Here is a 60,948-nt window from a genome sequence, read left to right on the forward strand (position 1 = left end):
ATGTTAAAGTCACCACATATTATTCGTGTTTTCTTATCGTTGTTGTAACTGAGCATATCTGTTAGTTTTTTATTGAATGTGTCAATACATGATCCTGGTGTCCTATAGATGCAACTTATGATGATATTTGATGCCTTTTTATTATGTATTTCAATGGAATCATCAAACTGAATCCAAATGTAATATAAACCGAAAAGAGATATTTTGACTTCATAGTCTTTTTGAGGAAAGTCATCAAACATTTTTGACAACTTGCCTTCGGTTTTTGGAGCTGAATCTAAAGAGCCCACAAAACGGGCCAAATCCCCATCACTTGGTTGTACACAGTCTGGGAAATTTAATGGAAATATTGTGATGCACATGCATATCTTTACAAATAGGAAATTGAACAGCCGTGTTCTAATGAATATGAGTGTTGTCATGATTTCCGTGGTTGACAGTCCAGTTGAAGAACAGTGAGATTTCAAAATAAAAGGGAAAGGCGTTTTTGGTTTACGTTCACTCTGGTTTCCAATTGGGATTTTGTGATGTGATAAATGTGAGAGCACACTAAACAATATTTTGGACTGCAGAAATACCACAACATGAAAACTAATTATTGACTGCCCTTTCTGCGACAGTCACTATTCTAAAGGACCCCCCCCCCCCCCACCACACCGCAACACACGCACACACCACACAACACACGCGCAGCGCGCTTCCATTAACATGAACACTTAATCTGCGCCCAAATCGAAGGAGCAATAACTGTTTAAAATAAAATGTGTGATTTTAAATGTACAAATGTAAAACAGATCTAGATCCACATCTTTTTTTGGGGGGGGGGGGGGTCTTAATACTTAATATCCATTAGCTTTTTCCAAGCGTGACCCTTTCGATTCACAAACTTGATGGCACCTCAAAAATATGAATTGTAAACTACTCAATTTACCCATCTTATTCGTACTACCAAAGAAGGATCTGGTCCCATCTATCTATACTGCATATGATCATTTAGGTGGCTGGATATAATATGTAAAAGATAAATGTTCCCCACGAAGGTTACCACAATGCATCGTCAGCTGCAAGTACAAAACAATCAATGTAAATGCTGACAGCACCAAACAAACACACACTGCTCCGTCATGAAGGGCCCAAAGCAACAATTACAAGACATTTTACTTTGTTTACTTCTTATCGGCACAGGTTATCGTGTGGCATGTGTGTTTCTCATCATGACGATGTCACCGCAGTCATAGTCGCGTTGAATTAATGAGGCGCCAAAATTCATGCACAAAAGCAATCATAACGCACTTACAGAAGGTCATTAATTAAGCACATTATAGAACAAGCTTTTGCATAAAAAAATGTGTGACCTGGTGTCCTATAAAGTATCTCAAAATATAAAAGATGTCCCCACCCACCCCACCCCCACATTCAACCATGAGGACACAGGACATGCGACAAAAAAATATCTAGCAATCATGCTCGCTTTATCTTCAAGTGTCATAAATTCTCTGCGGCATTGCTGAAGTCAGTGGCACTCACAGAATACAAAGCATGGCCTACATATTGGAAATGCTCTTGAAAGGATGCGCCCATTCAGCCACGTTTCCTCCATCACAATCTCAAGGGTGGAATTCAGTCTCACTTGTATTTGAGAAGGATTTATTGGGACCACTCGTAGTCTGGTCTACTGATTCAAAATTACATTGGTGGTGTCCTCTTCGCCTCTGCCCTGGAAGGCTGCGTGAGCCTGTTCTAGATCCTCAATCGCTGTAAGGAGCCGAATGGCGAGGCTTTGACGCGCCTTTACGTGGTCCACTTTACATTCGGCGCCATCTATGGGGGGCAACAGAGGAACTTAGTTACATGTAGCTTGTTACTGTATAGCCCAACCGTTGTGCTACACCCCTAGAGATCATCATGAGAGATCAGGTGTGGCACAGGAAATAATCTAAATTCACTTAAAAAGGCCCCAAAATTATTTCTACAATGCGTGACAGGCAGAACAATTAAAAACTCTTCCATTAGGATTAGGGTCCATGCATACAGCAACATGGTTGGAATTATATCAGAATAATCATGTTATAGACTATGTAGCTCATTCATTAAATGAAAGATCAGCTGTCTAATACTATTTGTGGGCTCTGTTGATGACATGGTTGTACAGAAATCAACGTCAGCTGATGGAGCTGCGAATAATATTGAACAAATAATTTATTGTTTTTAGCTGAGTGTATTTTACAAAGGCAATGCAAAGAAAGCACATCACCATCCACTGTGATGTGTTGCTCTACTTACAAGATGTTAAAGATTTTTTGTCTTGCCACACCTCATGAATTTGTCTTGTGCCGGAAATGAAACGATCACCCCGGAAACCATAAATATTTTTTTCTGTATCACTGTAGTGCATCATGGGATAGAGTTGATTTTCTGGTGAGAATCAGAGTTTAACCCTTTCAAGGACTCGCAGTTACTACAGTGGACAGCTTATCATGTGATCGGGTTACAGGGTGCGTGAAAGGTTTAAAGGGGTGTCGTGTGGGCACTGAACAAGGGATAACCTATACTACACAATCAAACAGGACTACAATGGAAAAGGCACAACATAGTGGATAAGAAGTATTTCCAAATACAGCCAATAGTTGAGGTGTTCCTGTGAGTATATCAGCTTCTTCTTCAACTCAACGGGATTTTCACGTGTAAGTACATTTGTGAGTAAATTAACATGAGACCGTTGGTGTTTTAGCGTACTGTGCATCCTTTTTGTGTCGTTTCTTGCTACATTGTGTACAGTAAAGATCGGGCATCACCTGGGTGAATGTCAGAGTTCATCTCTTCTTTATTGCTGGTCATCTGATCTGCATGTGCCTCTGGAAGGTATTTTTTCCTACGGGCACATCAAGCAGTTCATCACAAGGACGATTCATTACTGCTCAAAATATAAACAGGAGGTAGTTGGAGTGTGAAACACAGACCTCCAGTGTCCAGTTTGTGAATTGCAACCAGGCTGAGGCTGTCATTTTTCTTTTTGAAAACCCACTTACTACTTTTTGTTATCCCTCATGGTAATATTCAGCTTTTACTTTTCACGGTATTTTGTGTTGTGTACCACATCACACGGAGAAATGTAAAAATGAAGAGGTGCCATTGGGATTGAGGCGTCAGCGCCTTGGCCAAGGTAATCTCAATAGTGATCGAGGAGTCGACTCGCATTTCTCCAAGATTCGCCTTTTTTGGGGCTGCTCAGGGACTCATGACTTTCAAGTTGCAAAGATCTTACAGAAGAGATACTGAATAGCACTGACCTGAGTTTGTCTCTTCCCTGAAGAAACTGCTTGTAAATCGTCTGAGTCTCCACATCGGGATCAAGAGGGTCACTCCAGTCCCCCAGAGTCACAGCGGAGTGGGTTCGACTGCAGCCCGGAACTGTGAACCAAGCGCAGCTAAACACCCGATGCATTTCTACTCTTCCTCTACGACGGGGACAAAGAAATTTGACGAGACCAGTTTGCTCCGGCTGAATCTTTTTCTTTTGACACAATGGCAAAGCGCTGAGCGTTTCTGGGATTTGGGGTTTGAATCTCAGCTTTGGCCTACCTGTGTGAGAGATGTTCTCCCCGTGGTAACGTCCCACATTCCAAAAATATGCACATCACATTCAATGAAGACTCTAAATTATTTGTAGGTGTAAATGAGTGAGTGAGTGAGTGTGATAGGGAGTTCGTCTCTATGCGCCTTGCGGTTGTCTGGCAAACAATCAGGGTGTGTCCCGCTTCTTGCCCAAAGTAATCAGGGATACTGTAGACTAAAACCTTAAATGCATCGCATATGCTTCCAACTTTGTGGCAGTATGAGGGAGACCTTTTTCCTCACTTTAGATACATTTGGTTTGGACGAGCCCTGACCTTCGGCCACTGTTTACAGGGATTTCAGGCTAACACGTCCAAAATCCATCCCACGAGCCAACTGGCTTTGGGCGAGAGGAGCGGGTATACCTTGCACTGGTCATTCAGACGAGGAACAATGTTAGGAAAGCCAAAGTGTCCAATACTGTATTTACAACCTTCTGACAGATGCAAACCTGCTCACTAAATGCCTCACCCGGCAGCTCCTTATGCAACATGACATGGACAAAAATTCCCACAAACGCAATATGTCAATATTCATTTCCTGTAGGTGAAAGCCAGAGGTCCCCAAAACTACATTTGAAGGAACAGTTGGCTCCAACAGAGAGCTGCATTTTTCCTGAACGCTCACTGTCAAGTACACAAACAAGCATTGGAAGTAAACAAGGACGGTTTACCTTTGCGCTCCGTCTGCAGGCAACACGTCCACTTGCCCCCACGATGTGTCCCCGGGTGGAAGGAAGGAAGCATGCGCTCATTGTAGATGCTGACTTTCCTGATAGCCGACAGCCACTGGTTCAGCTCATTCACATTCTGTGTGGATAAACATAGCAACAAGTCATTAGGTGCGCACGATACATACTTGATGAGTCAAGGTAAATTATACACAATTGTTATTTTGTGATGCATTCCCAAATATTCACCACTGCATTTTTCCATTGTTGTTTGTTTTGGGAGGCGGGGGGGTCCCAAAGGCGGGCATTCCGTCAGACTGACGGAAGGTCCGTCAGACTGTCACTGTTTTCCTCAATATTTCAGGCAGTGTACAAGCTAACACGCAGAAAATTTTAAAAAATGAAAAAGAATTTAAAACAACAGCGAGACACACACACACACACACACACTCACAGTGTGGTGATTGGTAAAATCAAAACAATACGGGACACACGTCATTATACACACGTCAGCTGTGCAGCACCTCTGGGTCACATAGTACCGGCAAGTCCATTCTCAACACCGTTGGGCCGTCACTGAAAAACTCACCGGACAGAAGATGCCCACCTCTGCTGGTTCCTGTCCTCCTGAGCAGGAAAAATCCTTGCGCTATCGCGTTTAAGTTTAGAGATTGACTTGGGCAGTCTAAAACTTGCCACTTTTTAACTGCCTGATAAACTCCTTAATTTTTTGGGCTGTGTGTTTTGAGTAATTATTTTGCTGCACGATGAAGGATCGAACAGCTTAACTGCATTGTTCCTTATATGACACCAGTCAAGAGTAAATATTAATCAGAGATGGCTTTGACTGTCCCTAAACATATTTTTGATGCACAATTTTAAAAAAGTAGTTACCGGTACTTCTTTTTCGAGTACGTTACGTTTTTGAGATATTTTCTTTTTTTGTTTGTTTGTTTTTAGGTTTGACCTATAAAAGCTTTCACAATACGGATTTTACCATGTGTTGTAGATTGTACCTTTGATGTTCCAGAAAATAAAATCCACCTGTTGCCGAACCTAACCCTAAATTCATAAATGTTACGAAATATACTTCTATATTCCAGGACCGGGACCACAGCACAAGCTTTGTGTTGAGGTGAGCCCAACTATATCTGGTCAGAATTTCTCAACCTGGCACACCAGCTCAAGCCTCGTGCCTCCCAGAGAGGTGAAATCCACATCCCTCGAGCCAGCTTCTGTATAGCCAGGGATCGGACCACCGCAATCCCCCACCTTTGGCTGCCAGCCAGCTGTCTCTACGCACCCAAACCCCTCGGCCACTCCCACAGGTGGTGAGCCCAGGAAAACTAACTTCATGAAACGACAAAAGTCAAAACGAAATAAACACTAACTACACTGCAATGAAAGATCCAAAACGATTCCAACTCTGATTCGCACTCTTGTACCGAGGCCAAATCCAATTTTGTATAAGGGGTCAAGATCTTGTCTGACTACTTAGCGCCGCGATTAATGAAGAATGCACCTTGCACTGGATGTACATGGTTTGTAGTTGGTCGTCATTGTCCTGGGTAATGACCTGCATTACATTCTGCTGCTGGAAGGCATTTTCGTCCACCCTCTCCACCGCGCGCACACAATGGATGGGCATTGAGGAGCGCACCTGCAACAATTGAGCCACAAATCACAGCAGCAATTAAGATGAGCACGGGCGAGCTGACAATGATGGATTCTGCTGAGCGTTTTCAGGTTGGAGTGAAATAAAATACATCGGCGTGACTCAACGGGGCAGTTGTGGATGAAGGACATTGACGAAAGCATTATTCCCAGGGGCTATTGTGTGAGAAAAGCATGTCATGATGATGAGAACAGCATGGCGGGCAAAGCACTCTTTTAAGTGTTAATCAGCCTGTTCCGATGGGAGCTTGGCTCAGTGAGACCGGTCGGCTCCAAGATGGAGGAAATGGGCCAGGATATTGTTTACAATCTGATTTGCAACGTTACCATGAATATCCACAACCTTCAATTAACCCTCGCCTTTATCCCACTCACACAAAGCAGAGGCGGGCTCAAAGAGAGCTTTATGCGGCTCTCTTCTCTGGCTGGTGAATGAGAGGAGATCATTATCACAAGGTAAGGCACCGCATGGTAATAACACTAATGACGGTCTCACAAGGTGATCAACACAAATACATTAGAGCAAGCTGAGGAGGATTAAGGTGGTTCATCTTGTTGGGGGCCAGGTTGCCACGAAAGCTCATTCACCACCAGAAGCCACATATCCTCTTTTAACAGAGTGAGATGGTTTCATGTCAATTCACTGATTTTCACAGCGGAAGAGGGTGATGCTGAACACCCGTAGTTTAGACATGACAGATTGAAGCTAACAGTCGAGCTGAACGCAAATTTAACATTTTGCAAGTTTTGCAAGGCACTAGTAGAAATACCTCTTCATTCATAATAACCTTAGGTGAGGATATTACAAGGCTTGAATTTACTTTTGTGACTCAAAACCTTCAAAATGATTTGCGATTCATCATTCGATGTGATTCTCAGAGATGTATCCATCCATCCATCCATTTACTTGCTACCGCTCATCGGAGGGCAAGAGGCGCCCGTGAATGTTGGCCGTGCACATGTAGAGAAACAACCGCTTACACTCTGATTTAAACCTGTGGCCAATTCAGAGTCTTCAATTAAGCGATTGCACATGTGGGGCTGTGGGAGGAAACAACCCACGCTCCACGCAAACACTGTATTTGGATACGCCACATGCAAAGCTCTTGCTAACGACCTGCCAATCAGGGGTCTTAGCGTGAGAGAGCGTCTCGCTGGTCAACCAGAAGTAGCGCTTCTTGGAGGCGAAGCGAGATAGCAGCTGGGCTCCTTCGGCTTTGTGTTTTTGGAGGTATCCTTCTTTGACGATGACCGTGGGGAGGAACACCGCTCGCTGAGGCATCTCAGATACTGCAAGAGAAAAAGAGACACAAACCAAGCTTTCCACAAACATAAAGGTATCGGGGCATCTGACCATTATACCTACGAGAAGTGTAAATATGCAGTTGACAAGAGGATTTGTCACGCAGGTCCTGTCGATAAGGGTGTCATATATTTGAAAGAATGTTTTTAGTCATTTTTATTGAGTTGTCATTTTATTTATTCATTTTGACTTTTGGGGGGATTATAAGTGGAGAAATACTGTTTGATAGCCGTCTTTTCACAAGGGTGTACATTTTATTGATTTTAAGACATACCGTACCGAACATCTAAAAAATACTATTTCAGGTGTAGTTCATCACAAACGTGATATTGAGATCAGGGCTGTCTGTGGCACAGTTAAATGATTAAATAACTCGCTCAAGGATGTTTTTATAGACCTTGCATAATTGTGTACTGGAGCCCAGTCATGCTAATGAGAAGAGGTCCTTCCCCAAACTTCCCGATCAGTTACGAGCATAGAATTGCCCCAAATGTCCAAAACGTCTTCATGAATGAATTTAATTCCAAGTGTGTCTCAAGACTTTGATCAGAAACAACCACAACATATCCTTCGATGGTTGTCTATTGCCACTTCAAGATCATGTCAAAGTGCCATAACGTTCACCGCTGAGTCGGACAAATCAAGCGGAAGAGCATCAAATGTCAACCTGACCTTTAAGAGAAAAGTGCGGGTGTTTATTGTGCAGATGGAAGATGAGACATTATTAAAAGGTGGAACTTTTTTCACAACGCTATCCTTGCTGACACATGATGGTCAGAAAGCGGGCAAGTCATGTGTCACTCTGACTCCCCGCCAACTCATTTGTCGCATCAACTCTTTTCTGTGTTCATGAATATTTCACTGCTCGGCTACCAAGCTGTTTCACCGATTCTGCCATCGGATGCCACAAAGACACTCGTGACGCTTATGAAACTTTCTTTTCCGCTCCTATGTTGTTCCTTACCCATGTCATGATCAACGTCAATCAATTTGTCCAAGAAGTCCTTGACAGAGGCCACACTGCGAAGGATGATGGGATGAAGAGGTGCCATCCACTGCTCCTTTCCATGACCCAGTTGAAGGCCCAGGTTCCCCACACTTTGTAATGCCTGATAAGAACCAAGGCCATGTGTATTCATACTTTCATCACGTTTTTTTCAACAAGCATACACTTGAACAAGCCTCTAAAGGAGCAAGCCCAGTTTGTTATGGGAGGACGCCATAGTACCAGGAGATTGCCAAGATTCATACCCAGGACCCTCCGAACTGCAGATGTGCTAACCACGAGTCCACCGCGATGCTAACTTAAAGTCACAGATCAAAAAGGTCCCACCCCGTAGCCCAGCAGACTGTGAAGCCTTTTGTCCAGCCCCCACCTAGCCGTGGGAGAGAAGAAAGTCCCTGTATACATCCTCTGTGATGCTGTCTTTGAACAAACTCTGCTGACTGCACACAGAGATGCAAAAATAGCCTGTCCCTTTCACAGAAGAGGACCCATGGCAACCGCATATCAGAACGGTGGACAGCAAATATGAAAACCACATCAAGCAATGCTGCATGTGTAAGCCTGACAACCCACACCGTAAGAGTAGGTCAGAACCCACGCGCGAGGGTAACTTTAAATGAAGGTCATATCAAAAAATACTGTATAGTGGACTCACACAAGGAAGCGGGTTCCTTATGTTTTGCCATTTTCATTTGTGACATGACCGTGAGGCCAACATCAGAGGGGAGCGTCACAATTGGTCCTCAGGTTATGCAGTTTCCAGTGTACGACGTTTCAAGGTTACAAATGGCATGCAATGAACGAGTGTGCGCAAAGCATAAAGAGACATCATCACGCAGCTCAAGACAGCATGCAGTTACCGCCGTACAGTTTGGTTGTATTTGTACATTTTTCCTACAAATATTCACTGTAATTATTATTTTGCTACTGCGTTAGTTAGTGATAGAAAAGGGCGTGTTCCAACTTGCATCGAAATTGGGATTATTCTGATGGCATGCACGTGTGTGCAACGTGTGGGTGCTGTCAATTATACCTTGGCCAGCAGTAACAGTGTCCTGCTTGTACGTGTATCCGCATGCTGGTCTCTCAGCTGGAACAGTTTAGGTGTGAGGATGGCAGGAGCAAAAAAACGCAAGAAAAAGAATCCACTGATGGCGAGATATTTCACATCCTGTTCAACATAAGGTGAGGATGACAAGCATTATTAAAGCTGCAAAGGGATGTATACTGTATAGGCTGTGAAATACGATCATATTTCACACCGGGCATTTTCTTGATGTGCACACTGACCTCGTTCTCGGGTTCGGTAAATTGCTCTTCCACCCGCTTGTGCAGCTGTTTGAAGGCCACTCTCATGACAGGAGGACATTGCTCAACCGAGCCAACGATTGATTCAATGATCCTGGTTAAGTAGCTTTGCAGCATCACCACACTGCTGTCCCGCACCTCTGCCTCCGACACTACACCTTTGAACGAAATTCGCCTTTGCGGAAGAAAGGCGACATAACAATGGACACTTACCAATCAACCAAATTCTTAACGATCCATTCATCGATCGTAGATAAACACAATAGACATGCCTACGATCGCAATTATAACATGTGAGAGCATGTTGTTCACGTGAGTTTATGGAGAAAGGATCATTGCCATTCAGTATTTGGTTTTGGGTTTCAGCAGAGATTTATAGATATTTTTAAAAAATTTAAAAAGACAGCATGCTTGGCTACTGCAAGAAAGATCTCCCTCCATGTCACAGAGTGACATCTCATGGGGCTTATAGCAGTTGCCAGGCAACAGCTCTGACATTCCTTTCTATTTCATTCTCAGGTTTGTGTATTCTCTCCAAGGATAAAGTGTAAAGGGAATGTGCAGCACTCAAGGCCAGACATGAATTGTGAATTACAGATATACAATATACATTTTTATCGCGGGGATTACGTTCCAAAAAGATCTGTGAAATCCATAAAGTCGTCTTTTTTATTTATTTTTTTACATTAATAAATATATAATACGATACTGTATTGAATGAAACCAAAGATTAAAGCTTTTTTTCAGGCCCAAGCATTTAAAAAGAAACAAAAATACAGTTTAAATGTTTTCTTACAAACGACGGTCCGGTCAGTTTTTACAAATACTGTACAGAGGGTTTTGTTGACATTGTGGGTTTTGTCATGGAGAAAATTTGGCAAGCTGTACAACGATGAGGCGCGGAGACTGTTGACATGAGTCTACAGTCCCATAGCCAATCAGAATAAAGAATACAATGCACTGTTAAAAAAATATATACACGAAAAAAAAATCTGTGAAACAGCAAAACCCTGAAAGATGAACCATGTATGAACCAGGGATTACTGTAGCTGCATAATTACATGCTTGATATATGAGAATTGTGATTCAGGTTGTCAATAGGTGTAGTCTAGGTCAGATTTACCTTGTGTGATTCAAGTCAATCTTACATGGGTCCAGTTCAATGTACTTCTTCTCATCAAAGATGCGGCTGATGATGGGCTTCAACACTTCATGTAAATACAACATACCAACAGCCTGACAGCAAACAAGACCATGGGTTAGCTTTTTTATTTTTATTTTAATCTATATTTACAGTACATACGGCCAAATAATCTCTTTTAAAAAGCAACAGTTTATGAAAGACTCAGATGTACATTTTGGAGCAAGAAAGAAAAAAATAAAAATCACCAAATGACTGACTCACCTTCATAAACTGCTCCATGGCTTTGGACGCAAGAGAGTTGGAACGAAATAAAGTATTTGGATCAGCTATGATGGCAAGACAAAAAAAAAGAAAGAAAGAAAGAAAGAAATGCTGTCAGTGGAAACAGAAACACCAGCACAGATTATGAAGAAACAAGCTATTTAGTGGATTCTATGAGAGCATTTTGTTCTAAAGGATTGGTGGGGGGGGGGGGGGGGGGGGGGCGTGATATATTATGATTGTTGTGAAAAGACCTAACTCAAGAGTATTATATACGTAGTCCTGGTAAACCATCTATTGGTTGTGCAGTGTTGCCATGGAAACCTTGGCAAGAGGCACATTCTCTCAAACTAAGCTAAGAGTATAGACATACCAGAGCCCAACCTTGTGCGACCTATACACTGACCAGTACAAGCACTATGAGAACTTGCACATTCTAATGAGATCCAGTACAAGAGCTTCTTTCAAATATTCTGGCTTTATGAAAATAACCATGTGCTCATTTGATCGTCACTATCAATGACAATTGCAATGGGCTTCAACTGTCCAGCATCACGAGTAAGGCGCATGGATTTGCAAATTCTGTTTTAATTTACAGTTCACACAATGGCTCACTCTCATTGGAATTTGGGTTTGCACAGGAGTGATACAACATGAGGGTGTACAGTTCAAGACCACTGCACGTAAATATTTTCTCATTACACTCTGACCTTAACTTTGTAAAGATTGATTATTTGAGACAGCGCTTCTATTGGATATCATAATACTGTATGTGGCAGGCAGACGCATGAACAGAAAAGTTTCCACTGGCATTTACGGGGCCTGACCTTCCCGCACAAAGACCACAACTGTACCTAAGAATCAATTCCCGGAGAGAGCTCGCAGGCATGCCCCAAACTCTGGCTAAAATAAATAATGACTCATAGGAAACGAGGCAGGTCTAACACAAGGTGTATTGTGCTTCTGTATCACTTTTGGAAAGTCTTCCATGAACATCGGTGACGTAGCCATCCTCATCACACCTCCACACTTGGGCGATGGAAACAACAAGAACAGGGTTTGCCATTCGAAACGGTACCGTGATGAAGCGTGATATAGTGACATTACAAGGACAGGTTTCAATGCCGTTGAACGGTTGGGTGTCCCAACTTACTGGTCTGGTTGACCTCGTGGGTGTTCAGATAATCTAAGAAGGGAACCACGAGGCCCTGACCCAGGTAGATCTTCACCAAGGTCATGGCCACATCTTGTCGGCTCTCAACGGTGGTGACCTCTTCCAGCATGGTCAATGCACTGCTGTCCTCAACCTGACAAGAAGACACCTTTGATTATTTGTTTGATCTTAACATGCTCAACATTTTTAGTGGCAAGAAGGGAAATTCTGATGAAAGGCTCAGGTGAACGCTGTGAATAAAAAAAGCGGCTAACCTCAGCAGGGGAGATGACTGACTCAACCAAAAGGTCAATGAGCGGCTGATAGTACAAAGACGGCAAAATCTGATCCTCGACCAAGCGCACTTTCAGACGCAATGCTCCCAACTTGCCTCTGGACACAGAGAAATAATTTCGGAAAACAAGCTCGTTGTGCTGTATTTGTAATGTTAATTGCACCTTCACAGGGGTGTTTAACAAAGTAGATTTGGATGGGAGGGGTTCTGGAGTGAAACGCATAAAGACAATATTAATCAGTGAGAAATTACAACATCGATGTTGTTATTTTACTCTCTGATATTGGCCTTTTACAAATAGATTGTAATGCAGTGTGTTGGCCAGGATGTCAATATCTGTTTCCTCCTGACTAAACTATGAGTAAGGACACCGACCTCTAAAAGTCCAAAAGTCATCTGAATGTAATATCACCAACCAAACACGCGCACCCATAATGCTCACCCTGCATCCACCTCATTGTTTCCCAACGGTAGCAAACGAAACCAGCTCTCCAATAGCGTCTTTTGGTGCAAACAAGCAGAAGGGATTTCCACCTGCAGCAATCAAACACTTCTTCGACTTATTTCATGAATGTGTGAGTTGAAGTCAGTGACATGTTGACATGTTTTGGGGCGTTTCGAGTCAACCTCTCCTCACCTTTCCCAGAAAGTCGTTTTTGCCCACCATGTCCCAGTCCCAAACCTCCACAATGACAGTTCCTTCCTCACTGAGTTCCTGTGGATCCAAGTCCAGCTCCAGGGTTTCTCCCCAATGAGGGAAACGGGTCTTCTTGATAATCTGAAACCCAGAGGGTATGACTTCACCTCCTCGTCATATATTCGTACAGCGCATGGTAATCATAAAGACCGCGCTCACCGAGGTCTCTGCACTGTGGCTGTTGTAAATAACTCTTGCAAATGGATCTGAGGTTCCAGAGATGTCTCTTGGGGCCAGGTCTCTGATATCAATAAACCAACAAACGCATTTTTTTTGACGCAGCAAACCGCAAACAACCTATAGTCCTAGTTACTTGTAAAAATGATGACAGCGTTTCATTTCAACCTCATCCTTTCAAACCAATTCATATTTGAAAGAACATGACTAAATAACGCAGTGTCAAGGTCAGAATGATATGCTTGTTAGCGCCCTTACTGAGAGGGTGAGTGTGGATGGAACCCACAGATGGGGTACTGAGAGGTGTGAGGGTGGCATGTTGACTCAAGCAGGGAAAATGGAAGCCTGCAGCATTATGATGATGATGATGATGACAAGATTTCAGCGCAAAGATGATGTATCAGGCATAAGGACATAATAGTAGAAGGGAAAGGAAACCTAGGGACACTATGTTCTGAAACCACGGCAGCCATCTTTCAGAGCAGAGCTTATTGCATACCTGGCTTCGATCACATCACATCGCAGGACAATCTTCTCTGTGTGTTTCAGCAGTTGAAGGGTCAGGTGGATCTCTCCTTGGACTTCTTCATTGGGATCAACCCGGGTCAGGTTCATCCAACTGTCTAGCACTGACCAGTCCACACAGACATGACGTTAGTTATATTTAAGGTACAACTTTTATATGTTTTTACATGGTTGTCATTTAATTCCGAATACTGCAGTTCAATCATGACATCATGACAGACATGGAACAGACAAGGAGAAGTTAGCCAATAATATCGTATGCAAAATTGCTTTCAACGAAAGGCATTATTGAACTGATATACTGTAGGTCATTGTTCCCTCAAATCATTTTCCAGCCAAGGCACATATTTTACACTTTGTACATGACAAAAACCTCATGGCACACCACCAAGCAAAAATGTCCAAAAGAAAAAAAAAAGCAGTATGCTAAAATAATGATGATCCTGTGTGCTAAAAATAATGATGATCTCTTAAATTTCCCATAAATTCACTAAATGGGCCTGTTCAGTTGAAGCAAAGCTATCATTCTATTGTATCAATGGCAGTGGGTGGATACATTGGTACATTGTACTTTCTGCTATCAAATGGAAGAGCATTTAATTCTTCTGCCTGTCACTATCACTGCTCTCAATCGATGAGTAAAGAGACATCGCTTTTGGAAAATAAATGTTTTAAAAGTTGTGATATTGACATGAACAAAAGTTCAGTTGGCCCATTTTCCCGCGGCACACCTGATGATCTCTCACAGCACACTAATGTGCAGTGGTAAAGTGGTTGGAATCACAGCTGTAGTTTGTTTCCCAGTCCCGTCAGATTGAGCCGTTCAGTTTATATTTCTCTTTTTTTTTTTGAAGTCTTGAATCAGTTGTTCAATTGTCACAATGTCAACATTTATTCACATTCATGAAAAACGTCATCGTTAAAGTGACGTTTCCTGTCTGTCTACTTCTTGAGTGTTCTGTGTTCCCATGCATAAAGTACCGGTAATGTTGTCCTTGTAAACTTGTTTCAAGATGAGATATTATGAGCGAGAATACACAAGTAATAACATTCCCAAAGGTTTGGTTTCAAAAAAACAAACAAACAAAACTATGGACACAGGGCATGTGAATTCATGACCATTTAACCTTTGTGACCTCCTCCTCCCACCAAAAGTCATACCTTTAGTTTGAGATCCAATGGCTTCTTTGGTCAGTGAAATCTTTCCAATAACATCATCATGGCTGTTAAAGAAGATAAAGCTTGATGAGATGCAACCTAAACTCAAATAAAAAGAGTTGATGGGCTGATTAGACGACTCATGTTGATGAGGATAAGGGGATGGAAAATCTCGAGACCGGTACCATGCACGATGGTTGTTTATTCTAAACCTTTGGGTCTTTTCCAAAACATGCAAACCGTACGTGGGACTCTAATGAAAATAAATCAAGAGGAAGGTGAAGCAAACACTGAGGTCTTAGAAAACCATACATCAAATTAGGGTTCTATTCGTCTGACTTTGGAATCATGTTGCGATTATTTTGGGCTTGACCACTTTACCCAATCGTATCCTCATCCATGACATGAAAGGAGAGTGAATGGAAACCCATTGGGAGATGCAGTGTGTACTCTTCACCCCAGAAAGGGTTGAGGTTCTTCCACACTGTAGCAGTCCTGAACAAAGAAGTCACACATACATGACAGCATAACAACCAGAGTAGACAGGAAGAGAATCACTTCAAATGAGGCAGCAATATGAATCTATGCCGAGTGGATAGGCAGCTCAAAAACTCTCATGTATAATTTATGGATAACAGAAAAGAAACATGAATCCACATTATAGGAACTTCATATTTTCAGGTTGCTTTCAGCCAGGTTCATCCAGCAATGTCTTAACGTGTGAAGAGATTCCAGTTGCTCCCAAATGCACAATCTGGATCATATCGACAACTTTGTTTGACAGACAGAAATACAGTGTTGTATCAATTGACTATCTTTGAAAAAAAGACAACTTTCTGAGCCTGCATTGTGATCTTAAGGCTGATCGGTCTATTATGTAAGTGAAGCTTTAGCATGCCTATGATCTGCACCACAATTGCTGCCTGACAGAACTGATGACTCAAAATAAACAGCGTAGGACAGACGACATAATTGCTCACGAGGGAAAACACGTTGCTTCATTTTCATCTTTTCAGTGAAACTATGCCTGGTCTTTATGAAACTATGCCTGGTCTTTAAGATTATTTTGCATAAACAAATGTAGAAGAGTGGTTCATAAAAACCGCATGTCACAGAAAAGGCTTTTGTTAGCTTGTAGGCAAGGGACTGAATAAGTAGGTTTGTACTTCATATTTTACGGTTCATTTTATGTGAGACTCGTGACGACACATATTTGCTCAAGATGGAACAAAGAATGTTTTTGGAAGAAAAGACAAACGATCCACCCACTTATACAAAACAAGGAACATGGTGAGTGAGACGTCAGTGTTCGCAGTGAAACATTTTGCCACTTTCTCAAATCCGACCGCATAGAAAAATGACCACTGAGTTCAGCTTGTGTTCTTGTTGAGTCGCACTGCATCATGGTGAAGATCACAATGTTTTGTGGAAAGTGCCGGAGAGCATAACCCATACAACTGAGAAGATACTATTTACTCTCCTAACAAAACTGACTGCTTGTTTACACAGCAAGCAACAAGCTACTCCCTTTCAAATCTGTCATGTCTCGGATCCCTTCGAACCCAGAAACATGTGAAACTCCCTCCCTCTATTTCCTTAAAAGTACAGACCGTTGGTGAATGTCTCTCTCTTACAGACCCCACCCACATTATTCACCATAACCAAACAAGAAATCAGTCAAGTGTCAAGAAAAACACTCAATAAGGTGGAGGGTGGCATAAGCAGCCAAAATGGCTGCGCTTTGCAAGAGGGGAGTTAGTTAGGGACAAGGGTGGGTCCGGAGGCCAGGGCCGAGCTGGAGACTAAGGATGGTGGGAACCCCGCCCGTGGTGGCAAGGCCAAGTGCAGCGGTGTCATTGACCACATGAGCAGGCTTGTGGCGGTCCGTCATGATGTGGTCTGGTTTACACCCCTAGGTACCTTACAAAGTTCTTTGCCCTTGGCTTCAGCACATGGAAGGGTTGCTCGTAGGGGGGCTGCAGTGGGGGAGGGCGGGGTGCGTAGCGGACGACGATGTACTTGGCCCACGGTAGGTCTGGTAGGGCACATAGAACTGGGGTAGGCCGTTGCGGGAAGACGGAATGGGGACAAAAACATCAGCAACACACTGGGACACAGTACGATGAGAGGTGGCAGACCAGAGGGCTCCAAGCGTGCAGGGGCCAAACAAATGGCATCGATAAACCGGCAGTTTGTAACATAGATTAAACGCAGAGAAATTCTATGCCCAGCAGCGGCGTAGATACAGATGCCATAACTGAGTTCCAGCCGAAACGGTGTCAAAAAACACACTTTCACACACCTGGAACCATTGGTATGTATGGATGTGTCATTTGCAATGTCCATATGGGGGCAGTGGTGTATACCTGCCATGGTGTCTATCGGTTGTGCTGGCAGTATGCTGCACTGAGTGCTGGAGTCTACCAGCAGATGTCGGCTGAACATGAAGTTGATCATATGAAAAAAAGAAAACAAAAACTGGATTGTCCTCAGTGCATCATCCTTGCTGATTGCTGGTGGAGCCTCCAGGAGCAACATCACCCTGGCTTTTGTTGAGGTGTTCAATGGTGCCACCATTTGAACATATTTAGTAACATCGTGCATTATTCCTCTTCGCTGGAACTGCCAACATTTGAGAAACTTGACCATTGGGGCGTTAGCCCTGGCATTGACATCTGACATGTTATTCATATCAGGGTCACCAATTTGTCGACATGCGGTAAATCATGATACGAGGAGAGAAAGCCGAGTCATGTCTCTCTACTCTCCACAACAAAACTTTACTTTACAAAGCAGGTAGCAAGCTACTGGTTTCTGACTCTTTGATGTTTACAATCATTTTGAACCCAGAAACATGTTAAACTCCCTGCTCTCCTGTGAAGGGGAAGTCATATCAAAAATGCTCTTTGCAATACGTTCTATGCAGTACCACTATTCTGATTTATATTGTGTTTGTGGAATATGAATTCGGCAGCAACATCCACCCATTTTCATCCAACTCTGGGGGTGGCCATTTTGCAACTTGTTCTTAACAGATAGTGAATTCGCAACCAGTCACGGCTCCGCTTGCAAATGTCACATGACCAAACTCAAAAATCGTGAGCTGCGATTAGTCATTACCTGAGCCCTGACCAACTGTGAGGTCATTTTCAGTCAACAGCAAGTGACAGTCAAAGGCAAAATGGCAGCTCCCTGGGATGGATAAAAATGTTGGATTTAACTGCTTAATTCATATTCCACAAATGCAGTGTTAATCAGAATGTGGTGATTTTGACTAGTAGGGAAGCATAGAACATATTATTGTAAAGAAATATGTTTGACGTTACTTCCGTTGAAAGGTACAGGTTCCTGGTGAATGTCCCTCACTAGTGGGGGACACCACAAGAACCTCTTTCAGTTGTATTGTCTAAAAAGCTTCCATCAACTAATAACTGCATGCAACAACTGATGCATTCTCTCCATGGTTACCTGCGGGTCTTTTAAAGGCCAGAGCAGTATCAGGTTCTTTGCAATGGAGAGAGCCGCAGTGTACCCATACACCGCCACCAAAATCACACTATCTACTCCCAGGCTCGTAAGTGTGTGGAATAGCAGTTGCAGTACGACATTTGGTACAATGAAAAATCTTCACTGTGATAGCAGATTAAAAAGACAAAAGACAGGTTGAGACTCACCTGGCTACAACTTCATTGTCAACTTTTACTATGCAGTATGGATCACTGGTTCCAGACCTTGAGATGGCAAGAAGAATATGTGACAGGATTAAATATCATATATGATGGTGGTGATTTATTAGAGTTCAACCTCGGACAGTCCTGACTTTCTAGTTCACCAGTATGTATTTTAAAAATAATCAAAATGCAGGGGACTTGGGGCTTTTCTACAGAAAACAACCCTAACAAATAGCGTTGAGACTGAATTTCATGAACAAGGCACACAAACACCTGCCCTGTAGAGGCATTACTTACACATCTTTGGCTGGGAGGTTCCTGCCCTCGACAATGCGAAAATATAATGATGTGTTTTTGGCCATTTCGGCGACGACTATACGCTATTCATCCAATGCTCCCATGTGCGCGTTCCGTATCCAAACGTGTTTCTCCTCCCTTCTCTTCGTCTCACTGCACCCTGAACGCGCATCGCCACAGTCCACGCACGCTCGCCGGCACCGCGCGTGCATCTCCTGTCGTGTCAAGCAAGCTCGGTCACTGGGGGCGTGAGCTCAGAACGATGTTATATTTGCCTTTCTTGCATATTTTTAAGACAAATTAAATAAATACACAATTAGAAACTACCACCGTAGTTGAATCAACACTTTACGACATTTTTGCTTCAATATTTGACAGCGTTTAAAACGTGTTCCTGGTGCTCTTTCGGTACCTTTTTATTCTCATCCATTAATCAGAATCAGAATCAGTATCATCTTTATTGGCCCAGTGGGTCGAACACACAAGGCATTTGTCTCCGATAGTACAGGCTACACTAGTATCATCAATAACAATCAACTACGATAAATAAGGACATGACAAACAAGTATGGAAAGACATTCCGTAATGTAATGACAGGGTACCGTTGTGCGGCAGGACCACCCAATGACAGCTGTGAGACAATGTGCAAAGCATCAAGCAGAGCTAAAGTGATCTGTGGTAGAATGCAATACTATAACAGTTGTGCAGTTGCTGCAGATAATCATTGCACCATTTTAAAGTGACCAGTAGCAATATTCGTAGAGCAGGTTTAAGTGTGCAATTGTACAGAGGTCCTTGAGCGCTTTAAAGTGTCTGGTGCTGTGGAATAGAGATCCGTGACAATGGTTCAAGTACAGAGCTGGAGCTACAATGGTTACTGCGGTAATGCTGTTTCACATATTGTGCACCGTGGTATTAATAGAAACAAATTAATATACCAATATGGCAAGGATGTTCTTTTATTTTAAAAAAAAAAGGTGCCACCTGGCGACTTGACACAACCACTACCATACCTTATTGTGACTTCCAGACAGGCATATTAAAGGGCAACACGATGGGGTCCTTTTTAGCTAGTGAGAGAGCTAACATGGCTACCAAGCGTAACAAATCTGAAGTCATTTAAGAATAAATTCCTCATATCAAATCGAACATATGATCACGGACGTGTTTTTTTTGTATGTCAAATCTCCTCCCTTAATTAACCAAGTATTCTCTACGATATCCTTTTTTAAACCGTTCAGTGAGTTCAATTGTCGCTGTGTTGATGTCGATTCGAACATGAATGACTATCCTCCAGTAACTGACGCGGATTCTACAAAACAGCAAGAACGGCATTACTACCTGTTGTCAGAGCTCCAAGCCTTAGCAAAAGATTTACCGAGGTAAGATTACGTCCAGAAATATAACGTGACTTGTATGAGGGCATAGAAAGCCATTTGAACATTTACCTGAAATCCATGTAGTTGGATGATACACACGTTTTGATTGCACTCGTAAAATAACCCTATGCATGAGTAGAACGGCGCGCGCTTGTAGAAAAAAAAACTTAGCTAGTAACGTTGTTCCACTACTACCTTCCAAAACTGTAAGACATTTCTGCACGCTAGGAGGACGGCTTTGGCATACTTGTTGGACAACTGTATGTTCCGAGCGAGGCAAAGCTATCAGTGGGCATTTTATTGTTACTCGTAGTGTCCATGAGGCTACTAGTTTGTGTCACATGCTTTCTAGTTTAGTCTACTAATGTTACTAGTGCCGCACAGCAATTTATGAGGTAGGTTTAATTATTACCCTGAGGCTAACAGTGGCACTAAAAGTTATATAAGTGTGTACTTGTCATTTTATAAGTGTACTGAATTGACTTATTAGTGAGAACAAAATGTTTACTGGTAAACAGGTATAGCGCCTAAAGTTGTATATCTGGATTTAAGAGTATCAAATAACTGCTCAGTATCAAATAACTGCTCAAAAGGCTTTTAATCCATCCATCATTTTCCAATAAGCTTATCCTCGCGAGGAACGCGGGCCTGCTAGAGCCTATCCCAGCCGTCGTCGGGCATTAGACGGGGGACACCCTGAACTGGTTGCCAGCCAATCGCAGGGTGCACATAGACGAACAGCCATTCACAGTCACACCGAGGGACAATTTGAAATGCCCAATCAACCTGCCATGCATGTTTTTTGTAATGTGGGAGGAAACCGTAGTACCCGGAGAAAACCCACGCAGGCACGCAGAGAATATGCAAACTCCACACAGGAAGGCCAAAGCCGGAATCAAATCCTGCATCTCTGCACTGTGAGGCTGAGGTGCTAACCAGTCACCCATCGTGCCATGGCTTTTCATATGGACTCATTTCATGGCTAACTTATATTTAGCACCTTAAACCTAATTCTGTTTTTGTTAGAACTACTATTGAATACTCATTATGTTTTTGGGCAGCTCCTTCCAGCAACGCCTGTCCTACAATACACTTGGCGACCTGGCTCTGGCCCTCATAGATGGAACAGTCTATGAAATTGTGCAGGGGCTTTTGGATATTCAGCACCTGACAGAGAAAAATCTTTACAGCCAGAGGCAAAAGTTGCACTGTGAACACCAAGGTTAGTCCTGTTTTCCTGTTTCTCAACTTTCACTGAGCCATGACACTGACCGGCATTGCACATATTTGAATAGCTAATGGCACCCCACCAAATTTGGCGGCGGGAGGGGGGGGGGGGGGGGGGGGTACTGTGTATCATCTTTATAAAAGCATTAAATCCACAAATCTATAAAGTCGCACACCACCAAATTGGGGTAGGGGGTGGGGGGGGGGGGGGGAGATAGGAAAGTACTGTATATCGTCTTAAAAAAAGCATGAAATCCACAAATCTATAAAGTCGTTTCAAATGTCAAAATAAGTTGACATTCTTTAAAAAATAAAAACACACATACTGGATGGATACATGTACGTAATACAGTGTATGATACACGTAGCATAGCACAGTGAAGCAGTCAACAAAAAATATGTCTACCCAGCTCCACTTTTTCCACCTTAATACCAGTAAGCACGTCAATTTCAGTGACCCGGAATTCACCACTTTAGTCATGTGGGACATGAGGAAGATTGCAAATATGTTCGTAAACAACAAAGCGTGTGACGGAAAAGTGGTTAGGACTGCACGACTGTCCGTGTTTTATGTTATGTGTTGTGTTTATTATTTTACTTTATGTTAACTGTTTTGTGAAGCGCTTTGTTACAGCTGTCGCTGTTGTGAAAGCGCTATATAAATCAGCATGTATTGTATTGTATTGTAAAATTAATTTCAAATTTCATTTAAAAAATATTGACTTTAACTTGCCTTAAGCTTTAGCAAAGTTAAATATGTTTGTTTTTTTATTGCAACAATTTGCATTTGCAAAATGCCAATTTTTTTTGTTTTAATGTGCAGCCCTAAAGCAAGATACAGCAAGGAAGCACAAAGAAGCCCTGATGTCATGCAAGTCTCACAACCTGGCACTCCTCAAATCAAATCAGCAAGCTGAACAAGAGGTAAAGGGGGCTACCAATCCCACTGTGTACCTTCCCGAAGTACAGTGGTACTTCAAAGTATGACCACAATCCGTTCTCTGGCGCTGGCCGGCTTTCAAAAATTTCCAACCAGCAGTACATGAAAACGTACATAATAATATATGGAGGAGAAATAGCAACGGGTATTGTCATAATTATTTCCTTTCCATGAATATTTTTCTTTTAAGGCCCTGGAAATTCGTGTTCGAGAGGAACAAAGAATGATGGATAAGAAGATTGTGTCTGAGATTGATCAAAAAGTTACAGACCAACAGAACACTCTGGAAAAGGCTGGAGTTCCAGGGTTTTATATCACCGCCAATCCTCAGGTTTTCAGCTAGTTATTGTTGTTCTTATCATCATAAACTATCGTACCCATGAGTGTTAAATTGTAATGGAACCTGAAATGATTAATTGCATGTGTGGATGTGTTTTTGTTGTTGTTTCCCAGGAGCTGACAATGCAGATGAATTTACTGGAGTTGATACTGAAGCTTCAACAGAAGGAATCCCAGTCTGGATTTCTGTGACAGTGCCATCAGATGTAAAATACACAAAAAAAGTCACCTCTGCAAAATTAAAAAAAAATGTAATTCTTTAAAAATACTGGAGCTGAAGTTTGTTAATGTTGCAGGTTGTATCAAGAAATGAGTTGGAGATGTTCCTGAAATTAGTCATATGACCTTCATGTAGCTCATTAGATTTTTGTTAACTTATGGTGCCTTTAGAAAAACCTACAAGACTTGCACTGTCCGCTTCCGGCTTTGAGGTTTTTAAATTTAGCATGGATATGTGAGACAGCGCCTGATTTTGTTTGATTTAATTTGATTGTGTATTTATTTCTTTGGTTTGTTTGTTTGGTTTGTTTATTGAACATAAAACATATACAGAAATAATTTGACAGAAAATAAAGTAAATAAAATAGTAAAAAGGAAAGAGAAATCAGTCATCATTCAACACAGTTATTATGTGCAAGGGAGTAGGAAGAAGTAAAAAACTTATCTAGTCCTACCCCGTGTTATGTGTTTATATCTAATAAATCATTTTTATATCAATCAGAAAAGAAAGAAAGTAAGAAGAAAGAAGTCTCCATTAAGGCTCATACTTTACCCTTAACCGTGATATTTGTACAGCTTTTGGTTTGTATCGGGATTTTATACATACACACATATTTCAATAATTGAGATGCACTGCACTTCTTTGATTACAATTTGCTTCTTGTGTACTTTTGTTATTTTAGGTTTTTGTATAAATGCAACCAACTTGAAGAATAGATATTTTTGACAACTTGTTTTTCTCTTTTTTATGCACTCTGTATATAAATGTGATTGGAATAAGATTGTTAGTGTTGTTTTTTTTTAATTTAGCAGAGCATGTTGAATCCCTTGAAATCTGTTGGCGTAACTTAGCAAAACTTGATGGCTGGTCTGCCAGATAACATCAGATATTTTGTGGGCTTTTTCACCATCAAAGGGGCATGTTTGTGTCATTAATCAGAGCAGCAGAAAGGTAAATTAATTAGCCAGATCCTCAATCATATTTGTCAGCATTATTTCTGGGGTTCTGGAGCATTTGTTGAACACGAGTTCAACAAATGCATCGACTCGGGTCGCCACCTTGCGCCCCCCTTTCATTGGTTGAGCTTTTGCCAGCCGGAAGTAAAAGTGAGTGACGTCATTGTGGAAAAATAATTCTGTTTTCCCCAAACCATACAAAATTTGTGGGGGGGGGGGGGACTAGTCTATTACGTTTGTGCAATTTTCCCATCTTTTCTCAGGTTCTCAGTTGCTTCCCCTACCTATGGATATCTGTAAATGGTACTCATTTGATGCTACGTATTTGTTTGCATCATCAATGTAACTGGACACGCCTGAGCAGACAAGCACACTCGTCAGATATCAGATATTCATACCTGTCAACTTTTCGGAGCGCCAACCTGTATAAACTACCAAAAAAATCCTTATAAAGAGCAAAAAAATCTTATATCCTTATAAAATACCAAAGCATTTTATATGTTACGGAGCCCCTAAGGGGACATGGAAGGAAAAAAAAAACTTTGCGAGATCTCGCATTACTTTGCGAGATCTCGCAAAGTTTTTTTTCCCTTCCATGTCCCCTTAGGGGCTCCGTAATACGTCAAAACCCCACGAAATTTTCAATGATATTTATTGTAGATCTCCATAATACAATGTCTGGTTAATGTCTAATCATCATTCTACTTAGTGGCATTACTGTGTTCAGAGTTGTATTCCTGCGTTACTTTTTTCACCAACTCCAAATGCTGACCCATCGGCTGGAAGTTACAGCATCCATTCATATTTACTTTGGAAATGAAAGCATTCGAGTAGTCTAGCACCATTCTGGGCAAAAGCAAACGGAACTACCTGTTAGGGGGGAAAAAAACAAAAAACAGAAATTTTCAGAATCCGTATGATTTGTGAGATACGGCCATATACGTAAGATTCACCACAAAATCCGTATGAACTATGGCTAAACCGTATGAGTTGACAGGTATGGATATTGCTCACATGAGTAATGGGTGCAGGATTCAAATGAAGTTGTTTATAAGATCCAGGTGAATACTGTATATCAGGAAATGTTATATCTAGTTATCTACTGACAAAAAAAAGGAAACGCCTCATCGTTGATTTCCTTTTGGATCAGCGTGAAAAGCAGAAAGAAGCAGGGTTTGTTTGTTTTGCAGGCTGTATTCCAGCACTTCTCAACTTTAAATTATTTGTATTTGTTCCTTTAGTCTGAATAAATAGCCGGCGCCGTGTTTTTATGCTTGTTCACTTAGGCGATGACTGTCTGCTAGTGATGTGTCGTTCGCGAACGAGCCGGCTCTTGGGGACGATGGGATCTGGCTCCTCATTGGGAGCCGGTCCGAATAGGAGCCGCCTTTTTTTTCCTCCTGTTTCCCCCCCCCCCCCCCTTCGGTTAAAGCCGCACGTGATTGGTCAAGATCCGTGGTAGAAGAGGAAGGGGAGGGTTACACACACACACGCACGCTGCAGTTTAGAGAAGGGGGATGGGTTAGAGAAGAGACACACACTCAGCAGCACACTGAGCAGCACGCGAACAAGACAGACGAGGAGACGAGAGAGCTATTAGCGAAAAAAACAACACGGTGGAAAGCGGAAAGCTGAAAAATGGATAGGAAACGCAGTGAAATATGGACTCATTTCAATTTAATTGATAGTTCAAAGGCAGCGTGTAGAGTGTGCAAGGTTAAAATATCCCATAGATCAGGCTCCACAAATAACCTGCACAGGCACATCAGAAAAGTCCACCCATCAGTACAATTTGAAGAGAAAAGACAAGCAAGGGAACCAGCTATTAATGAAGGTGTAGTCGCTAGTGTGTCTGCAACTGTTGCTGCTGCTGCAATGTCACAACTGCCTAGATGTACAACCCAGAGCTCTATGAGCCACTTTATGCAAAAAGCTATAAAACCAGCAAAACAGAACACAATTGACGAGGAACTGGGTAAAATGATTGCAAGGGATTTTCAGCCATTTTGTGTTGGCTGTGTGTTGTCGCAACATCTGTCCCCTCAGAGAGAATCTTCTCCAAAACAGGGCAAATATTAACTGAGAGGAGAAACAGGATCAACCCCTCAAAGCACTTGGTTTTTCTTCATGCCAATCTTCGCTGAAGACAAGCTAAAACCTTTACCTGGATGCTGCTTTTTTCTTTTTGTTTTACAATTTTTAATTTATAATTTGTTGTGTGGTATTCAACGCTTACTTATGTTGTTTTACTGTAAATAGTTAAAAGCTTATAAATATACACATTCAGAGATTGGAACTTTTTGACGACCTTGTTTTGAGATGGGTCTTTGTACTTTGTTGGTTTTTCTTAATACTTACTTGGTTTTTCTTAATGCCAATCTTCGCTAAAGACAAGCTAAACCCTTTACCTGGATGCCTCTTTTTTCTTTTTGTTTTATAAATTGTAATTTATAATTTGTTGTGTGGTATTCAAAGCTTACTTATGTTGTTTTACTGTAAATAGTTAAAAGCTTATAAATATACACATTCAGAGATTGGAACTTTTTGTTTACCTTGTTTTGAGATGGGTCTTTGTACTTTGTTTTTATTTTTGTAGCACTCCATGTTGTACTCCATGTTGAGTATGTTCAGAAGAATATAAATAAAGCCATATAAATAATAAATATTTGATATAATGTCTATTTTTTTGCATTAGTAATTCATTTTACACATAATATTACGTTATTTTTGGTATTAAATTTATTTAAGCAACAAAAAAACTGAGGAGCCATTTGGGAGCTGAAAGAGCCGGCTCTTTTTAGGGAGCCGAGCCAAAAGAGCCGCCTCTCTAAAAGGAGCCGGAATTCCCATCACTACTGTCTGCTATCGGCGGGGCCATGTGATGACTTTGTGGTGGCTGGCTCTTTAAACCGCGCCTCACCCAGGATGCTCGCCTTCTTCCCCATCTCACTCCAATCAACTCCCACCGAATCTGACACCTGCGGGCGCCTTTGGCAGATTGGAAGCGGTAAATGCATTTTATAATCCTATTTCTGAATACACTCCCTCTCAAAAAATATATGTATAATAAATTCCATTGTAGGTTGGCATTACTGGATTTACGAAATGTTGGACCGCTCATTTTCATCCTGGACTCAGTTTACCCTATAAGCAATCCTCTTTGTGTCCGTCTCCATCTTGTTATGAATTATTAATTTTCCATTAAAACGACGTTTTTGTAATAAACGGTCTATCGTGGATATGTGCGCTGATGTACCGGGGTTCGTTGTGATGGCAGATGTCTTGTTGGCGTTGGAAAGTGAAGTGTTACGTAATTGTATGTTGTCGCCGGCTGCATAATGAAGCGCAGGAGTCGAACATTGTCCTCCCCGCACTCGCCTGATGCCTACAGAATCGGGCTGAACGGTTGGACTTGGTAAATGTGGTGAGAATAAATGACAAAATGTGATATTTATTAGTGCATCTGTTTTTGTTTTTATGTAAATATGATGACGTCCTTTAACCTCGCGTGCAGACGCCTGCTACATTCATGTTGAATTTATATCAACATGCTATTGAAATTGTTTGGACAACGTTACGGCCTCGTATAATTTGGCAATTTAACTTTCAATGTATGGGCGTGACAACTGGTTTCCCACACAGATCCATTAGCAGCGCCAAAAGTGGGCGGGGGGACAAATATTTGTTCACCTCGTTTTGAGCAGAATTATTATTACTGTATTCGGTGTATCACAACGCCACAAAATGAAAATTTGTTAGGCTCTCATATTTGTCTACATGACTATGGTTGAGTCAAAACTGGTTAAATAAGACAAATACCAGTTTTAATTTTTAGCATAGTTTAACTAACCCTTCCCTCTGACGCTGAAACAAAATGAAAATTGAATACAGTAGACGACTGGTTAGCACACGCACGTCACATTACACAGATAAAGGGTTCGAATCCAGGCCTTCCTGTGTGGAGTTTGCATGTTCTTCCTGTGCCTGCGTGGGTTTTCTTCCGATACTCCGGTCTCTTCCCAAAATCCAAAAACATGCAGGGTAGTGTAACTGGATACTTTATATTTTCCCTAGGTGTGACTGTGTGAATGGTTGTTCATCTATGTGTGTCCTGAGATTGGCTTGCAACCAGTTCAGGGTGTACCCCACCTACTGCCTGAAGATGGCTGGGATAGGCTCCACCACGCCCGTGACCCTTGTGGAGGATAAGCGGATCAGAAAATGGAAGGATATTATTTTTATTTTATTTATTTTTTTAAGATTACCACCTCATTTAGTCTAGGTATGATAATATGAGAAGCAAGATTGTCAAATTATTTACTGCCACTTCTTTGATTGGCTACATTCCGTTCACAACTGAGTGCACAGAGTCAAATAAATTGGAATAATCAGCTTTCCCCATACACAAAGATTTTTGTTTGTAAATATTGAACACGTTTAATACTTAAGGCCTCAAATACTGGGCCTCAAAGGGCTTCAAAAGCCCACAGTTGAGGAATATTGGCAACATCCCCTGCTGAAACCCCAAAACCAGACAGGGCAAAAACTGCAAACCTCCCTTTGGGGGAAGTGGAATCGTTGAGAAAGGAACCAGGTGAATCCACCTTCAAGGATGACCAGGCTGTAATGGATTCCGAGTGGCCAATCTGACTTGATTTATACAAAGTAGGACAATCTAATGGACATTGTCGGGCTTTGGACATCCTTGGTCGGGAGCAGGCAAAACCGGGAACAAAACAGCCCTATTATGTAGACCCATCCTTGGGCAGCATCAATTCTGTGCCCGACCAGTCCTGAAAATTGGGTCAATGTACAGTAAAACTCTAACAAACCAGACCTGCAGTCAATAACATGCTTTTGATTGTGCTTGTATTATGTTTTCCAGGTGAGCTTCTTGGGACAGTAATGGATCGAGTGTGACTCCTTCCTCAATTTTGCTACCCCGTTTGCCCGTCTTACTCGGTAACTATGGATTCTTGTCAGCGAGGCTGCACACCAGCTGTGCGCCTTTGTCAGAGGGTGAACCGGTTGAAGACGCTCGATGACGACATGATGACCACGTCACTGAAACGCTGCCTCTCCACCCTGGACCTGACTCTGTTGGGTCTGGGTGGCATGGTGGGCTCTGGCCTGTATGTCCTGACCGGCACAGTGGCCAAAGACACAGTTGGGCCTGCTGTCGTTCTGTCCTTCATTTTTGCAGGTTTTGCCTCTTTGTTAGCTGCTTTTTGCTACGCAGAGTTTGGAGCACGAATTCCCAAAACCGGATCAGCGTACATGTTTACCTATGTCTCAGTGGGAGAGGTCTGGGCCTTTTTGATAGGTTGGAATGTGATTTTGGAGAATATGATTGGTGGTGCTGCTGTGGCACGGGCATGGAGTGGCTATTTGGACGCAATTTTTAACCATGCCATCCAGAACTTTACTGAATCCCACATAATGCGGTGGGATGTGCCCTTCCTTGCCCAATACCCCGATATGCTTGCAGCAGGGATTCTACTGGTTGCCTCACTTTTTATTTCCTTCGGAGTTCAAGTGTCCTCCTATCTTAATCATATATTTTCCACTATCAGTATGTGTGTTGTAGTTTTTATTCTAGTCTTTGGATTTATGTTGGCGGAACCGGCTAATTGGAGCCAGAAGGAAGGAGGGTTTGCACCTTTTGGATGGTCCGGAATCTTGGCAGGCTCAGCCACATGCTTCTACGCATTTGTAGGTTTTGATGTGATTGCCTCCTCTAGCGAGGAGGCCAAGAATCCACAAAAGGCTGTTCCCATTGCCACAGCAATATCCCTTGGACTGGCAGCAACAGCCTACATCCTGGTGTCCACAGTGCTTACATTAATGGTTCCCTGGCATACGCTGGACCCCAACTCAGCTCTGGCAGATGCCTTTTTCCGTCGAGGTTACAGTTGGGCTGGAGTTATTGTGGCAGTGGGTTCCATCTGTGGTGAGTAGAAAACTTATGCTTCAGTTAACAGAGATAATGACGGTACGCAGTATTACAATACAGGGGAACGGCCAAGGGTCAACCCCCAATGTGTTTGATTTTAGAATCCGTTGTTACCAAAGGAATCCATTTTTTTTTAAAAAGCAAAAAAAGCACTTTTAACTATACAGGAATTTTTTTAACATCAGTTTTTCAACATTGAAAACATAAAAAGAACTTAGACATTACTTACCAATGTATTATTTGTTATTAGTTGGCTAATAGTTCTCTCTTCCTCCCTCTAGCCATGAACACTGTGCTTCTCTGCAATCTTTTCTCCCTCCCTCGGATTGTGTACGCCATGGCAGAAGATGGGTTGTTCTTTCAAATTTTTGCACGCGTCAATCCAATCACCAAAGTCCCCGTCAATGCTATCGTGGTTTTTGGATTCCTCATGGCCACCATGGCTCTCATCTTCGATCTCGAGGCTTTGGTTCAGTTCTTGTCTATTGGAACCCTGCTGGCCTACACTTTTGTAGCGGCCAGCGTTATCGTCCTTCGCTTCCAGCCAGAGAAAAAACACTCCAAAGAGACTTCATCCACATCTCCCAATCCAAATGCAGAGCCTTCCCCTGCTCCCTCAGAATGCCAGAACATATCAGAGGACAGTGAGGATCTGAAGCAGTACGAGTCCTTCTCTGACAAGCTGCAGTTGGTGGACAAGCAGCAAACAAGGGAGCGCAGGGCGGTAGGACAGCTAAAGGCCTGTTGGGAACCCTACCTGGGCCGGCTCCTGGGGAACTGCGAGCCAGGGGAGGTGGTGGCCCTCTGTGTACTGGGCCTGTTAGTGACCTCAGTCTCCTTTTCTGGCGTGCTTGTGTTTGGCGTCACGCAGCTGCAGCTCCCAAGCTGGAGCTATATCACCCTGCTGGTGATTTTTAGTCTTGCCTATGTTCTCTGCATGGCAGTTATATGGGTTCATGAGCCACAGACTAACACCAAAACATTCCAGGTAAGCACTTGGAATAATCAAAAGCAATCATTTTACACCTACATTCGCTCAAAAGTCATTATACACGTTTTGTCTTTATTGTGTCAGGTATCATTTCGCCAGATGCGAGGTCATCAGCTTTTGACAGGCACATCATTGATCTCTTCAGCAAAACTGCAACAAAAACACAAAAGCTGTCCGATGGCCTCACCTCTAGCCAATTGATGCTTGAAACAAAATAGGATATAAAACGGGAAGTGTACTGCATATTGATATTTGGGACGCACTGTATTGTATGTGCATCTCAAATGCACACTGTCTGGATAAATTGAGATAACTCATCCAAACACCAACAGGAAGTGAAAATATGGAGTTGAGCTCATGTTTGTAACTTCCATTGATGTACTTGAGTATTTGTGACCATTTTTGTCCATTCATCTGGAAGAATAATTTTGAGGTCTGAGGGCAGTGATGTTGAACAAAAGGGCCTTGCTCACCATCTTCGCCCTAATTGATCTCAAAGTTTGGAAAGGATGGGGCTGAGGCCAGAGCACTTTAAGTTCTTCACTATCAAACCCAGTCAACCATGCGCATACGGGCTGTGCTCTGTGCACTGAGGTACAGTCATGTAGTCTTGGCTCAGCCCAATCCTCGATTGTTTTGAATGTGCTCTACCTTGATTCATTTATCCATACAAGTGGGTATCATCACGGTAACAGAATATAAATCAATATTTACCCTTACGCTTAATAATTACCCTCAGTTAATTTCCAGTCAAAGCTAAATGTTATTTGTTTCACAAACTCAATGTTAAGTGCGTGGCTGCTTTGGACTTTAAATTGTTGTTTTGTTTCTTTTTAGGTACCTCTGGTACCACTTACTCCAGGCGTCAGTATCCTCATCAATGTATTCCTTATGATGAAGCTCAGCGCTCTAACCTGGATTAGGTTCACTGTCTGGATTGCCGCAGGTAAGTGTATCCTATATTTTCTTTCATTAGTCCTTAGGTCAATTCCATATGGCAGATATTCTAAATAATGTTTGGAAATATGTAGTTATTAAATATTGTTGTCTAGTCAGTGAACTCAACTTTGTAAATGTTGTCACATTCTCTTTGTGTGTCAAATGAGGATCCGCATAACTAAAAATGTTCTTGTGAAGTGCTCCACCATTCACATTGTTTTAACAGATTTTCAAACTTTCAAGAGCTATACAATACGAATACTGGTACCCCAAATCTCTGAGCTTGTCAGTACGCTGGAGAGCCACAATTCTCCGTTTTAGTGTTGAAAATAAGAAGCTCTGCCTTGATGTTTGTCAGAATAAAGACGTTCTTTTACAATTTGCACAGTTGCACCAGTTCCATCCACCGCTTGTCCCTAACATGGATAAGACTGGATGGACAGCCAATTGCCTGAACACTCCCAGTATTTACAATTAAGGATTCACATTTACATATATTGCCAATTCAATCTTCAACTATTCCATACTTCCTTCAAATTCCATACGGGAAGAGGGAACTATGAGGCCAATGTACTAACCAATATTGCATTCTGCTTGCACATGCACTCACGCACGCATACTCACACACACACACACACACATGCAAACAGTTCTCCAAAACTGAAATTTAATACAAAAAAGGATGCAAAGATTTCTGATCATTAAAAAAAAGTTTCTCTCATCAACAACAATCAAATCCAAACAAATATGTTTTAAATATTTTTTTAATTTCACCTGCACTCCAACTGTTGACAAATGTAACATTCTTCAATCCTCTCGTCTACCAAAACATCACACTTTCTATATTTCTCACCTCTTCCTCTGATTTTCACGATGTGCCTTTGCAGGTCTCTTGGTGTATTTTGGCTATGGAATTTGGCACAGTAAAGAGGGAAGGAGGGAGTTGCATCCCAAAGACTTGGCGGCTCGGTATGTCGTGCTCCCCAGTGGCAGCCTGGTCGAAACTGTGGAGTCCATCCAGCCCGAACAAGCAGACGCCACAGCCACCTGCATGAACCCCGCCATGACAACTGAGGAGTTTGCTGGAAGAAGATGATGCGTGACTGAATCAAATGATTACACCTGCCTGATATCTGCTCTTTCCTACCCTTATCACTATTTTTTTACACAGCTGACTGCCCTGTTGCTTTCTGCACCGTCGCTCTGCAAGTATAAGTACACCAAAGCATAGTATCTCCATCCTCTGTTTTGTTGTGAAGCATATTTGTATATCTTGTCATACTCAAATGCAAAGTTGAGACCTTTCTTCGTAAGGCGTATCACATCAAAGACATGGAAAATCATACGAGGCTGTCGGGCATACGCTGTACGGTGCTTTTTCTGTGACAGCCTTTTGTTAGATCAAGGGTTCTTATTGTGATTTTCATATGTACCTTTACCATTTACAGCAAACCAAAAATCTCAATAGGCCACTTGAAGCGTACGTAGTACCGGTACGCGTTGTATTTTTGGAGCCGGTCAGAGAAATACACTGTTCTCAATTCTCCACTTTAATCGCAAAGCTGACTATCAGATTTAGAGAATGTGGATCTCCCTATGAAACTTTTCAACTGCCCTCGTTGTAATGGAATATTACAATTTATTTCTTGTTTTTTTTCTTTAATGTTGTTTTCCCTTCAAGTTTTGTGTTCCTTCAACACTGATTTTTCGTTTGTCTTTGTATGGAAAATATGAACACACAAAATTGAAAGTGCAACAGTTCAGTGCTTCACCTAATCACCTGAATCACATGACCCTGATTTCGTTGGTCACAATTCTTTTTTTTTTCCCCCTAATGCACCGTTAAGCAGCAGTCCTTCCCCTTGTCAATAGCATCACTGTAGATATCAAAGCACATTATTACATTCAGGAAATTTGAGCACAAATTGAAAATCTTTTCAGAGAATATTTTTTCCAGAAACAGGTTATCGTTAAATCTGTTTTATCTCTGTGTGGTCTTCTTCATCTCAGATTTGGAGGAGTCACCAGGCTGCGGTTTGACCTCTGCAACAGATAGAAATATGTCTCCTAATACAGGCTACTATACATTCCCACGTCTGCACTTGTGCTTACTGACGAGTGTCTAATATTAGTTTACAGTGGGGGGGGGGGGGGGGGGGGGGGTTCACGTCTGCTTATAAAACTGATGGCCTTAAACATGTGAATAAAAGATGATAGATTAATCAAGTGATCAGGATGTATACGATTGCTCGATTCTATAATAAATTTACATACAGCCACTTGCACATTGTCATTTATTGTTTGTTATTGTGTGTAAAACTAAATACAGACCTGGAACAGAATGTTACAAAAAATGTGTGAGGCTCCAGAAGATTTGAATTCTCTGCTTATTTATTTTTAACAGGGTGCACAGACACTCGATTATTTTCTGAACGACCAATGAGGATTTTCCCGCGCATCACAGTCTCAATTTCTCACTTCTGTCTGTATGAAAGTGCTGTGTCATATACTGTCTGGAAAATAAAAGTTTTGAAGCTTTATTAAGAAAAATCTACATTCCTTACCATTTCAGATTTATTTTTGGTCTTATTACAAAACTTATTTTTATGATTTATCTCTACACATATATGTCTATTTTAATGGAATATATTTGATATCTCTCAGATATCTACACACACAGACTGGGAGTAGAATACTCACAACAATTTCATGATCCTTGACTGATATTTAGTATTACATATCAGATGTCTACTTGCTGACATTTCAGGACTCACTTTTCGTAAACAAGTCTAAGTGACTTAATTACTATGATTTAATCACAGACCTGTGTCATCAAGTGAAAGAGCTTAAAACCTTGAATTACACGGCTGACGACACAACTACATAACTGTGCCGATGTCAGGGATTAATTAACTCAAAGGTCATGACCTGTCCTTTAAGTATTTAGAATAATACTAGGATATCCACTCATTTTGTAAAGAGAGGGTCCCCACTATGTTCATCTGATATTTACGTTGAGTTAAAAATAGTCGTAAACATCGTAAAGCGCTCTGCATTAGTCTGATGGGATGTTAAACAACAAAGCTCAAAATGTGTGAAATTACTGATGTGAAAGAAAACCTACTTGATGTAATTCACACTGTGCAATAAATTAGAGATTGTTTATCTATGGTTGGGCGGCCCGGTAGTCCAGTGGTTAGCACGTCGGCTTCACAGTGCAGAGGTACCGGGTTTGATTCCAGCTCCGGCCTCCCTGTGTGGAGTTTGCATGTTCTCCCCGGGCCTGCGTGGGTTTTCTCCGGGTGCTCCGGTTTCCTCCCACATTCCAAAAAACATGCATGTCAGGCTGATTGGACGCTCTAAATTGTCCCTAGGTGTGAGTGTGGGCGTGGATGGTTGTTCGTCTCTGTGTGCCCTGCGATTGGCTGGCAATTGATTCAGGGTGTCCCCCGCCTACTGCCCGGAGATGGCTGGGATAGGCTCCAGCACCCCCCGCGACCCTAGTGAGGATCAAGCGGTTCGGAAAATGGATGGATGGATGGATTATCTATGGTTACTCAAATAAATTAACATCTAAGAGGGAGAGTATCTGAAGTCATTGTGCACAGCATGAAACCTCTGAGTACGTACTTGTGTTGCCATGGATACTCATAGGTTCAAATTTATAGGTTCAGCTCTGAAAACATTTGATTTGACTAATTATTCATACACTCTCCTAAGTTGGGGCATTTGGAAACTTAAAGCAAATTACATCCATACATCCATTTTCCATACCACTTGTCAAGACGTTTGCTGGAGCCTACCCCAGCCAACAGTGCGAGAAGCAAGGCACACACTGGACTGGAGTGTGTGTGTGTGTGTGTGTGTGTGTGTGTGTGTGTGTGTGTGTGTGTGTGTGTGTGTGTGTGTGTGTGTGTGTCAGAAACTCCACACAGAGTGGTGTTCCCCCTCTGCAGCAAATACTCGGCGACAGCCACACTGTACCAAAGCATACCCTTACAGACAAATATTTGCAAACTGTTCCAAAATTACTGGACATCTTGATACGAACCAAAGTCAATGGTTCACTTTTTTCCTCTGCTTTAAGCTCCTGGTTTGAGGTAAGTAAGAGGTTTTGCGTGTGTTACGTGTTTGAATTTTAGCAGCAGTGGAACTGATGTTGAAGTGAAGGGTTTGAAGAGAAATGGTGGTGGATGATGAGGGGGTCACACAAGTGGGTGGCATGCGATCTGCTGCACTAGCTGACGCCCAATCACGCTCTACTGGGATTACTCTGTCATTGTTTCCCAACCATGGTGCCTTGCAGTTCTGCCTGCCACTGGAGGGAGGAAATAAAGCAAAAAAAAAAAAAGATTTATCAATGATAAACATCGCTAGAATTATGCTTTTAAGTACTTACAATGGACTCGTTTGCATCTGTGTTTGCTCAGCCAGTTGTTCGACTGGTGGGGTGACTGGGGAGAAGCTGCATATTTGCAGAGGTGAGCTTTCCTGTTCATTGGTTGTGCTCTGTTGATGGGAACAAACCAGCATTAGAACACTTTAGGGTCATTAGCAAGGCCTGAGCCTGACACCAACACAGACATGAACCCTCATCCCAAAGACACTGCAGCACACAGTATGTGTGATTTAATTGCAGATATACAGGTATGTTTTTGTTAAACTCTGTGAGAGGGGAATTCACATTTAGTATCCATCTGTTCCATATTTACACAACATATCTGACCTTTTGTTTTCGTGTTGCTGTTGTTGTTTTAAGTATTTTAATTTATTTATTTAGTTAGTTATGCGGGGGGAGAGGTTCCTTACAGTTTTATAGAAATGGACCAGGGATTTCAAGAATTAATATGATCCAAAAACCAGTGTGTGTCCGAACAAAGCAGAGGAAAGTGGCACATCATTGGATAGTCCGGGGGTCGGCAACACGCGGCTCCGGAGCCGCATGCGGCTCTTTAGCGCTGCCTAGCGGCTCCCTGGAGCTTTTTAAAATGTTTGAAAATGGAAAAAGATGGGGGAGTGGTCGATTGCGGGAGGCTGGTTGATCGAAAAATAGAGTTTTGGTCAGAAAAGGTTGGGCCCCCCTGCTCTACAGGATGCACTGCAGGGGGAAAAAAACATTTAATTGGGAAGGCTCATTGTGTATTTGTAGCCAGCTTAGTCATTTTGATAGTAGGCTAATATAGCTAATATAGATACATACAGTGTGTGTTGCCTTCTTTCTGAGACTTTTAATTTGTTGCGGCTCCAGACACGCTTGTTTTTCGGGGGGGTTTTGGTCCAATATGGCTCTTTCAACATTTTGGGTTGCCGACCCCTGGGATAGTCTTCACTTGAACAAGGCTGAGGGATTTTGGACAGTAATCCAGTGGTGATCATGTTTTTCCCTTCAATATTGCCATTTAATTTTTGGTTATTTTTTTCCAAGGTCCTCTTCTCGTGTATTTGAAAGGACGGACAGATGAATTAATTTGGGAAAAATGAACATTTACATGACAGAACTTTACCATTGAGTATTGTTTTGTTTTCATGCCCTGTATTTTATGCTCATGGGATTTTCGTGCCAATGTCTATTTATTTAGAACTTATTAAGGGAACTTGTACCTTTTTTTGTCGAGGAGAGAGAGAGAGAGAGAGAGAGAGAGAGAGAGAGAGTGAGAGAAAACAGGAGGTGGTGACATTTGATCTAATGGCATGGTTACGATTTGCATTCTCCTACATCTCAATGTCAGTTTGATTTTGATGAATTGTTCAGCCCTAGTTAACATTGCTAAGCTTCTTAATTTCTCATTAGTAAATTTATATTTGATGAAACACATTACATTGTGTTGCTAATCCAAATAGGGCTCGCCCTTGGTGGAGATCTCCATTCTATCAGCTCCAATCCAGTTTGAGTTGGTCAGTCCTACCTTGGCAGCATTCTGCTGGGCTGCTTCCTTCAACTTTACAAGACTGCCTTGAAGGGCAGCATTCTCCTTCTCCAGCACGCCAATGCGAATGGAGTTTGCCTGCAACTGTTGCTCCATATCCAAAAGCACATTTCCCGTACCTTGTAAAGATTCCAAGAACCAAGACATCAAAAAGGATGATTCAAATGTAACCAATCGTGTGCAAAAGTAATAATGACATGCGTACTCTTTGGTTGGGCATGAGCCAGGGGGCTGAGTTCTGGGAAAGCCACCAGCAACCTCTCCGTCTCTTTCAATGATTTCACACTTTGCTTGAGCTCAGCCACACTGCCCTGGAAATGTTCTATTTGAGTTTGTAGTGTCTGCTTCTCACTCTGTAGCTGTGAACAAGTGTCCTATTCGGAATTGAAAACCACACATTCAATTTAGTGCTGTCATTATGTGAAACGGAGGTTGAGGCCGATCTTAAAATACCCGTTGTGAAGTGAACTGTGTTCGCAGTTGTTCATTATCCTCAGAGATCTGTTGTAGCTGATTGTTGAGGCTCAGCTCTCTTTCCTCCCTCTCTCCCAACTGTTTCTGCAGTTCCTCGCACTCTTCATCAAGAGCCTCTACTCTCTGTAGCAAAGACTTTTGTTTTGTTTCCATTGACTGTTCACACGGGAGTGGCAAGCACAAAGTGATTGGAAACTTCATTCGTCTGAAGTACTGGAGACCAAACCAACGTGGCATGTGAGACTGCCGCCTTACCTCCTGGTGATGACATGCACTGTCGTATTTGGCCTTCTCTTTTTCGAGAAGTAGATGCACCTCGCAGAGCTGACTTTCATACTGCTGAATTCGCTCTTGTAGATTAGTGCAAGCTTTCTCCTTTATGTGCAGGGTTTTCAGTTTCTCCTGCAGCTCATTCCTTTGATACTCTAAAATGAAGAAAAAACAACCAAACACTGGATGGAGTGTCACACGGTGATATATCTTAAAAAATATATACATTCATTTAATTTTTTAAACCGATTGTGCTCTTTGGGGTCGCGGGTGAGCTGAAGCCCGTCCCAACTGACTTTTGGGCGAGAGACATAAACACAGAAAAGATGAACCATTAAAAATCTTCAACTAAAATTAATGCTGGAGTACACAGAGAAAGAAATACGCACGCACCTGCAGATTATGCAACCTAGACACAGAAGGACCCAGATTCAAATTTTGATAGACAGTATGCACAGTATCGTACAGATAAGGTTCTTACCAAGATCTTGCAGTCTATCTTGCGCTATTGCTACTTCTTGTGTCAGATCGGAATAACTCTTCTTTAGGGATGCATGTTCTGTTGGAAAGTAAATTACATTAACCTTCTCATCTGTTTTCCCATCCCTTGTACAGTACATGATTTATGTTGTCACCTCACCTCTCTTGAGTTGTTCATACTCATCTGATAGTCTTTGTTCAGTTTCTTTCCTGGCTGTCTGTGCTTTCTGTGACGCTACCTCCAACTGAAGAATAATGGAGTTCTGGTTTTCCACTTTTTCCTTTAGTTCTTTCTGGGCACGTTCCATGTTGCCCCTTAATTTATCTCGATCGGCTTCTGCTGCTGTTAGTTTCTTTTTAAGAGGCTCGACTGTATCCCTCACATCTTGTACATGTTTTGACAGTCGGCGCATATCACTGAGCTGCTCACTGGCCCACTGTGCAGCATCACCGGCTCTCATTTCTCCCATGACACTATCCTGCACAGCATCTAAGAGTGGGTGTAAAGAAGAGGGCAATCCCTCACGCTGAAGTAGCTCGGCCAGGACATTGCCCGTCTTTCTAATAGTAGATTGTGTTTGATGACATACACTGCAGGGAGCAGCGGGTGTGTCGTCGGTTTGAGAAGATATATTGTGCGTGCCAACTTTATGATTGCATGGGAGGCTATCGGTTTGAGAGTATACATTGTGCGTGCCAACTTTAGGATTGCATGGGAGGCTGTGAGTGGTACTGGGGGGTTGCGAGTGGCACTGAGGGGTGGGTGCATCCTCATCTGGTAAAAAGCTGGTGTTTGTTGAAGCAGAAATGTCATGTGCACGCATTGAAGGTACACACTCATCACGATTGGACATCTCTGTTTGGAACTTGTTTTCGTTCTGAAGAAGCAGACAGGGAGAGTTATATAATACATACAGAGATTTTGATAAGTTGTGATACAGTTTGTAAGTGAATCAACCTTCATGTTGGAAAATTGAAGTAAATTGCGCCAATATTTTTTAACAACGAGTCCAATTGACGTGCAGCCTTTCTGATCGGTTTGTTGATTCCTGTTGTTACTGCTCCGTTCTTCAACATAAGCATTTGATGCTTGTACAAGAAGCAGTAGCCTTTATATATTGAGAAAAAGAATTTAGTTAAGTTGCAGGTTGCATTTATAAAAACCGTTCTCGACGTGCAAGAAACTTTTATTTACCTGTCTATCACTAACTCCAGTAAAACAATATGGACGTGCTGGTTAAATTCATCCTCGCCGTCCAGAAAACTGTATTGCTCCATATCCAAATCCAGATTACAAGAGAGTTTGTCCGGGAATTTCCACGAGAAAACATGCACCGGGCCGGTTGTGGAAAAAGCGTCCACAATTGCACATTGAAGGTCGGCGATATCTTTTTGGAGACTTTCTATACAGTCCTGGCGACCGAGAAACTGAGACATTTTTTAAACACTCAGTTTTGACTGCCGTCCCGGCGAAAGGGGGTGGCGTGTTGATGTCTCGTCTCCGCGGCAACCTGGCAGCACGGCACGCCAAGTCCCAAGGTACTTTGCGGCATCTGCCCGGAAGTAATACGCCGCCATTGAAGTGCAGTTAGCAAGAGGACCACGCAGTAAGTTTTTAATAACAGAATTTGTTAACATTTATTTATGGCTCATTTGTTAGCACGGTAAGATAGCACATGTACTTCAAGTTTTGAGCTATCTTGATCTGTTTTCTTAGGTGACTTTTGCGTTCATTAAAAAGTCGCAATCATGCCGCCTGGCCCTGTTCAAATTGTCCAGCCGGAGCTCAACAAGGTAACGACGACACTGTGCTAGTTAGCTGATGTTAGCAAGCGACCGAAGGTACAGTTTTCGTTTAGTTGAACTATGTTTGCACTAATATAGGTAAGCATTGGTATATAAAATAATATGTAATCGAAGTACCTTAATATTAAGAAGTTCGTAATTTCTTTGCATGACCGTATTTATCATATATTTTATGGCACCCGCCAATTGGGTGTCATTTGCCGGATAGCAGGATTAACGGGGTTATTGTTTGTGCTTTCTAATTGGTGTGGGGTGTTTCATACTAAAACTAATACGATGAATTTGTTTTGTTTGTGAGCTGCAGTAAAACTGTATACGGCCGCCTGTGTGATATGACCGGATTGTGCAACATTGGATACGCTTAGATCTACCGTATTAAACAGTTTCTGTTGCTTATATAATAGTGACCAACATCATTAACATTACGTAATATATTGCCAATCCGGTAATGTATGTTGTTGTTAATTTAATTGAACACAACTATACGTCTGCTATACAGGTTGATGCAGCTGAAGAAACTCCAGCAACCAAACCTATTGTTGGTATTATATACCCACCACCTGAGGTCCGAAACATTGTTGACAAAACCGCCAGCTTTGTTGCCAGGTTGTTTTCTGTTTCCAAGTTAAATGTTGTTCACATCTGGATTTTTACTGTTCTATTGTCTTTCATAATGCTTAATTACGACTTGTCCATTTTCAGAAATGGGCCTGAATTTGAAGCAAGAATCCGTCAGAATGAGATCAACAATCCTAAATTCAATTTCCTCAACCCCAATGACCCATACCATGCTTATTACCGACACAAGGTTACTGAGTTCAAGGAGGGTAAAGCCCTGGAACCATCAGCAGCTGTGCCAAAGGTTATGCAGCAGACCATGCAACAGACCCAGCAGCTTCCTCAGAAAGTATAACCACTTCACATTTCACAATGATTTTATTATAGTTTTCCTATTCGATGTATTCATTTTTTAAATGTTTTTGTGGCTGTCCAAAGGTGCAGGTTATCCAGGAAGCTATCATTCCTAAAGAGCCACCTCCTGAGTTTGAGTTCATTGCTGATCCTCCATCAATTGCTGCATTTGATCTGGATGTCGTCAAGCTCACTGCACAGTTTGTTGCTCGCAATGGGCGCCAATTCCTCACTCAGCTCATGCAAAAGGAACAGAGAAACTACCAATTTGATTTTCTCCGCCCGCAACACAGCCTTTTCAACTACTTCACCAAATTAGTTGAGCAGTATACCAAGGTGAAACAATTTTCCTAAACTTTATTTAGATTGTATTTCATTGCTGGATTAATTCCTCTTTGTTTTCTTCACGTGTAGATTTTAATTCCTCCTAAAGGCCTTCTGGTAAAGCTGAAGAAAGAGTCTGAGAATCCGAAAGAGGTTATGGACCAGGTGAACAATTCTTATTTTGTTTTTGCTTTGTTTCACATAACTCAAAGCAATTAACAGCCTTTAACCTTTGCAATGGTAAAACCTTCAGGTGAGATACCGTGTTGAGTGGGCCAAGTATCAGGAGCGTGAAAGAAAGAAGGAAGAAGAGGAAAGAGAGAAGGAACGAGTAGCATATGCTCAAATCGACTGGCATGATTTTGTTGTGGTGGAGACAGTGGATTTCCAGCCCAACGAGCAAGGTAATAGAGTCCGTATGATTACTTCTGACGAGTGTTGTCACCAAAATTTATTTTGTGAGTGTTACATAATAAATTGGCACTAATTTGGTGGAATGGTTCAAAAAATATCAACATGCAAAACAACATACTCCATGGGCGACATTGTAGTCGACAGGTTAGCACGTCCCCCTCACTGCGCAGAGGTGCAGGGTAGGATTCCGGCTCCGGCCTTCCTGTGTGGAGTTTGCATGTTCTCCCCATGCCTATGTGGGTTTTCTCCGGGTACTCCAGTTAGGTTTCCATCCACATTCCAAAAATGATGGGGACATTATGATTTTCCAGGCCACTTCCCCCCACCCACCACCCCGGAGGAGCTTGGTGCCCGCATCCTCATCCAAGAGCGTTATGAGAAGTATGGCGAGAGTGAGGAAGTCGAAATGGATGTCGAAAGCGATGATGAGAATGATGAGAGGGAGGTGCGGAATGCTGGCCATGCTGTGCAACCTGATCAAGACACACAGGTCCAGGACATGGATGAGGTAAGAAGATTTTGTAAAGAATTTGGTGCGCCCTAAAAAGACTACAAATATCTTCTCACTGCAGACAGATTTATGATTGATCATCTATCACATTTTAAAAAGAACAAATTATTCGTAACACGAAAGTGCTTTGTCGCTCTTGTTCTTTAGGGATCTGATGAAGAGGATGAAGGCATGAAAATACCAGCACCTCCCAGCAACCCAATGCCACCCCCACTGCCCCCAACTCCAGACCAAGTTATTATTCGTAAAGACTATGATCCCAAAGGTGAGGACTGCCTCCTTTTTAGTTTGAGCTAATCTCATTGGCAAGCCATCAGAATGTCACCATTTCCAGTGTATGATGATCCGATGCCATTATTTCATCAGCTTCCAAAGCTCCAGCACCAGTTGCTGTTTCAGGTGAGTATCTCATCTCACCTATTACTGGTGAGAAGATCCCGGCTAGTAAAATACCGGAGCACATGCGCATTGGTCTGCTGGATCCACGCTGGCTGGAGCAAAGGGACCGCAGCATCAGAGACAGGCAGACTGAAGACGAAGTTTATGCGCCTGGTATGGACATTGATAGCAGCTTGAAGCAACTGGCTGAGAGGCGTACCGATATCTTTGGTGTGGAGGAGACAGCCATTGGTAAGAAAATTGGGGAAGAAGAAATCCAGAAGCCAGAGGAAAAGGTGAGCGCAATTGTGCTCTTACAGACATTATATATTTTTTATTATTTTATTTTGTTTTAATGATTGCCTAAAACTAATTCGGGTGTTCTCTCTTCAGGTCACCTGGGATGGCCACTCTGGAAGCATGGCACGCACCCAGCAAGCAGCTCAAGCTAACATCACCCTCCAAGAGCAGATTGAAGCGATTCACAAAGCTAAAGGGCTGGTAGGGGAGGATGACACGAAAGAGAAGATAGGTCCGAGCAAACCCAGTGACACTCACCACATGCCTCCGATGCCATCCCCTGCACCCATTGTGCCAAAACCTAGCCCTCCGGTCGCAGCAATGGCTCGCCCGCCTTCCAATGTCAGTTGTGCACACAAAAAGCACGTTTGTGGCAAGTTGTTGCTTCACCCACAGTGTAATGTGCTCGTTCTTAGGTGGGGCCCCCAGTGCGCACCACTCTTCTGTCAGCTATGCCAGTAATTCCAAGGCCGCCCGTGGCTCCCGTTGTGCGCCTGGCTCCAGGACAAGTGTTAACATCAATGCCTCCGATGATTCCTGGCCCTCGCATCAATGTGGTTCCCATGCCTCCATCTGCACCTCACATGATGGCTCCCAGACCACCTCCCATGGTCGTTCCAGCTAGTAAGATTAATTTCTGTTATGTTATGTTACCTTGTGTTAAATTGGACACTAATTTCCCCACTGTTACAATCTAGCATTTGTTCCTGCTCCTCCTGTACCACAACCCCCAAATATTGTTCCTGCACCGCCATCACACCAGCCACCGCTTCATGATGATGAGCCAATGAACAAGAAGATGAAGACAGAAGACAACCTTATTCCAGAGGATGAGTTTATTCGCAGACACAAAGTCAGTATCACCAATTATTTTTTCTTTTATTTTGCAACACTTGCCATACGGCTCTCTGCATATTAACTGTCGTTGCCCTGAATTTCTTTAACATCATTGTCTAAAGCAGTGGTTCTTAACCTGGGTTCGATCGAACCCTATGGGTTCAGTGAATCGGTCCCAGGGGTTCGACGGAGCCTCTGCCATGGCTGTTAAGACACACCCGACTCAACGTGTCAATTAGTTATGACACACCCGCCTGGCCATCACTGGCTGCAGATGATCACATTACATTGCTTGTCCAATCAGTCCTGCGGGAAATTTAGTTCACTCAGTAGTCAAAGTGTGACTGCATCTGCGTCAAACTGTGACATCATGCACGGTTCATTTTGTGCACAATTAAAAAAATGTATACTTATGTCTAGAAATTTTATTTACTTTTTTCAATTTTAATAAATATGTTTTTTACATGTTGAATTCATTTAAAAGAATTGATTTTTTTCCCCCCCTAATGAAGCGCTCAATGAATGTGCATATGAACTGGTTGGGTTCAGTACCTCAATCAAGGTTAAGAACCACTGGTCTAAAATAAGAGCTACAACTACTTGCATTGCTCGATATAAATTTGTACACCCCAACAGATTTCATACAAAACCTGTATTTTTCTTTCAGATTTACTATTTCCTATAACATACTGCATTGCGGTACACTCATGAAAATGTGCGACATTGTTTGAAAACGACTACACACCTATGAAACACTTGCAAAGCCTCTTTGAAAAAAAATCAAATTCACAACCGCAGTCACCACCAAATTCGGTAGGGGGGAAGTATTCATGTTCATCAGAAAGGGACAAAAAGGTTACTTTTCAAAGTGTTTGCACTCATGTATGTTATGCAAATGAATGGTAACCATTTCAAATCGAAAATTAATACAAAATTTATACACCTATGAAATTGACTGCTACAATTGTATTTTATGCAATGATGAAATAAAATAGCATAGTTTTCATCAGCAAGCCACTCTCGCCAATGTTATTACTTTGTGCTTCATTTGAATAAATCAAACTATGTCTGAATTTCTGACTTTTTTTTAACTGTTGTTTTACTCTCAAGGGTCCTGTGGCAGTTAAAGTCCAGGTCCCCAACATGCAGGATAAGACAGAATGGAAGCTCAATGGCCAAGTGCTCAATTTTACTGTCCCACTCACTGACCAGGTAATGAGTGTAATCTTGTTTTTATTTTGTGCAAAGCATGTACTATTAACACTCTCATAATGGATGTGTATATCAAAATAATTTCTCCTCAGGTTTCTGTTATCAAAGTGAAAATACATGAAGCCACAGGCATGCCAGCAGGAAAGCAGAAGTTACAATATGAGGTAAATTTACTCTTAGCCATGTTGAAAACTAGAGTCAGAGATTCCAAACAAAACTCATTGACCTGTCACCTGTAAACGAGCATTGGTCATAATTCAAGCATCTACTCAAACATAAATGTGTATGTATAATCTGTTTCTTCCTATTTTAGGGCATTTTCATCAAAGATTCCAACTCTATGGCTTATTACAACATGAGCACTGGTTCGATCATTCATTTGGCATTGAAGGAGAGAGGTGGAAGAAAGAAGTGAATCTCTGAAAGAAGCACAAGATTTGTGGATCACATTTTCAAGTTAAGATGTTTAACCTTGTTGTGTAACAATTTAGTTTAGTCAAAATGTTCTTTGTAATTGTTCTTGTATTTGGAATTGTGCATACTGTATCTTGTTTTCCTAAATGTAATGTTATCTCGAGTACCGGCAATTCCAAGTGTCTGTTATTCTAAATCATTGACTCATTTGCTCCATGATGCGTTTCCGTTTAATAAAGATTTTAAAAAAGAGCCCCAACTGTCTGTGAATAATTGTTTTATTGAATGTGAATGCAGATCGAGAGAAAACCATGCGCATAACTGTCACACATGACTGCAGAATACAGTAATGTACTTCTAAAAATGTGTCAGGAGGCGCCCTACCATTTACAGATGGTAGTAACAATAGAAGCCACTAGGAGTAACATTAGCATTGCTATCCCAAGACAAATCATTCGCACCGCTGGACAAGACTGCTGGTCGAAGCAAAATTTGACAGGACGTCGAGCTCAGCCATCACTGCTGGCCGTTGACATTTCAATTATCTACCTTCGTTAGTTTGTTCCCCTGGCAATGAAGTACACTATAACGGCAGTGGACGGTGGAAACCGTGTAGGAATACTGAGAGTTCGAGTCCCGAGCTGTTAACGTAAGTTTGCTTTAGCATGCCAGTTAGCTAACGCTAAACGTCGGATTGCATTAACTCGCTTTTCTGTAACTCCGACCTGACGTCTATTTTCTGGCTAGTGTTGTTACGGTGTGGCGCCTGTTAATGGTTAGCGAGGGACCAGTAGAAGTGAATTTTTCATTTCTATGAATAAGCAAATGGCGTCGGTGATGTTTGACTCGAACGTGGTATATGCTTAAGGAGCAATTTCTGACTTGGGCTTGTCAACAGCCTCGCTGACGTTGGCCAACTTCGCTAGCCTGCTCGCTGTCGACGCTAACATGGCCAACACGGAGAACGGCCGTCGCTCGGTGGACACAAGGAGCATCCGGACCCTCAGCAGCAGTCACATCGACGACGAAAGTTCACTGGGGTCCGACTCCGAGATCAATGGTTTCACCAGCGATAAACAAACCGACAAATATGGATTTATTGGCGGAGCGCAACAGTACTCGGAGGAGTCGTAAGTGGCATTTTAATTCTACTTGGTCGCTCGGTTGTGCTTTAAATAACCTACACGATGTTTATGGTCATTTCAACTATAATGCACGAGAACAAGGTGAAGAAAATGTCATGTATCCAGAAATTTGCGTGCGCTGCCTGGATGCCTCGACCCACGAGCTGCGTGGCACAATGTGGTTATTATACCCTGTTTTTTCCCCGGAACATAGAATGTCGAGCCAACTGTGGATTTGTCAAGATCGGTTGGTTATTGTAACTGTACTGTACTGTTTTCCTGGTAATAAATACGTTTCAAGTGTACGGCGTTTTATTGAGGGATCCATATTTGTTCCAAAAACATTATGATCTACATCTTCTATTAGCCGCTATAAATCAAAGAGGAGTGCCTAAAAGTAGCCCTTTGAAGCAGTGTGAGCCTACAATTACGCACTTTAGTTGATGAGGTAATTGCATAGTTTGAAAAAACATCAGACCTCCCTCAATATTATGCTTGATCTTCCTATATTTTATTCAACTGAAGCTTTTAATGTGGGTCTATTTTAGTGTGGATGCTTGTATATATGTACTCGAATCAGGCAAATACTGCCACTCGTAAAGTATTCTATTAAACATCCTTGATCTAAATAAATACTGCTAATTCTCAAACTTGCACTCACATGACCATAAAAATCAACTGTTAAGTGACACAAGCACAACTCCCTTCCATTCAAAGCTTTTGCTTTTAACCGTTGACTGTGGATGTTCATACTCTATAACTGACGATCACTTAATGCTTACTTCAAACCTTTTATAGTTCAATTTGTTTAAAAGCGGAACATGTGTTTATAAGAAGTGAAATGATACATGTTCTCTTTTGTGTGTCTCCAGGGCTCAGGATGTGCCTACAGCAGTGCTCAGGCAGAGGGAGGTGAAGTGGTTGGATATGCTCAATCACTGGGACAAGTGGATGATCAAGAGATTCAATAAGGTAGGACAAAAAAAATGTCTAAACTGTTGAAGCATAAAACGTCCTGTGGTTCACTTTTATTGTACTGCCGATATCTTTGCAAATGTGATCTCCATACTCTCATATTTTCTGGAGTTTCTTTGTTTATTGTAAGAGGCCAGCAGGGGGCCAGATATTTATGCCATATACTCACAGTGAATGTTTTTTCAACCAACTCTAGGGTGTTATTTTTTTTAATCATTAAAATTTTTTGTTGCAGTGTTATTTGGAACAAGTTTAATGACCACAGTCAAGGAAATTGTCTAGCTGCTCAGTATATCAGAAGTAACATTCAACAACCACGACATTCATATTGATATTTATGAATCCCTGGCATACATTTTCACGATACCCTTATTGATTTCAACAATACCTTCAAAACGCCATTAGGCGACACTGTAAATAACTGTAAGTGCCGTATCTCACTGAGTGGCAAAGGTTTGCAAGTATGCGTGCATAGCGAATGTTTATTAATTTTCCGTCAGTGTTCGTTCCATGTTGCAAAGATGTTCGTTCCTTTGCAGTTTTAATGGTCGCAAACAGTTTTTCTCATCAGCATAAAAATTTTGAACATGTTAAAAATTTCTGTGCGACTAGAAAAACTGTTAGAGATCATTAAAATTGTTGGTGAATGTCTGTGACTGTGACCTAGAACAAACCCTGATGAAAAAACCCCAACATTCGCTAGGTGCAAACATACTTGCAAACCTTCATCACTCGGTGAGATATATGGGCCTTTACTGCTCCGTTATGGGTCTGTTTGCGGTCTTTAAAGATGGCATTATTTATAATGCAGTGGTTACCCTATGTGAACTGTTAGTTACAAAGCCTTGCCTGCTAAATTGCTGAAAGTTTCATAATTCCAACACTAACCCTGGATCAAATAAATTCACTTTCAACTATTTCATCTATGAAAACTGCATTACAAAATGAATTGTATTTGAGGTTTCACTGGTACAGCAAAAGTTGCATTAAATATCACAACCAGCATTTTATATTCCGGTATATATTATAATAATAAAAAAAGATTGACAATTTCATTGTGAAAGTGATATAATAAATGGTAAATGTTTATAATGAGCACATATGCAGTGCATAAAATAGCATATTCTGTAATCACATTAATGTTTTACTGACTGCCTTTTACTGAGAGTTGACTGAGTGAGAGAGACTGTAAAGCAATCTAACACATTGCTGCAACTTGGCCTCATTTTTATGAGTCAGCAGTAGGGAAGAACTTGACCTATCCCTTCCACACAATACACACCTTGTGACAAAAACTGTTTAGAGTCATGTTTAGGGTGGGGCTCAACTGACTTGATAGAAGACATTGTCCAAACAAACCTCTGTTTATGTAGGCTGTTTGTCCACACTACAACAACCAAATTAGATTGCATAGAACAATGACTTTATTTGCTCATTGTGGAGATAATGCCGATAGTTCACCTGCTGCGAGTTTCAGGAAGTAACGTCATTGTTTTCTGATCCCGCAATACAACTTGTGTTGTGCCAAGTGTCAAGAAATGCATTTTGGGAATTTTTCCGTCACTTCTGTCAACACGGACTTGTGGATGGTGACATGATCACGCTGCACAAGCAGCATGCAAGCTACGTTCTTATTGCCTTTTGATGTTGTTCCTTCGTTCTTTGAACGGCTAGTGTGACAAACCTGTACCATTGGTTGCACTTTTCTATTTTGTTGTGCTGTATTTTGTGACCCCATATTTCACCGTGGTCCAGGTGAGGCTTCGAAGCCAGAAAGGAATTCCTCCCTCTCTCCGAGGCCGTGCGTGGCTCTACCTTTCAGGAGGAAAGGGCAAGAAAGAGCAAAACCAAGGAAAGTTTCAGGTCGGGGACATCCTCCTTTCACTTCCACTCTATCCTTGGTCTCATGTCATGTTTCAATTTCAATACAAATAGTTCCTAAAATGTAGCATGAGTGAACACCCCCCCCCCCAATTTTTTTTTTAATTTGTTGCTTGAGCGCTTAGTGTGTTTTCGTAGAAAGTGTTTATTGAAATTGGATGACTTATTTCTTGGTTAGGCGCATTGTACAAAACCAGACTTACAGCCTCGTCCATGTGTTTCATTTTAGGAGTTGGATAGCCAGCCAGGGGATCCCAAATGGAGCGACGTGATTGAGAAAGATCTCCATCGACAGTTTCCATTCCACGAGATGTTTGTGTCGCGGGGAGGACACGGGTTAGACCCCAGACCAGAAGGAACATGCACAAAAATTCCAGTTTGGTACGTGGTTGTGACCACTATTGTGAATCTGTCCACAGGCAGAAGGATCTTTTCCGTGTTCTGAAGGCCTACACTCTGTACAGACCAGAGGAGGGATACTGTCAAGCGCAGGCTCCCATTGCTGCTGTTTTACTCATGCACATGCCTGCTGAGGTACATCACTCCCACACTTCACTTCCTAACTCATACAAACATGAACCATTCATATGAAGGTGCTGTCCTTCATCACGGTCTTTTAAACAAAAGATTTTTATTGCACAGCTCAGATTTAATATAACCTTGAGTCATCAGTGCTGTGGAGGTGGAAGCAGTGCGAAGTTTGCTCATCTGATCAGTATCTCTTCTTCACGTTCTTCACCCACTCAATAATTCTGGACAAAACAGGTGTTTTGGTAACCTAGAAGACTAATGCAGGGGTCCCCACGCAGCCTTTTTGAAACAGAGTGCTACTTTTTCGGTACTGACTCATGTTAATACTACTATCGTAGTTTGGTTCAAATCACACATTTGCTCAAATCACTTTTTATACGGAATTAATAATTAGTGGTAATCATTAGTGCGAAGACATTGCTCATGTTTTAATGACTTCCTCAGAATAATTATGAAACAGATAAATATCATCACGCACAACTTTATTTTCAGAAATCTCTGCCAGTGTTCACATTTTCGAATGAGTACTTCTACAGCCTTCCTAAAAATTCACACTGTCCCCATGACTGGTGAGCTCTTGTTAGAACAGACCCTCGGGCTACTCACATGGTCCTTGAGGGCTACCTTGTGCCCCTTGCTGACCCCTGTGCTAATGTATTTCCCAGCTGCATGTCAACATTATTTACAACCCCCATTGGTTGTCACTGTAATCACAATGTACTCCATTGAGATTAATCACCAACCTCCCACTTCCTCTAGGTTTAAAAAAGTGTGTTGTACAGTTTACTTTCGGGACATGAGAACAGCAAGCAATAAACGTATATTTAATACTTCTCTGACAGCCAGGCCAAATACTTGTGAAGTATTGGATATTATTACACTGCTCAGGGGTAGTAATGAAGGGACCAATCTGTGTTTGGGATGAATGTCTTCGAATTTTGAACAAACCTATTTTTTTGCAGATCTATTTTAGGCATGGCTCGAATTACTTTTTCATATTTGATGCCAATATCAATAATGCAGCCTTGAGAATCCGCCAATTCTGATCAGATTCTTTTTGTCACTGTAAATCACAGGTGTCAAACTCTAGGACCGGGAGTCGAATTTGTCTGCAACTTAATTTTATTGTGGCCTGCAGAACCAAATCTTGTGCGTCAGCTTCCATGATTCTTGCAGAAATCTCATCCAAAATTTCTCAATGTTATATGTAAAACAAAAGAGAGAGATTGCAAGTGATTTTTGTTCCCAAGCCCCTTTTTACGGTATTTTGAACGATCCTGAACAAATGATTATCCTTGACGTGATTTCCAAGCTTGTTGTGGTGTATATGTAATACAGTAATATGAGGAGATTAAACATTTGTATGGTTTCACAGCCATAATGGCCCTCTGCGTGAAACCGTAACTAAAAATGAATTTGATACGCCTTACTCTAAATCTGAGAGTTGGGAATAACACGTGGATGTAATTTGCTTGATGACATCTCAAAAACACCACAGTCTGCTCCCCTATAGAAAGAAGGGAAACACATTGAAGTCACGTGTCACTACTGTGGCTTGATTGAAAATGAAAGCTCCCATCTTATGAAGCGACCCTGTACAGGAGAAGCGGTGTCGAAAATGACATGAAAATATCAAATGTCTCATGTACAGTGGTACCTCTACTGACGAATGTCTCTTTATACGAAATGTTCAAGTTACGAAACGCCTCAACAGGAAAATATTGCCTCTTGTTACGAAAGAAATTTCAAGACATGAAAGGTAAAAATACAGTATGGGCTGCTTGTGCAGCTTCGAGCTTCCTGAACGCAACATACCTATAGCTGCTCTGCCATTGGCTATTACCGAGCATCTTCCTGGCATCCCATTGGCTAAGAGGGACCTCTACTGTATGTGACTATGTGTGTAGATAGATACATAGAAATGTGCCTATGCAGTGTCCTCGTCATTCGCCCCTCGGGCCATGAGGCGTTCCGCTATTTTTGCTTAAATGTGAATCACCCAGAAAAACGTGTTCACCAGTCGGGCGATCGCTCACTATGTTGATGTTTGCCTTGGACATTTTCGAAGGAAAACGTCCTTGGACCAGTTCTTTACAAAACACCAGGCAAAAACCACTTCTGAGAGAAAACTAAAGGGACACAAAAAACGATGAGAATGCAGTTAAAAGTTAAATGACCATTTTTATTCTTTATTCTCGTGTTTTTTACATTATGCGCAACTCTCATTTATTGTTCAATAATCTAATTGTAACATGTATTTGTTACATATTTGGATGCATTTTTATGCTTTCGAAAACATTTGTCTGAATGGCTTGGAACGTAGTAGGGCATTTACATGGAAAACTTACAAAATTTTCGAGTTAAGAAATGTCGTCCAGAACCAATTTCGTAAGTAGAGGTACCACTGTAAAAAAATGTGGTTGCTTGACCTGATTGTCTATTTCCTACAGGATGCCTTCTGGGGGCTGGTACAAATATGTGAGAAATACCTTCCCGGCTACTACAGCCCCGGCCTGGTGAGAAAGACACTGCGCAACAGATGTGATTATGACTGAAACAAGAGTACAGCTTGTATCTTGTAGGCTTACACAATACTTCATCTGAATCAGCCCGACACCAAGAAGCATGGTCACGATGTAATTGTGTAACAAGAATGTGGTTTATGGATGATGAATCCTACCTTTTGATATCGCATGAGCGGTGGTTTTTGTTCTCAAATGGAAACAGGATTTATTGTTCATCAAGATGATGTTATGTCATCTCCATTGTCTTTCTGAAGCGTGCAGGAACATGATGCGACTGGACTGGTTTTTAATTGTGGAACATCCACACACTTATGCAGAGGAGCACTTGGTTTCCAATCCCCACGTTAATGGTTCTCCTCTCTGTGTCTCATAGGAAGCTATACAGTTGGATGGAGAGATCCTTTTTGCTTTGCTGCGACGCGTCTCGCCACTAGCCTTCCGCCATTTGGAGAAACACAAGATTGACCCCATCCTCTACATGACTGAATGGTTTATGTGTGCCTTCTCTCGAACGTTGCCATGGGCCTCCGTGTTGCGTGTCTGGGACATGTTCCTCTGTGACGGTAACTCTCAGAATTGTACATCCACTCATCATGTGCAAGAATCTTTGTTATATTTGGGGCATTTGATGTATTTTTATTGGAACAATTCATTTTCCAGACTGTCGTGATAATACTATTCCTGTTTAGGACTTTCTCCAGTCTAGCTAGGGACAGAATCATACATCACGGCTCAAAAAGACAGAGGGACAAGCTGTTGTAATTCCTACCCTGTTTACCTGATTTCGATGTAAATACCCTCAAATTAAAGCTGGAGGTTCGTCTAGTTAGAACTCATTTTAATTTATTTCAAACCCTGTCAATGTCACAATATTTATGGAGCCGACTGTATGCACCTAAATTGACTCAGAGCTTTGGATAAGTTGTTGAACATTCTAAATAGCATAACCTAACAAGCCCTATTAACCTAGCCCTATTTTTAAAGATCATCTTTTACTGCAGCCTGGATTTTCTATGCTGACATAAAAACAATTGGTCCAGCAGCATTCCTTGGACCGATCAATGCTCAGAACACAGAGCAAATATACAAGGAAGAGCCACGTTACACAAGTTATCCAAGTAATTTGGCTGAACAACTGGCTAAAATGGCTTAAGTAGTGTTTGCATACGCTGTACCACCTCATGATTATTTAAGAAAGTTTTTTTTTAATAAAACACACAAAATTAAGAACAAAAAAAGTTTAAAGACTGTGCTGTTGGGAAAAAAAATCATACACAAGAAACGCTGATTAATAACGCTAATAGACTTTGTCTTTTTCTTGTGAAAATCAGGTGTGAAAATCATCTTCAGAGTCGGCTTGGTGCTGTTAAAGTGCATGCTGGGAAGTCGTGAGAAGCTGAAGGCCTGCCAGGGCCAATATGAAACTATGGAGCTTCTCCGAGCTGTGGAGCCTCGATACATGCAGGAGGGTTTCCTCGTCCGAGAGGTAAAAGCAGCAACATTATTGAGTCGGTATGATTAGAGCTCAGTCTTTTTCTAATACCACACCAGAGTGGATGCTACTATCAAAGCATAGTAACTCTAAGTGATGATCCTTTCGTTACCATCAACTCAGGTAGTCCAAGGTTCAAGACAAATAATTCATTGGAGAAAGTCAGCAAAGTGGGTGTTGGATTATCTGTGCAACAGAACTACTGGAAACTCACTCAGTCACCATCGTACAAATGCACACAATCCCACACATGGGGGATTGTGTGGGATTGACAAATCACCGAATGAAGTCGTAGAAAGTCATGGAAAGAAAGAAATAAGTTCAGCCACTGTGTACTGGTGCCCCCCCCCCCCCCAACAGACGAGCTTGCGGACAGCGCTTTGAACTTAGAATATAGCTCCATTGCAGCATGCATCAACTCAAAAGAAATGACAGTAATTATAGCTGACTCTTGAGTAAGTGCTTGCACAAAATTGAGGGCCTTTTTTTTCGTATGAGTCACGTGACTGTCATGCCAGTAGTCTACTTGCTTCAGAATAACTGGTGAATTCTCACGAATATAAAAATTTTCTGAGTGAACTTAAGTTTTTCTATATTTACTTAGTGTGGAAATGTACTGAAATGTGAAGTCACTTTTGAACTGTGACTGTTGCTGTCACTCTAGTCCAGAATTGTGATCTGTAGCTGCATGTCAAACAGGGCAGAAGGTACAGAGCCCTTAGAGAATGGATCTTAGTAACTTAACAGACTGCAGCACATGGGAGGGGGTTCACATCCAAAAGGGCTCATCCAGTCTTTATAATAAGCTGTCTGTATGAGTTGACCGCTGCTGACCCTGCCAGAGCACTTTGGCATTCACTTATTCAGTTGTAACGTTTAGCACAATGACCAGACATGGCTGGCGCTTACTGTATTTCCCATAAAGGGCGCGTCTATTCTTTGGAAAATGATCTCAATGACTCATCTGTATCCGAATGACGCGTGTCTTCCTGACATAGATCTTGGAAGTGCCAATTACGGCGCGAGACGTGGAACGAGAGCATCACACCCAGCTAAAGCGCTGGAGGAAGAGCCGCGGCGAGCTCAATTTCAAATCTCCTCCGAGGATGCACGGCGCTCGACTCATCATGCTGGCTGATCCCCCGAGGCGCCAGGACCTCCAGCAGCACCCCACCATTTTACTGGAAGAGGCGGAGCTTAGCCCGCTGCTGAAGAAGGGCAAAGAGCACAAGAGCAGAAAGAAAACCCTGAAGAAATCGCAGTTCCCTGAGGTGATTCCAAACCCTTACCCTCTTCCCAACGCCACGCCACCCCCACCGTCTTATCCACCAGCCCCGCCTCCACTGCTAAGCAAGGCCCCGGAGACTGTACCACAGACTCAAGCAGACCCAATTCACCAGGGCCACGCGCCTTCTGCAGACCTCCCGCCTGCCAAAGAGACTCCCCTACAGCAATCCACACACAGCCTCAGCAGCACAGACCAGGATACATACCTGTAATTCTGACGCGCGCAGTGTGTGCGTAGAAGCAGCACCAGCACCCTTCAGCCAACAACCAGCCATGGATGAGTTTATTAGACTGTTGACTCCTCCTCAGATACCAGTTTGGCTTCTGATAAGACTGATGTCCAACTACAGCGTAAAACTGCCTTGATGCCCTCTACATCGCAACACCTGACTTCCTGGGACAACATTGTCTTTTTCGATGCGTGGAAGTAAATTGCCAAAGTTAATGGGGATGTGTTGTTGTTTTTTTGTCTACTCGGATAAAACACTACAGTGGATTTTTGATGCAATCAATACGCAAACACTTCCTTTTGCAGTGGGCAGCCTTTCAGTCAGATGGTTTGGTCTGACTGGTTGCCAGCTGCAATTCCTCATTACATTCCCTGTTTGGGAAGCTTCTCACCACACAGTCTGTTGGGAGACAATCTTATTTTCATGAGTGCTCTTTGTTTTCAACATGCACATTGAACACTTGAGCATTTCATTTTTACAGTCTTACATTTACATTAAAAAAAAATTGTCCAGACATTGTACTTAGGATCTTTTTATCACAGTTATTTATTTTGTACTCTGTCACAAAAGCCTTGCTGGTGCACAAATCGTTGGCTTTTTTTTCCTTTTTTTTTAACGTGGATAACTTAACCCACAATCACTGTGCCACTTTCTGTAGCTTTGGAGCAGCAGAAAAGGACTGGTGTCTTGGCAGCAGCCACAAGAACACTGTAACAACATTCCCGGCGTCTTAAGAGCTAATTAACCATAACGTGCTTGTTTGCCAAATGCTAATCAGTATAACTAATGACTTTGTGCATGTGCTTTCTCTCAAGACTTGCCAATGGCATAATGGTGCTGACCTTCCTTTTGCAATTGCTTGGCCCTTTCCCCACCTGTTCTTTGTTTGATCCATTTGTTCCATAATTTTGATTTCAAGCCTTGTGGTTAGGCTTCTTTGATTGGGAGATGTAAAACTTTGAACGATATTTGGTGGCACTTTTACTAAGCAACGGGATGTTTTCAAACATCTTTACATGTTTCCACAGTAGTTGTCATTTCTATGAGACAACACATTTTTAAACTACTTTGGAACATCTTCACTATATCCACAAACAGTATATTTTCAACCTTGTATCAACTTTGCAATACTAGAGAAAAGCGTGACTGTCATTGAATTGGGGAAAAAACGTTTATGCTATAAATAAACATTTATCTGGAAAATATTCGGAATACTTTCATTGTACGATACCATTCTTCGGTGGGTTCTGAAAGAAGCACTTGGCAACATGTTATTTCTTTTTTTTTAATAAAAATTTTTCAATTTTGTTCAATTTTAAAACAGCTCTTTGAGGTTACTTATGTCTCCCCTTACAACCAATAGAAGGACTAGCTTTTTCAATATGTGGCAGATATCTTCCGATCACCAGTAGATGGCGCAGTATAGTCGTGACTGAAACGAAGCTTCAGTTATGGAGAACGTTTTCCACCGGATGAGCCTGATGAGTGCATTCGTTTAATAACCTCGCCTGCCATCTTGTACTAAGAAACCAAAACATGGTTTACACATTTTCAACTGTTGATGGACATTGTTTAAGATTTATTGGAATGATGATCACACTTTTATTCTCAGGTGATTGACATTTTGCATAGATAGATAATCACTTTAGCCAAAGGAAAAAAAAAGAATTAAAATGTATAAATATGTCTCTAAAAGTGAGTAAAACATTTTCTTCTCCTAGAGCTCTCTGTATAGGAGTTTTTTTCCAGGTAAATACTGCACGCAGATGTGCATCTGACAGATGAGATTAGCCTCCTTTTTTTTTCAATTCCAATGAAGTTGGGATGCTGTGTCAACCAAAATACAATGATTTGCAAATTACTTTCAACCTATATTCAGATGAATACTAAGGCAAAATATGTCATGTTCAAATTCCTGAATGTTATTGTTTTGGATTGGGTTGGATAAACTTTATTGTCAAATGTACTGTATGTGTAACAGCACAGATTGTTGATTCATTTCGCAACTAGTCCAACAATTCAACATTTTTCAACATACAGTTGGAAAGAATTTTGTGATTTCATCATCCACTGTCCATTATACCATCAAAAGATAAAAGGAATATGCAGAAATCTCTGCACAGAAGCGGCAAAGACGAAAATCATCCCTCAGGCAGCACTGCATTAAATCTGGCATCATTGTATCAAAGATATTGCCACGGAGGCACAGGAGCACTTGAAAAGATTGTCAACTATACCGACCATCGTTACGTCTACAAATACAAGTTAAAACCTACCATGTGAAGCAAAAGCCAAATAACACCCAGAAACGCTACCGGCTTTTCAATGCCTGAGCTCTTCTGAAATGGACTGACGCAAAGTGCAAAAGTATGCTGTGGTCTGATGAGTATACATTTCACATTCCTTTTATAAATCATGGAGGTTAGTGCCCATGACATGGATCTGACACATCTGTGGAAGTGTAATTAATTTCGAAAGGTGCACACAGGTTTGGAGCATACGATTTGCTAACCATCGAAGCAATGTTAATTTTTTCAGGGCTGTCCCTCCATATTTCAGCAAGGCAGAGCCAAGTAACATTCTGCATATGTTACAATAACTTGGCTTTGTTGTAAAAGAGTGCAAGTATTTGACTGGCCTGCCAACAGTCCAGACCTGTCTCCCATTAAAAATGTATGGCGCATTATGAAAGAATTCCACCGATAAAGCTTCAACAGTTAGTATACTCGGTTGCCAAATGCTTATTGAGTGTAGTTAAAAAGAAAGGTGATGCAACAGTCCTAAACATGCCCCTGTCCGAACTTTATGGGAACGTGCAGGCATCAAGTTCAAATTGAGTGAATCCCCCCCCCCCCCGTCCCCCCCAAATAATCAGTTTGCGCATTAATTATCTTATCTTTGCAGTGTATTCAGTTGAATATAGGTTGGAAAAGATTTTCAATACTCATTGTATTGTGCTTTTATTTATATTTTATACTACATCCCAACGCGAATGGAGTTAGTGGTTGTAGAAGCATAGCTGAAATAACAGTTGAGCAATACCTTTGTTGTTGTCTTTGTCTGACTGATTGTCCTATACAACCTTGAATAGTGATAAGATTCTCCATGCAACCGGACAGTGTCAAATGTGTCATCTCAGATAGGACTGCCTGGTACAAACTCTTATCTCTGACCCGTTGCTGGTCTGGCGTCTAGTTCTGCTCATCCTGCTAATGAGACAGCAATATTTGGACAGTAGCGTGTGAGGAGTGTGTTCCTTCATTGTACAAGTATTTAACCTTTTGACATCAAGACTTTGGACTCCACCCTCGCTCAGGAGGTCACTCCCGGTGTCAGCCCCTGTCTTTAAACTAATGACGGTCTTTCATTGTTTCCTTAATTCCTGACTGAATTGTTCAAGCCATTTTCTCCTCTTGGAGGTGTGGGGCATTTAGTCTGTTGCCCCAGGCCACCAAAGAGAATTCACGCAAGTTGCCACCTTGATGATGTAGGTAAGCCGGCTAACTTATTCCTAATCATCCAGCAAGGCGTGAGCTGCAGCTGTTGACTTTTGACCCTCTGGTCTTCAGAGGGTCGGATTACAAAAGGAAGCGGTGTATCTCACACAGCTCGGGGCTTTCTGTTTCGATTACATTTCATAGCAAGACATTTTATGTGTTGCGTTCGACGGAGAACACCTGCCGTCAAAATGCCCCAAGAACAAGCAGGAACTGAAGACACTTGCAGGAGAGGCCTGATAGAGCATCACCAAGGATGAAATCCAGCTTCTGATGATATCTCTGCATTCCAGAATTCAATTTTTTAATTTGTCCCGTTACCTTTGGTCAGCACACATTTTATACAGACGGTTGTAAATCCTACAACATAAAGCCTTCTTAGGATGGAAATATCCACAAATTAAAGCTGAAAGTCTTCCGTTAACCCATTCATTCCCAAAGACGTTTTTAAACGTCTTTTCAGACTTGGTCTAGAATTGGCTGGTACTGAATGAGTTAAAGAGCATCTTGTTTGTTTAATTTGAAATCCACTATGGTTGTGTTGAAAACCAAACAGATGAGTATTGTGTCCATGTCTCAATATTTAAGGACCTGAACTGTATTTCAGAGACTGCGAGTCGCTAAGATCTCAATCAATCAGATTGACTTGATCTCTCTCCATTCAAGTTTTTTTTTCAATTGTGTGGTCATTCGCATCATTTGAAAAAGGGTAACCTATTTTCACAAAATGAGGCGTAGAAATTGCGTACATGTGTTTTAAAGGGAGTTGAAATGAAGTATGGATACTTGAAAATTTTACTTTAAGTTACCAAGTATTTGTACTTTGTTTCTTCCCACCAGTGGAATGCTATAAGGGGTCCTTCCCTCACAGCCTGTGAGACCACATTGGTGTGTACCCATATGAGGCACAGCAACAGTTAACGGCGGAGGTCCCGCAGGAATGCATGCACCGTCACGCTTTGCCTCTTTGCTTGGGACACCTGGCCCTCTTTCAGTGCCACCGTTGCATTTACATGTCAAAGGAGGTCGAGCAAGAAGGCCCTCTCTGTGCTCCGCTCCTCACTCCAGAGATGATCTGATTTATCTCTTCATCAACGGAAATATACGCTTCGAGTCGGCCGTCCCGCCTCCCGTCCCCGGTTCGAGCGAGCGGTTAAAGGAGAGGCTTGTGATGCCCTGTGTGATCCCAGACCCAACGGACCCCCCTGTCACAATGCTTGATTCATGTGACGCGGCTGACATTCTCGCT

The 60,948-nt window shown here is 42.0% G+C and overlaps 7 protein-coding genes across 12 annotated transcripts; 4 read left to right on the forward strand and 3 right to left on the reverse strand.

Annotated features, from left to right (window-relative positions):
• Window positions 1–1,423: 1,423 nt before the first annotated feature.
• Window positions 1,424–24,535, reverse strand: rasal1a (RAS protein activator like 1a (GAP1 like)). 3 transcript variants are annotated; one of them, XM_086112084.1, is made up of 21 exons: window positions 24,414–24,535; window positions 18,661–18,717; window positions 15,368–15,481; window positions 14,990–15,051; window positions 13,803–13,932; window positions 13,286–13,367; window positions 13,067–13,207; window positions 12,872–12,963; window positions 12,410–12,527; window positions 12,135–12,288; window positions 10,982–11,046; window positions 10,700–10,812; window positions 9,559–9,751; window positions 9,302–9,439; window positions 8,227–8,371; window positions 7,077–7,249; window positions 5,808–5,945; window positions 4,289–4,424; window positions 3,291–3,411; window positions 2,796–2,872; window positions 1,424–1,821 (listed from the first exon to the last, which is right to left on the reverse strand). In XM_086112084.1, exons 3-21 carry the CDS (start codon window positions 15,415–15,417, stop codon window positions 1,673–1,675), a joined length of 2,277 nt encoding a protein of 758 aa, XP_085968210.1. In that variant the 5' UTR covers window positions 15,418–15,481; window positions 18,661–18,717; window positions 24,414–24,535; the 3' UTR covers window positions 1,424–1,672. The 3 variants fall into 3 exon arrangements, with proteins under 3 accessions (XP_085968210.1, XP_085968208.1, XP_085968209.1); XM_086112082.1 differs by lacking the exon at window positions 24,414–24,535 and adding an exon at window positions 18,955–19,213; XM_086112083.1 differs by lacking the exons at window positions 9,302–9,439; window positions 24,414–24,535 and adding an exon at window positions 18,955–19,213.
• On the forward strand, window positions 19,993–23,840 carry dgcr6 (DiGeorge syndrome critical region gene 6). The gene is made up of 5 exons (XM_086112522.1): window positions 19,993–20,336; window positions 21,395–21,555; window positions 22,384–22,484; window positions 22,691–22,831; window positions 22,954–23,840. Exons 1-5 carry the CDS (start codon window positions 20,107–20,109, stop codon window positions 23,029–23,031), a joined length of 711 nt encoding a protein of 236 aa, XP_085968648.1. The 5' UTR covers window positions 19,993–20,106; the 3' UTR covers window positions 23,032–23,840.
• A 2,382-nt stretch (window positions 24,536–26,917) lies between the features above and the next one.
• Window positions 26,918–34,043, forward strand: slc7a4 (solute carrier family 7 member 4). 2 transcript variants are annotated; one of them, XM_086111875.1, is made up of 5 exons: window positions 26,918–27,022; window positions 28,901–29,965; window positions 30,250–30,956; window positions 31,797–31,905; window positions 32,786–34,043. In XM_086111875.1, exons 2-5 carry the CDS (start codon window positions 28,984–28,986, stop codon window positions 32,992–32,994), a joined length of 2,007 nt encoding a protein of 668 aa, XP_085968001.1. In that variant the 5' UTR covers window positions 26,918–27,022; window positions 28,901–28,983; the 3' UTR covers window positions 32,995–34,043. The 2 variants fall into 2 exon arrangements, with proteins under 2 accessions (XP_085968001.1, XP_085968002.1); XM_086111876.1 differs by having other exon boundaries at window positions 26,939–29,965.
• Window positions 34,044–34,057: 14 nt separating this feature from the next.
• Window positions 34,058–39,902, reverse strand: LOC147204972 (coiled-coil domain-containing protein 157-like). Its single transcript, XM_086111877.1, has 8 exons — window positions 39,210–39,902; window positions 39,051–39,128; window positions 38,555–38,724; window positions 38,279–38,455; window positions 38,031–38,199; window positions 37,805–37,944; window positions 36,298–36,407; window positions 34,058–36,216 (listed from the first exon to the last, which is right to left on the reverse strand). The coding sequence occupies exons 1-8, from the start codon at window positions 39,871–39,873 to the stop codon at window positions 35,955–35,957; spliced, it is 1,770 nt and encodes a 589-aa protein (XP_085968003.1). The 5' UTR covers window positions 39,874–39,902; the 3' UTR covers window positions 34,058–35,954.
• Window positions 39,903–40,240: 338 nt separating this feature from the next.
• On the reverse strand, window positions 40,241–40,514 carry LOC147204973 (coiled-coil domain-containing protein 157-like). Its single transcript, XM_086111878.1, has one exon. The coding sequence runs from the start codon at window positions 40,484–40,486 to the stop codon at window positions 40,241–40,243; it is 246 nt and encodes an 81-aa protein (XP_085968004.1). The 5' UTR covers window positions 40,487–40,514.
• A 77-nt stretch (window positions 40,515–40,591) lies between these two features.
• Window positions 40,592–46,410, forward strand: sf3a1 (splicing factor 3a, subunit 1). 3 transcript variants are annotated; one of them, XM_086111961.1, is made up of 16 exons: window positions 40,592–40,656; window positions 40,767–40,843; window positions 41,355–41,461; window positions 41,558–41,762; window positions 41,852–42,103; window positions 42,182–42,256; window positions 42,345–42,495; window positions 42,817–43,013; window positions 43,164–43,281; window positions 43,383–43,690; window positions 43,788–44,036; window positions 44,111–44,318; window positions 44,393–44,547; window positions 45,642–45,743; window positions 45,836–45,907; window positions 46,057–46,410. In XM_086111961.1, exons 2-16 carry the CDS (start codon window positions 40,799–40,801, stop codon window positions 46,156–46,158), a joined length of 2,346 nt encoding a protein of 781 aa, XP_085968087.1. In that variant the 5' UTR covers window positions 40,592–40,656; window positions 40,767–40,798; the 3' UTR covers window positions 46,159–46,410. The 3 variants fall into 3 exon arrangements, with proteins under 3 accessions (XP_085968087.1, XP_085968085.1, XP_085968086.1); XM_086111959.1 differs by having other exon boundaries at window positions 40,607–40,656; window positions 40,767–41,461; XM_086111960.1 differs by lacking the exon at window positions 40,592–40,656 and having other exon boundaries at window positions 40,701–41,461.
• A 181-nt stretch (window positions 46,411–46,591) lies between these two features.
• On the forward strand, window positions 46,592–57,509 carry LOC147204975 (TBC1 domain family member 10A-like). The gene is made up of 10 exons (XM_086111952.1): window positions 46,592–46,806; window positions 47,056–47,287; window positions 48,154–48,253; window positions 50,012–50,119; window positions 50,367–50,473; window positions 50,557–50,671; window positions 53,119–53,184; window positions 53,567–53,756; window positions 54,525–54,679; window positions 55,684–57,509. Exons 2-10 carry the CDS (start codon window positions 47,106–47,108, stop codon window positions 56,182–56,184), a joined length of 1,524 nt encoding a protein of 507 aa, XP_085968078.1. The 5' UTR covers window positions 46,592–46,806; window positions 47,056–47,105; the 3' UTR covers window positions 56,185–57,509.
• The last annotated feature ends 3,439 nt before the right edge of the window (window positions 57,510–60,948 follow it).

Source organism: Hippocampus guttulatus, chromosome 5 (assembly GCF_054856545.1).
Source record: "Hippocampus guttulatus isolate MCC_2025c chromosome 5, RoL_Hgut_1.0, whole genome shotgun sequence".
Lineage (NCBI taxonomy): Eukaryota > Metazoa > Chordata > Actinopteri > Syngnathiformes > Syngnathidae > Hippocampus > Hippocampus guttulatus.

Coding starts and splice junctions, on each gene's coding strand:
- rasal1a (XM_086112082.1), bottom strand. CDS start 19,019: ATGGCCAAAAACACATCATTATATTTTCGCATTGTCGAGGGCAGGAAC. Junction 15,482..18,660: donor GACAATGAAGTTGTAGCCAG/GTGAGTCTCAAC, acceptor TTCTTTGTTCAG/GACTGCTACAGTGTGGAAGA. Junction 1,822..2,795: donor GAACTCTGACATTCACCCAG/GTGATGCCCGAT, acceptor TGCCCCCCATAG/ATGGCGCCGAATGTAAAGTG.
- dgcr6 (XM_086112522.1), top strand. CDS start 20,107: ATGATCACGGACGTGTTTTTTTTGTATGTCAAATCTCCTCCCTTAATT. Junction 21,556..22,383: donor GTTGCACTGTGAACACCAAG/GTTAGTCCTGTT, acceptor TTTAATGTGCAG/CCCTAAAGCAAGATACAGCA. Junction 22,485..22,690: donor ATCAGCAAGCTGAACAAGAG/GTAAAGGGGGCT, acceptor TTTTCTTTTAAG/GCCCTGGAAATTCGTGTTCG.
- slc7a4 (XM_086111875.1), top strand. CDS start 28,984: ATGGATTCTTGTCAGCGAGGCTGCACACCAGCTGTGCGCCTTTGTCAG. Junction 29,966..30,249: donor GGCAGTGGGTTCCATCTGTG/GTGAGTAGAAAA, acceptor TCCTCCCTCTAG/CCATGAACACTGTGCTTCTC. Junction 30,957..31,796: donor CTAACACCAAAACATTCCAG/GTAAGCACTTGG, acceptor GTTTCTTTTTAG/GTACCTCTGGTACCACTTAC.
- LOC147204972 (XM_086111877.1), bottom strand. CDS start 39,873: ATGCGTGCACATGACATTTCTGCTTCAACAAACACCAGCTTTTTACCA. Junction 37,945..38,030: donor GGCTCATGCCCAACCAAAGA/GTACGCATGTCA, acceptor AATCTTTACAAG/GTACGGGAAATGTGCTTTTG. Junction 36,217..36,297: donor CAGATGCAAACGAGTCCATT/GTAAGTACTTAA, acceptor TCCTCCCTCCAG/TGGCAGGCAGAACTGCAAGG.
- LOC147204973 (XM_086111878.1), bottom strand. CDS start 40,486: ATGTCTCAGTTTCTCGGTCGCCAGGACTGTATAGAAAGTCTCCAAAAA.
- sf3a1 (XM_086111959.1), top strand. CDS start 41,304: ATGTATGTTGTTGTTAATTTAATTGAACACAACTATACGTCTGCTATA. Junction 44,037..44,110: donor TGGCTCGCCCGCCTTCCAAT/GTCAGTTGTGCA, acceptor GCTCGTTCTTAG/GTGGGGCCCCCAGTGCGCAC. Junction 44,548..45,641: donor AGTTTATTCGCAGACACAAA/GTCAGTATCACC, acceptor TTTACTCTCAAG/GGTCCTGTGGCAGTTAAAGT.
- LOC147204975 (XM_086111952.1), top strand. CDS start 47,106: ATGGCCAACACGGAGAACGGCCGTCGCTCGGTGGACACAAGGAGCATC. Junction 50,120..50,366: donor AAAACCAAGGAAAGTTTCAG/GTCGGGGACATC, acceptor GTTTCATTTTAG/GAGTTGGATAGCCAGCCAGG. Junction 50,474..50,556: donor GTGTCGCGGGGAGGACACGG/GTTAGACCCCAG, acceptor ATCTGTCCACAG/GCAGAAGGATCTTTTCCGTG.